The 61,697-nt window shown below is 36.8% G+C and overlaps 3 protein-coding genes and 1 long non-coding RNA gene across 5 annotated transcripts; 1 reads left to right on the top strand and 3 right to left on the bottom strand.

The window, feature by feature from the left end:
• Positions 1-1,206: 1,206 nt before the first annotated feature.
• On the bottom strand, positions 1,207-8,049 carry LOC139123467 (zinc finger protein 37-like). Its single transcript, XM_070689619.1, has 2 exons — positions 7,882-8,049; positions 1,207-4,684 (listed from the first exon to the last, which is right to left on the bottom strand). Exons 1-2 carry the CDS (start codon positions 7,948-7,950, stop codon positions 2,786-2,788), a joined length of 1,968 nt encoding a protein of 655 aa, XP_070545720.1. The 5' UTR covers positions 7,951-8,049; the 3' UTR covers positions 1,207-2,785.
• A 3,596-nt stretch (positions 8,050-11,645) lies between these two features.
• On the bottom strand, positions 11,646-42,878 carry LOC139123462 (tripartite motif-containing protein 2-like). Of its 2 annotated transcripts, none has more exons than XM_070689610.1 (6): positions 42,542-42,878; positions 39,805-40,272; positions 39,041-39,126; positions 37,819-37,903; positions 37,213-37,500; positions 11,646-15,519 (listed from the first exon to the last, which is right to left on the bottom strand). In XM_070689610.1, exons 1-6 carry the CDS (start codon positions 42,870-42,872, stop codon positions 14,669-14,671), a joined length of 2,109 nt encoding a protein of 702 aa, XP_070545711.1. In that variant the 5' UTR covers positions 42,873-42,878; the 3' UTR covers positions 11,646-14,668. The 2 variants fall into 2 exon arrangements, with proteins under 2 accessions (XP_070545711.1, XP_070545712.1); XM_070689611.1 differs by having other exon boundaries at positions 37,213-37,494.
• LOC139123488 (uncharacterized) lies at positions 22,720-51,535 on the top strand. The gene is made up of 3 exons (XR_011549694.1): positions 22,720-22,890; positions 24,114-24,228; positions 51,474-51,535. It is a non-coding gene; the product is annotated as an uncharacterized lncRNA (long non-coding RNA).
• Positions 42,961-49,188, bottom strand: LOC139124276 (uncharacterized). The gene is made up of 4 exons (XM_070690418.1): positions 48,968-49,188; positions 43,910-45,598; positions 43,177-43,516; positions 42,961-43,048 (listed from the first exon to the last, which is right to left on the bottom strand). Exons 2-4 carry the CDS (start codon positions 45,591-45,593, stop codon positions 42,961-42,963), a joined length of 2,112 nt encoding a protein of 703 aa, XP_070546519.1. The 5' UTR covers positions 45,594-45,598; positions 48,968-49,188.
• Positions 51,536-61,697: the final 10,162 nt, after the last annotated feature.

Here is a 61,697-nt window from a genome sequence, read left to right as displayed (position 1 = left end):
CCTTATCCCCTGAGGTATAACTAGCAGTCAGAAGTCTGGATCTAGGAACCATAAAATACAATTTCCTCTTTACAGTGAATTTATAATTTATAGTTCCATGGACTAATGTGTATATTGCTGCTTGGTAAAACTGCACACCATGATCGAGACCACTATTGCCAAATAAAAAACAATGTGGATTTCTCACGTCTTAGGGGGTCCTCCCATAGTTCATAAAAGTACCCCTAGGATTGTTATGACTTGATGTGGACCCAGTATTTTACAGTCTTGGATAAAACTGCACAGAAGACTAATGAATGTACTCTGATACTGGTCTTTGAGTGACCATCTCTGTGGTTTGATTAGCGCTGACAAAGACTACACTTAAAAAACTTGACATATTGAAATGCTGAATCAAAGGTTTTATCCCTTTTGATTTTAGAAATAAAAGGTGTCACCTGACCATTAACGTTTATTTATGGGCAAGAGCAAGAGAAAAGCCAAAAATTAACTCTCTGTGGTTTGATTAGCCCTGAAAAAGAATACACTTATCAGACCTAATAATGAATCAAAGGCTTAAATCCCTGTTGATTATAGAAATTAAGAGCATCACCCTGACCATTAACGTTTATTATTAACGGGCGAGGCTTGCCAACAAGCCTGTTAATTTTTGGCTTTCCGCTTGCCCTTGACCGTAAATAAACATTAATGGTCACGGCAACGTCTGTTATTTCCATTATATTATCAACGAATCCATGAAAACCATCAAATTTATGAAAACTTCCCACGTGAAAGACAATGGAACACCATTGTGGTGTATTTATGATCAGTCACATGGTTTAGCTTGACCAATTAAAATGCAACTGACAGGGAACGGTAATATAATGTGTAGATATGGTCAGCTGACTGATTGGTTTGTGAGTTCATCGTTTTCTGAGTGATATAATCAAAGACACAGGAAACATAGGGTTATATGAGTTGTTCATGATAACATTTGAAACAGCCTCATTTGTTGTCTTTTATGGTTTAGTAAATACACTACAATTATTTGTTGTTATTGTTGTTGTGTTGTTTATATTTGCTAAATCAGTATCATCATACAAATGTGTAAAAAAGATAGCATTATCATTTTGTTTATTTCAAATCATCTTTATGGAGATGGAGAGCTAGACTTCCTCACACTTCTAACTTCCAAAACACAATCCATGGTTGACTACATTTTGACTATTTTGATAAAACACACAGGATGAAACTCTCCTGATTTTCTTTCTGAGATAATAAATTCAAATTACATGTAGCGATTCAAGCAAACATCAAAGAACACAATATTCTTGGTCATACACTGAATGCATTCATAGATGCAATGGAAATATTACTTTATGAGGCTAAAAAAACAAAACACATGAAATGAAAAACATTAAATTACTTTGAGTTTGCCTCAATTTTTGACAGACCACATACTGTTGGGGGGGGGGGGCAGGTTCTTTCATATCGGACGTCAGAAGACAGCCGGACTCGAAATAGTTAGCAATAAACATGTAACTATTTACTGAAAACATTGGAGAGAGGATCCTGAACTCCTCAAGTTACATGGAAAAAACGAGCGGTAAGCCAAACGTGGAAAACCTCGCTTTCATTTCCCAAAACGGCGGGAAAGACAGCACAGAACTTTGTATCAAAGTTAGAATAAACATGAACGTCATTTGCTAATTCTCCAAGGTCATGTATGGAAACAAATACTGGTTTTCAATGACGTTCGCACGGTGATGTCAAACAAGTTTAGAATCCTATTTAAACATCAAGCTATAGCATACAAAATATGCAGCTTATGAAAACATAACAAAAACACTCAACAATTTCAAACTTTCACTACACATACCTCTTGTGAAGGCTTAAGTATTTTTCAAACAGAAAGCACCATTTTGCCTTTCAATTCTTCACTTTATTCCCACTGCAAAGAGTAAATACATTGAGTATCCTTCATATTGTGGAAACATCTCTTGATAAACATGTTGAAATACTCTCATTGAAAGGGTACAACCCCTCAAATAAAATGGTATGGCCCTATTGCCAAATAATATCAAAAGTAACACACTTGTATTTTGCTACACATATCATACGAATACAAGAAATGAGGTCAACCTCCATGTATAATACAAGGGTTTACAATGTGAAATATCTTCAATATTTTGTATTATATCATACCTGTATATTGATGGCGCAAATGCAGTGATCTGATTGGTCGAGACGCAAAAAGAATTGAACCACGCCTGGCGAGCACGCGAGCTCTCATCAAGGACAAAAATCCTGTTTTTTGACATTCCATGCCAGAATTTCAATATACTGTTATGATAAAATAGCAATAAATCACACCCAGCAAAGGTATACCACTTGATTTTGACCAGTTCACTTCATATATGCACAAGCTATATATAATTTTGACCAGTTCACTTCATATATGCACGAGCTATATCTTGTGCATATATGTAATGGTATACTGTCGCTGGGTGTGCTTTATTTCTTAAATACATCATGGTGAGTCTGTATTTTGCCTCGTTGCTGTGACACTCATCAAAACAGCAAAATGTCACTCAACACAAAATGTATGAGTGCATTAACTTAGTGTCATAACCCTGAATATTCAGCAAAATATGGCTATACTTGGTCAAAGTTGGAAGATCCTTTAACGGTTGTGTAGTCTCATGATCAACCAATTCATTAGAATGGGTTGACCTTATGTGCACTTTGACTTTTGACATGCCCACAAACTTTCCGCTACAAAGTTTAAACTGCAAGACATGACCCTCTATCTGTTGTGTACTTTCATGTGTTTTGTCAAGTTACCTTTAAGTTTACAGGAATACCCACACAGCTCACACTGATGAGGTCTTTCATCAGAATGGGCTGATATCATGTGCACTTTAACCTTTGACCTACTTAAGAACTTTCTGGGGCAAAGTTCACACTGGTGTGATTGATACATGTCTTTGTTATGAATTCGTGAGTGCACCAAAAGCTTTGAGCGGTGTTTAAATTGTTTCCCGCAGACCTCACACTGTACAGGGCGTTCACTATGTGTTTGTCGCAAGTGTCCATGAAGTAGTGTCTTAGTGTGAAAACCTTTACCGCACTTTTCACAGATGAAACGATTGATGTTGTCCTGATGATGTCGTGCTATGTGTTCACTTAAGTTCCTTTGAAATGCAAACTCCTTCTTGCAATCTGTACACTGATGTTTAGACTGAATGTGAAATCGTTGGATGTGGGTGTTCAGAGAAGTAGAACTGACCAAATGCTTACCACAGAATTTACAGTCATATGCTTCACTGTCACTATGTCGTTTCATGTGAACATTAAGTTGATATTTTGTAAAAGTCGTATATTCACAGTAGTTGCACTTTAATTCTGAACGGACATGTCTCACTTTGTGGTCTCGTAAAGACGGCAACGATCTATATGTGGCTCCACATGTTTTGCAAGTGAAAACATTTCCATCCACTTCATGACCCTTCAAATGATCATGAAACGTTGAACGATGCAAGAACTGTTTTTCACAGACATGGCACCCATAGACAATTAACTCTGTCACATGATGATTCAGCAAATGTTCTTGCCACTCTCTGTATGGAAACTTCTTTCCACAAAATCGACATTTCCTTTCAGAGCAAGCTGCTCTCTGTCCGTGAACTTCTAATTTGCTGGAACTCTTAAACGACAATCCACATCTTTCACATAAATATACTGCATTATTGTAAGCATCTGTGAAAATTTTGTTTACTTTTTCTCTGTGATGTTCAAGATCTTTTTCTGAAGTTATCTTTGGACGGGTATGACGTCTCCGCCCAGGAACTACTCCAGTATTTTTCCTGTGTTTTTCCTTGCTACTCAAATTCTTTTTCTTTCTGGTCTTTTTCGCCTTCGTCCTCTGTTTTGGTGTCATGTTACTCTTCTTTGACATGTCTGGTTTTTGAACAGTGCCCTCTTGTGCTGCAAAGTTTACTTCCTTTGTCATTATTTCAACGTTTTCAAAGGCCTTTCCAACATCATTATCAAGGGGAATCTTACCACTTTCTTCATCATCACTCTGGTTGCATGGCAACAAAGCTACATCACTTCTATTCCCACTTGCAGTGCTTATTGCTTCATCATTCACATCTGATATTGTTTCCGTGTCAGAATTCTCCCAATTTGCATCAGTTTCCATGGAAACAATTGTTGTCCTTTCCTCTTCATCAAGAGTTGCAACATCTGATTCAGAGACATACTGCTGTTTTGTGTGTTTGTTGTTGGACACTTTTCTTGTCAAGTCAGCTACCATGGCACTGTAAATATCATTGGTTGCAAGGCATTCACCCATTCTAACTTTTTCATTAACAGTTGTCATGGAGATTGTATCATACAAGCAATGGGATGTCTGTACCATCTCACATTTTACAGATTGGTTATTTTGAATATTGCTGTCTGTTTCTTGTTGTTTACTTCTGTACAATATTTGTTGACTACATCCATTGTCTTCTGCAATCCAAAAGTTTGGTTGTGTCTGAATATTTTTCCTCATTCTGGGAATATCCCGTGGTTTTATTTTAAGTCCAGATGAGCAGAAATCTTTAATGAAGAATTCACTTCCCATAAAACTGGAACAGATTCCATCTTCTGAGACCAGGAGAAACACCTGACATCCAAGCTTTTCCATTAATTCTTCACCCTGGAAAAAGTTAGAACAATAGATTTGAATAGAACTTGTACTTGATTGAGATACTGTGCATGTAAAACAAGATGAAGTATTCATGGCTTGTCATCTGAATTGTAGATCCAAATCAATTTTGTCAAAATTGTGTAAAATTAAGGTTCAACTTGAAAAGAACAGTAAGAATTGGAAATGTTTGAAGAAAATGTTCGCACCAGAACATGCAAAGCATTGTGGGTGTGTTGTCAATATCAAGTCATTATCCTACTTCTAATTAACCCTTTTCCTGCCAAGTCCATATTTCACCACCAGGTCAAGATGGTTAAAATTAATGAAACACAACATATTCCATATGGTGTATTTTAACATAATACTGTACATTTGAAGGCTGTTGAAAACATAAATACTGTAAACTTGATTTTTTTGGACTAAAGATGCTATAACATACCAAGCCAAGCGGGTGAAAATACGTCATATTTGGGCTCAATACAGCTTTTTACTGACTTGGCTGATGGGGAAGTAATAGTCTTAATACTGTCTGGCAGGAAAAGGGTTAAGAATGTTCAAACACTCATTATCTGTGAACATGGCATCTATATGTGTAAACAGCATTGTTATTGTTTACGTTTGAATTTGAGTCCAGACCAGAATTCAACTGCTAACAATAACAACACAGTTTACACACGTACAGGCTGAGCCGACAAGTTGAATGCTGTATTCTTTAGGGAGTAAAACAAGAAATTATCTTTGACATTAAAAATAAAAATATAGAAAAAAATCATCAAAAGTTAGCATTACTGGCCCTTTAAGTTCCACCACAAATAAACCCAAGTACTTATTGAGTCAGTTGTCATAACATTAAAGTGTTTAGTCTACTCCGCTAGCGCAATCTAGCGTCAGATTTCATCAAACAGAAAACAGATGTGACCAAACTTCTGATAGAGTTTTGCTGTGTTATTTTTATACACATCAGCTTTTGAATTGGTGATGAACATGAACAACTAATATTAAAAGCTGACAATTTAGGACGATAATTTTTCAAACACTATGATTATATATACAAATGAGTCAATTATATGTGTTTTCAGGTATAATTTCACAATAGAATGAACATAGAACAACCCTATCTGCTGTATTTGAACTCCAAAGATAGCAAAATAGCGCTGATCGCAAATGACGGCATTTTTCTTTCATTAATATGCAAAATATTGTCTGCATTTTCCGCAAAAACGGTAAAAATAAAACCTACTAGTGTTACCATGAACACTAAAAGTTTAACTATAGTGGTAAATCATAATTGTAAATGGTTTTAGACCAACATATGGAAAGAAGAAGTGTTTTTACCAAAAAATGCCAATAATTAGGCCGAAATATTGCATATTTTATCACAAAATTCAACAACACTAATAACTTCCATCTACCCCAGGAACCTGTGTATGCAATGAGACAAGCGGGGTCTTTTCTACTGAAACTGGCAATGTACAATTCTGTTTATTTCATCAGAGTTTGAACAAATCTGACATCATCCTAAGGAATCTATATACCCAATTTCAAAGTGATCAAATTCTGTGAAGTTTTCACCAAAAAATGCACATAAAAACACAAATATTCCACTTTTCATTGGTTGTAGCCTTTATCTAATTCTTGATTCTGAATATCAAACGTCTGCCACTTTCAGTGTTTTCATTCATTTCTGTAACTTCCTGGTCAAAGCACCAACCCCCCTCCCCAAATCATCCCTGCGAGGCAGGACTGCACATGTGTTACCGGCTGTGCATCCCACTACAAGCACAGCCAGTAATAACACCAGGTTCCCAGACACTTCGCACCAAAACCACTTTCGCACCGTACCATCTCGTCCCATACCATTTCGCACCAAAACCACTTCGCACCAAAAACAACCTCGTACCAAAACCACTTCGCCCCAAAGTCATGTCCCCAAACCACTTTGCCCGAAACTTATCGCTAAACTGGTAAAGCTTGAAAATAACCACCTTTCTTCTGTCATCCTGGGACTGAAATCTTGAAAGTGTACGCATTTCGCGAAATTGACATCGTGCAATTCCGCGCAAGGCACGAGTTGTAGCATTTGCGTGTTTCCATTTTCTTATTCTATCGTTTATAGTTTCATGCAACCATGATGCAACAATAAATGGTTCGTGGTAGCCAAAATGTCCTAACACATTAATGCTTCCAAGTTGTAGGTAAAAACAACCTTATGATACGTCGTAACATCGTTGTTTCAGGACGAGTTGACGGTACTATACTTTGGGCGAAGTGGTTTTAGTACGATGTGGTACTTGGGGGCGAAGTGGGGTTGGGCGAAGTAGTACTTGGGACGAGGTGGTTTTGGTACGAAATGGTTTTGGGACGAAGTTGTGTGGGGCGAACTGGTTTTGGTGCGAAGTGTCTGGACCCCATAACACCAAACCCTAGGTGCAGTACTGTAGCTCGAGGTTTTGCCTTGGTATATGTTTGCCATCCTATACCTAAATGCCCAAGCAAAACCTCGAGCTACAGTGCTGCAGGCTGTGCAGCATGGTTACTGTACCCCACCCAACCCCTAGCCCTGGGTATGATGCTGTGTGTTCCGACGTTACACCGGGAACACACAGCATCGTACGCAGATCTACCAAACCCCATACCAGTGAGAGATAAGGCCTGGGCCACGGTCCCTCCACAAAACCGTGGTCCACCGCAACGCGGACTGTTGCAACTGTGTAGGTGATTAGCACATTTGAACAAAAGCGCTTCTTGACCGTTTGTGGAGGGACCTTGCTGCGAAAACGAGCCCTGCCACTCATGACCAAGCTACCCGAGTGGCAGAGGCTACGGATTCGCAGCAAGGAGGGACCGTGCCATGCCTGGGCAAAAGGTGTTTCTGTCGAAGAGAAGAACTGCCAAGTCATCGATCGATCGGGCCTTTCCTCCGTTACCCAATTGTAACTACAGTTATTTTGGCACCCCATGGCCATGGTTGGTTATTTCTGTTTTCCAAAAGCATGACGAGAAATGTATTTTGTCTACATGGAGATGCAAGTGAATCGTCGGTCTCTTTCAAGTCCTACAAGTAACATTAACCACAGTCCCTCCTTTTTGTGGAGGGACCGTGCATTAACCCTCATGTGTAAACAAGTTTCTCGAAGTCTCTCTCCATTCCTCATTTACTACCGCTTGGAATCTTGCTAACATGTCTTCAGAACTGCCGTACTTACCCTATCAAAGAGTGAGTCTATCATGACTGCCCTTGATAAAGTTGAAGTTTTCGAGATATGCCACGCCATGGTTGATTATACGAGATGTATCTTGGAGGTCCTCGGCTCGACTCGAGCGTGATATGCAAGACGATGCAGAAAACAGACTGAACTTTGAACTCTTTATTTGAACCCCAAAAGGTCACACGCAATGCTATTTGCGCATGCTTCAAGAACTCCACGGTGCTCGCGCTTGGTGAAAGCACAATCTCTGAAGCTACCAGATTTTAAATTGGAAAAGCTCTTGATTTTCGATATCCAGTGTAGAACCACAGGGAAGCCAGGGAAAAACGAACAAACAAGCGTACAAACAAGTAAATAAATAAACAAAAAAACAAACACCTACAAACACATAAATAAATATAAACAAACAAACATACAGACAAACAGAAACAAATAGATAAATAAACATACAATATCACAGAACATTGAATAAATAACAACAACCAAACAAACAAATGTATACACACACGCAGATGTCCCCGTGGGAAATTATAATGCTAGTGTCAGCCACAAATTTCATCATTCAGTTGTATTTTTCGGTGCGCCCTTCAGGTGCGTAACTTTAATAATCAGTCATTTTTTTCAGCACGCCCAACTGTGACATATCATGCATACATACATCAGAGATATCTGTATGTTCAATATTTTTCAGCATGCTCTTCAAGCTCATTACTTTAATATATCAGACATTTTTCAGCATGCCCTTCAGGTGCATGACTTTAATATACGAGGCATATATATCAGTGATATCAGGATGTTTCATATTTTTCGGCACGCCCTTCGGATGCCATACTTGAATAAATCAGAGATATCTTGATGTTTGCTGAGTGAAAGTGTACCATTATGAAATCTGCATTTCATATGAAAAGGATGACAAATTCCTGATACTTTTCTGTTCTCTCTATGAGAATTCAGTATGAGAAAGCAACATGCACAAATATTTCGCAATATATATTTGATACAGTGACTTATTTTAGAAATAGAAAAATGACAAGATATCTTTCCTTCTCATTGATGCAATTATTTTCCTTTGTGTCACAGGGTTTTCTGTAGAAAGATGCTTTTTTTATGAACAAAATAACAGTTAAAAAAGGCAGTTTTTGTCATTATTAGCTGTGCTTATATGGTTTCAATGTTACAAGAGAAGGTCCTCTCAGACACTGTACATATCAGATTTGGCTTGAAAGCTCTCTATGGCTCCTCAGGAGATTTAATTGGATGGTCACCCTGTTTTCAAAATTTGGAATGGGGGGGGGGGGGTCAGCCACTTTTTGACGTCGGCAAAAAATAATCCATCACCCCCCCAGGCTGAAGAAACTGATCAGTCCCTAATGGTAATGATATCTGTTACTTAAGTTTCATGCATCCTGCAATCATCAGACAGAAGTACTTGAAGTAATTTTGTGTTTATATATAAATATATATATATATATATATATATATATATATATATATATATATATATATATATATATATATATATGTATAGCATATTGAAAAAAAAAAAGATTGAAATGATTGACTGAACAGCTCATGCAATAATCAACATGCGACGGCAGTACTACTACTCACTATTTTTCCCAAGGATTGGGACATTACAAGGTTCATGTTCCTAGGCACACATGACAGTTTTCTATTGAAAATCAAAACTGGAATTTGTAATCAGCTAAATGTGAAGAAGATGAACAGAAAGATGAAAGTGTGAAAATGGAGAAATGAAAAAGTCAGTCATGATGTTGCAAAGGTTCTTGACGACAACAGTCAGAAAGTACTTGGAAAAATTTAAAGGAGGATAAAGTTCTGTTCAAAAGCCCATGTAGCTCGACAGCAGAAATGTCACCTCTGAATCAATCAACAGACGAGACAACGGTAATAGGCACTGGTAAATCACTGAAATCATCAATTCGAGCAGGTAACTTGGAAATTTTGTCTCTCCTTTGTCTAGTTTTGTATTGTCTAATCGTCAATGTCGTTTTCGTGAGTACTTTGTCCAGATTTACTTCAAAATCAATTTGAGGCAAAATTAATGTAATTTTCACATAAATATTATGTACAGTACAAGATTATGTAATTTCCAATTTGACTCTAAAACAGGTTTTGTTAGAGTTGTTACTAAGCAGGGCGTACAGTTTGTATTCAGGATATCTGGCAATCGCCGAGCGAAGTGAAAAGTTCCATGTCAAACAAAAGTAGTAGAAAGTATTCGACTCGTGAGGGCGCCCTTCTACACAGCCGCTCGCCTGCAGTGATGGTCGTGTAAATTTTACCCCTTGACACTTGTTCACTACGCCAATCTATTGCTTTGTAAATCTAGATACCAGGAAAGAAACCTGTCTTTGCTTGAAGTTTGTAAAAACGAAAATTGAGGGAAAACACTTGTGTGCGGCAGTATGTTTTGACTAATCTGTTCATAGGTGTAATACATGTATGTCCATACATCAAGTTTATGAAAGGAAAGTTCATTTTGATGAACATACATAGTAAACAAACTGTCAGCCCTGCACTTAGCTGCAGTACAGTAGCTCGAGGTTTTGCCTAGGTATTTGGGTCGGACGTCTGGTTTTGCCGTCCGACCCAAATACCCAGGCAAAACCTCGAGCTATTGTACTGCAGCTACCCTGCACTTAGCCCTACGAGTATGGCGAGAGTGTCCGGCTTTGGCTACGGTGGGAGGCGGCGTAGCCAAAGCCGGACACTCTCGCCATACTCGTAGGGCTAACAGTTTGTATGTATGTTCATCAAACGAACTTTCCTTTCGACTAATATCACATTTGATCTTGTGTGTAAACGAACCGTCACAGCAAAGACAGAGACAGATGTTTAGTCGAGTCGTGCCGCACACGAGAGAAATTCGCTGAGCAAAATTTCGTTCGAAGCAGTTTACGCAGCATCGTTCACGTTTGCTCTGACATTCATTCATAAATCACATCAACTTGATACTTTGATACACTGTAAGTCATAGCTACCAATCAGAGAATTGGAGTCAGTCACGTGGACTTGTAAATTTGTATACATTGTAACTTTACATCTGTCAATCATGGTTTCAATCAGAATGTCTAGACGCTCGATAAACTTCACAGTGCACTCCATACAACGGTGAGTAGTACTACCAGCACTCCACAGCTGACAGGCTTGTCGGTATCTCAGTATCAAAATATAGTGCGTTTCACCTAGGTACCGCAACTCAGCGTATGAGACGGACACAATTCACGTACAAAACAAATAAGCTTGGGTATCACGACACATTTGAAAGTCAAATTGTAAAATCTAACAACAAAAATCTGATCCACCATTCTTGAATGCAACCATGTACAGACCTGCTTCTATTCTCCGTCATGTAACATGCATGCCCAGATGCCATGGTTTCCCTTGCATTATAAAAATGTCTACAACACTGATGGTCCCTGATTCAACATCAAAAACAAAACCATGTGTGGAGAATTCAGTGGTGTATGACCTGCCTGATCCATGGCTATCAACTAATCGTCGTCCACAGTGTTTTACCAACTTTATGTCATTGTTTCTGCAAGAATGTGGCGGGAGATTTCCAATGTACGCAGTGTGTGGAAATCAAATGACCTGATATGACCCCAATTAATACACTGATCTTATCACTACCATGAGGAACAACACGTGTTTATAATGGCGAGTAAAGGAATATTTGGACATTTTTTTCGGAACAAAAGAGGAACAGATCAATAAAACATGCCGATAATTAAAAATTAACGATTAAAACTATTTGACTTTTATTTCAGATCGTTTAAAATGGGCATTTGTACATAGATGTATAAAAATTAAAATCTGAACATACTCAAAATAAACCACTGTTTGTTTACATCCATTATTTTGTAAGATTATAAATGACTTCCCATCAGACAAAAATATCGCCACTACTACACTGCAGTACTGGTCCAACACAACACTGCAAAATTTATAAGATACATTAAACTCTCTGTGTGCAACATACATTTCAAATTGTACGGGCTTACAGATGGATCTACTGGACAGTCAGTCTTTGCAATAATTTTCAAACATCCCGCATCTTTAGATTGTTGATACCTTGATTTCCATCAGTAAACATAACAACAATGGAAATATTTTCATATGGTTTTGTAACTTGCCAACAAATGTCTGAAGAAATCTGAAGAAATAACATAGGGCCAAAGTCCCTGAAGCTACTATAGACAAAATTAAGTACCGGTATTTCCTGACTGTATGAAATTATCTCACTTAAGGTCATCCTACGGACAAGTAAACTAAATATTAAGCTGTCTGACCAGCGGTTTTGAAAGAACAAGCAACTCAACAGTTGACAGAGCTCTGTTGAGTTATGTAGAGAATAACCTTTTGTGACACATGTATTGATGAAGAAGGTGGATATCTTTGATTAACATTGTGAGTTCTGTTTAATAAGTTGAGACTGTACATACTCAGAGAAAGCACACTGAAGAGACAAAGGTTTGAAACTTAAGAAGTTCAAGGTCATCAAAAGCATTATAAGGAATCATGTTACACTTTCATTGCACTGTTTACACAGATTGCATAATTGCTATAAATAGCACATGAGGAATCTTTATACAGCCCAGCTTTACCATAAAACCCTATCACTTTGACCACTCTTTTAATTGACCACTCTATTTTTTTCCTCAAAAAGTAATTTTATTTTATCCTTACCAAGTCAACCATAAATGCAAATTAGAACTTTCTCTATCTCTATCTCTATTGACTATTTTGAGCAATTTCTTTTAGATAACATACAGGGCACAATAAATGACGGTTCAGAATATGTCAAAGTTGGGATTCAGGAAAGTTGCCTTTACATGTTTTAATCCTCCAAGATGGTAAGCATTTCACTATGAACTGTCAAAAAAAGTTGAACTTTCTGATAACTCTACACTAAAATTATTTTGGCTTTGATGATTTCCTAATTAATTCAATTATTTAAAATCATATTAATTATTTTTTTCTGGGTGAATTGATAGGGTTTATACAGTACAAGAATTACATACAATGTAAGTCAAATTTTGACCAAAAATGACAAAAAAATTCCTTAAAAATACAGATTTGCATATTTCATCACAATTTGAACAAATCTAAGTTGGGTTACCCCTAGGGACCTGTATACCAAATAACAAAGCTGTCTGACCAGCGGTTATGAAGAAGAAGATTTTTTACCAAAAACACCTTTTTTGGCATTAATTTGCCTATTTTCAACAATATCAAAAATTAAAAAAATTGTTTCTCAAAATCGTATTTTTCATCTACACAACAAATATCAAATCAGTAAGTACTGCGGTTCTCAAGATATTTGAGTGGACGGACGCCTCACAAACGGACATACATACATACATACATACATACATACATACATACATACAGACTGACGACGGACGCCGGACGGATACCCATCCCAATAGCTTCTATAGACTATAGTCTATAGTAGCTAATAAACGATATAAATATCTCTTTGTGAAATTTGTAGGAGAGTATAAAATATATCTTTTATTTTCAGATCAAAACTTGATGCTACAGTCAGTATAGATAAAAGTAGAAAAATCACCACATGGCTGTTGTAGATATCGAAATCACGAGGTTTATTCTCATGAACGTCACGAGAAATAAACGACAATGCCATAAAATCGTGATCAACGCTGGTGTCACATTTCATGTTTGTTTACATCTCACACACGTCAACGTCTGTGATGTAAGCGTCCTTAGTTACTGCTCTAACTTTGATACAATGTTTCTCGACACTATTGTAATTTCATACGGCAGCAACCACTTTTCTCATGACCATCGATAATTCTCAATGTAAGATCTGTCTAGAGTCACTATTTACAATAAAAGTAGACAAAAAACACACGAAAGCATTGTGAATATTCTAAAACTACTCTATAAAAGTATGTACAATCGGTACAACGAATAAATGCCCTGAGTTGACCCCACTCAACAAAGTGAGATCGACCTGGATACAACGCCCTCAACGTAGTTCTTGAACTTAGAATGGCGGTGATTGCTAAGGTTGAAGTCGTTGTTTATAAACCATAAATCGGAGTAATCTTCCTCCATCGGATGGAAATATCGAGAGATTTCAACAAAATTAACATCATCAGATATGCAGGTATTTTATCTCATCTTATTTTGCACACACAATTGATATTCCGCCCGATATTTATGGCGATGTGATGGAAGGTGTATCTGTACTATTGCCTGTAGACTACCCCTTGTCAAAATTGATCAAAATTTTCAGCGAAAATTTCACAAAATTTGCAAGAATGTTTCACCGGTATACAAAGGAAGTGAGCGACTGCATCTCTAAGATTGTCCGGTCCAAAATTTCAATTTTAAAATGAAAAATAACGCCAAGATTTAAATATAAACAAACATTTTTGACCAATGTTGTCATTGGGGTATGCTGTGTACAACGGCAGTCAAATACCTCCATGACAAAATTGGTCAAAATTGTTGATTAAAATCCACAAAACATCTCCGTTTTGGATTTCTAACATCCCTGAGATGAATCGACTAACATAAATTACAATTTTTGTCAACAACCATATTTCTAAATTTGTAAAAATAACCTTGCAATCAAGTTGTTGCCATGACATCCTTGTCAACAATGCAGTCAAGTCAATGCAATGCGTTCAAACTTCAACGCTCACAAAATTATTCCTTTCAAAAAATTCCTCCAAATTCTGACATTTTGATGTCATGTAGACATACACTTCATGTTGGTGTATTTTATCTACTTGGAAAATACTTTGATTTGGTATCTGCCTCTCTCTACAACACCAATTTTATCACCCATGACTGCAATGTACTCAGGTCCACTCACATTACCTTCCAACAGATTACAGATCCACTTTCCATCACATCGATATTTTACGATTCTATCAAAGAAGTAGTCACAAACATAAACATTATCATCTTCATCCACAGCAATGTATCCAATGTATCCCACAATGCCCCCTGGTATCTGACTTTGTCCGAATTGATGTAAAAAATTCAGGTCGCTGTCAAAACACTTGATGCATCCATTGCCACTGTCATAAACCATGATGACATTGTTGCTGTTTACAACCACAGACATCGGCCAGTAGAATTGTCCTTGGCCACTAATTTGACCATTGACTTCTGCTAGATATTCTCCACTTTGAGTGTACTTGACCAGTCTATCACCTCTGTCCTCAGGTCTCACACTGGTGTCCGGAGAGGTCAAACGCAAAGTGACCAAAACAAAGTCATCCATCAGAGCTATGTCCCAGACTTCTTCAGTGTTTTCAGGTAGAGTAATTATTTTGATAATTTTACCATTTTCATCACAAACAACAATTTGTTTATTTTCATCATCAAGTATGAAATAGTGGTTGAAACGTGAGATGGCTACACTCAGTGGCCGGAATGGCTTTGCAAACTGACCATCAAAGCTTCCTATGACTTTGTCACAGGTATAATCTTTGTTCAATATCTGTACAATATTGTTATCACTGTCACACACCACAAGTTTATCACGGTGGAAGGCTAAACCTCTTGGAATCTTGAACTTTTGTCCTTTGCCTTGATGTTGACCATTGACCAATGTCATTGACCAGTCACCTGAAAGGTCAAAGGTCAAATCAGTGAAAATTGTTCTGTGCATTGTTGCACAGCTTACTTTTTGTTCTGCTGTAAAAAGAAACATAATTAGTTCTTATGAAGTTTTCACTGCAACAGAATTTTTTGAAAACTCACATAATTCCTTTAGGTACAGTATAATATTATTTTTGCAAATTCTCTCAATTATTGGTCATTTTACAAATTTACCATAGCAACATTTTCAGCAGAAATAGGCAAAATAAGTACATTGTGTATTTTGTACAAGTGTATTTTGTCATAAATTTTAACTTATCATGCTAAATTAAAAATTCTTTGCATTGAGTACATTTCATTATTTTCAAATATGTTACTATCGTGAACCAAAAAATGAATTCATTCACTAATTACTGTAACCATGGCAACATTTTTTATGACAATGGCTAAAAACATATATTTTTCTGTAGCTTTTGTATTTTATGAAGTAGGTTGAAAATTTTTTCGCAAAAGTTTACAGACTGACATAAGCTTGTTTATTATGCATCAATACATAAGTAAAGTTATGCATAACAAGTAACCATGGCAACGTAAATGTTAATAATTTGCTTTTCTTCATAATTATCTGTTGTTGAATTACCCTGAAAATTTTTTCACAAAAGTTTAAAGGTTAATACACACTTGCTTATTTTCTATCAATGCATTACTATATTTGAGCATTATTAATCACCATGGCAACAGATTTTATTCCATTTCCTCAAAATTATCTTTTCCCAGTAATACATGTATGTTGTGCAATTGAATAAAAATTCTCCAGGAAATATTCACACACTGTAGTTCACTTTTCAATGATTCTCAATAAATGGAAAGACTCATAGAATGTATGGCTGGTATCCATGGCAATGTTTTATTACTATTGTTTAAAAATTCTTATTTTGTCGACCATGTTTGAATTTATAGACATACAGTGGAAATTGTGTAGTGTTTTACTGGAGGTTTCTAATTGAGTGAACTTGTTTTTTGGAATTTTCTAGTCATTTTGACCAAGATTTTGTTCTATACATAGAAACATTAGTACAATGATGCCAACAAGTAACCATGGCAACATAAATATTCAAAATTTGCTTTTCTTCATAACTTCTTCAGAGGTCTTGAAAGACTGAAGTAAACTGTTTCTTCTGAATGTCTATTGGTGATTTTCAATATTAGATGTGAACCATTTTTCAAGTTATTTGACATAAACACTATTATCATATACCCATGCCAGTATCACTCCATCCTGGTGAAATTTACTGTAAAATACCATCTGAGCCATATTTTATGATAAACATTGCAATATGCACAATAAATGTCATCAGTTTTGGAGTGTCGCTGAGCTACATTTTAAAACAAAACTAAATAGTTGCCACTCTCTGCCTACGTGTATTAATCCACTGGGTAAAGATATTAGAAATCACGGAATTTGTTTCTATGTAAGTATTTTGCAGATTAATATAGATTCACATCATATGGAAATGTTAAACTATTCCTAGATTTGGCAGTATAGATTTCTAAATTTTAACATGTTGTTTTATTTTATTCTACCAGCAAAGTTTACAAGATGTCAAAGAGTGATCACTGCAGTAAATGCAATGAGGTCAAAGTTCAGAGGTGAGAGTTGACAAACACTGTCCCAGATCACTCACTTGTCCTAGTAGTAGTGTTTGTATTTAACACAGGGTTCAATGTGAACCACGTTAGGCAGTGATTGACTGTTCACATTCTTCAACACAGTGTTTATAGCAGAGTAAATTGTAACAGCTTGTGTTTTGAAGTGTAACAGAACACATGATACAAACATGACAATTCCCTCAGATTCAACTCTGGACCTGTCTCTGGTAAGGTAGCTTTCCACATTTACTGGGGTATTTTATGCCGAAAACACAGAAATTTGTTTTTTCCTTAAAAGTATTTCTGTAATATTGATCTTCATGTGTGAAGAATATCTTGGTCTGAAAGTTTCTGTTTCTTGCTGAAATTTTGCGATAAAATTTACAAGAGTAACACAGGGTTTTACATGACGCGCATTTCTGCGTCCTTTACGCATAAAACCGGACGCAGGACCCCTCAAAAACTAAACTACGCGTCCCTTCGGACGCAGAAATATCTGTTGCTGGTGTATACATCGCGAAGTTGCTGAACACGTAAAACACATCCCAGTAAACCTTACCGACCCCATACTTTAATGGAATGCTCCGTAGTGCATTGGCCTCCACTGTTTGATGACCAATGGTACCCGCGGAAACAAATTTCAATACGGTAAAAAGTGACTTTCAAAATGTAAACTGATTTTTAATTGGTCGATTTCAGGTTTGCGGCGATTAACACATATTTATGCATCATGGGGGGTCGTGTCAAACACCCAAAAAACAAGCCGATCTGCGAAAGTTTTTCGGCGGCTGCAGCAACCAGCACTATGCAGGTTTGGTCGAGGCCGAAACAGCAGCTACGCCATGCGATACTGATACATCAGGTCCCCGGACCAAGTCAGCAAAATTACGAACATTCAACAGAAGTTGGCTCGATAGATTTAAACGGCTTCGATATTCGGAAGAGCGAAACGTTATGGAATGCGATGTATGTTTGAAAGCGAATGTTACATGCCCGTCCACGGAAGGTTGTTCTAATTTTCAACATTCAACTCTCACTCGTCATCAGGACTCGAAAAGTCATCTCACAAGTGTTAAAATCCTAAGCTTGAGGTCACAATTTACTACTCGCAGCTTACTCGCAAATCTGCAGAGGACCGGCAGGTGCAGGGTAAGAGTAACGAACTCGAGGCGTACGCTGCACAATTACGTACTGTTTATCTGATCGCTAAACGTGACCTTCCATGCGATGTATTCACTGACATCATGCATCTACAGAATCTGAACGGCTTAGACATTGAATATTACAAACATCCTCAGTTATGGAGTTTGTGTATTCAACGTGTGATCGAGAAGTCCCTGATTGATAGCATACATGCAAGTGATTTCATCGGTATCATGTTGGATGAGACTTGTGACATAAGTTGATAACCGTTCATAAGAAACTTGCCATATATGTTCGATATATTCAGAATGGCGAGGCGAATGTTTCTTTCCTCGGTAACCAGCAAATTACAGATGCCACTGCTGCAGGGATCGAAAACGCCTTGATTGAATTTTTGACTAGGAAAGAAATCTGTGACGCGGCCGTAGACAAAACATATGGACTAGGAACAGACGGGGCGGCCGTAATGACCGGTCGTTTGAACGGGTTGGGTGCAAAATTAAAAGCCAGAAATCTCAACCTTGTTCAAGTGCACTGTGTTGCACATCGATTGAATCTTGCTGCTTCTCAAGCAGGCAGAGATATTGAATATTGCAAAGAATAACATAATATAATCCATTCATTGTATAAATACTTTAATGACTCTAGTGTGAGATATGACAAACTTAGAGAAATTCAAACTCTGTTGAATGGGAAGGCAAAACAAATTACTGAGCCTACATCTGTTCGCTGGCTGTCGGTTGAATCAGCTGTAAAGATGATTTTCATCAGTTTTTAGCCAATTGCCTTGGCACTTGCAAGTGACAAAAAAGGGGGAAAGGCTGATGGGTTGTTGAAATTTGTCTCCAATTCATTGTTTCTGCTATTCACTGCCTTATTGATTGATGTCCTTACTGTGATTGGAATTTTGAGAATTACATTTCAGAAAGATTCTGTCAACCTATCCCATATCAAAAAAAGTGTTCAGTCTACTAGGGACACATTGAATACAATGACTAATGATTCACACACTGTCAAAGAAGTCTTTAATGATTTGGGTGATGTTCCTGGCAATGGTCAGAAAAACACATACAAAAACATTCAAATCACTGACAATCAGCCACTCAGACAGGTTCTGTAGTGTACGAGAAAATTATATCAACAAACTGCTGCAGAATTTAGATTGCAGATTTCCAGATGATGAGATGAATATTCTGGAATGTTTTGATGTGATTCTCAACCCACACAGATATCCTGAAAATGTGGCCAACCTACCTGACTATGGGGTCAACCAGCTTGATCAACTGTTGAATCATTATAACAATACACCAGGTATTGATGCTAATAGAGCTAGGGCACACTTTCTTGTTTACAAACACTTCACAAGATCTCATAGGGACGCACTGAATTTTGATATGTATATCAAGCTGTTGCTAACTGATTTTACAGAGGAGTATCCTGATTTTGCCATTCTTGCTAAAATTGCTCTTGTCATACCAGTGTCCTCTGCCCCATGTGAGAGGGGCTTTTCAGTACAAAATGCCATCAAACAGAGGGCATGAAATAGACTCAATCCTCAAAGGCTTAATAGATTAATGTTCATCAAACTGGTTGGCCCCATCATAGATGATTTTGACTTCATGAACACTGCTAGGTTATTTGCTGAAGGAGCTGCTGGCAGTGTGTGAACTAAAACCTACTGGACTTGCTAGGTGTATGCCATTTCAGAGTATGAAATTACTTACCTTCTTGTCAATTTGACAAATTGAATACTTTTTCAAATTTCACAATGTTGTGAACTTGTCATTAAAGTTATGAGATAATTTCAATTATGAATAGTGTTCTTTGAATTGATCAATGAGGGCCCGCAGAGTATGAACTAGAATTTTCATGTAAGAATTATTTTAAGAAATGTGCAACCATTTGCCGTGTGTTATAATACTAATTGAACACAGTGAAAACCATGGCATGGATAAACAATAAAATATTCTTTTGAAATAAATTGGGACCCCCATATTTTGATGTAGGACTCCCATTTTCTAACACCAGGGGTCCCAGGGACTCTCAAAAGTAAAAAGTGATGTAAAACCCTGGTAACAGATGCACGTTTTTGCGTTTTGAGACTACAGCTACAGTAAGTCTTGATTGGCAAGGGATTAAGCTAAGCGCCACTATGTTGTCTATTGCGCTTGGCCAACACCCACTGTGAAAATCCCATTGACACCTACTGTAACTGCGTGTGTCAAGGTGTATGCGTAGCGATCAGGCGCAGAACGGTGGATCGTACGTTTTTCTCATAGGGGTGGCCGCTCCCAAAAGATGGCAACTTCTGAGTATTAGCGACACAACGAGGCCAGACATGACATTTTTGACGATTTAATTTCACGTTAGTATGGATCACAAATAGCAGCATATATCTAGTGTTACAATCTACAGCATGAGTAATTGTAGGACCTGTAGTCATTATCAAATAAAAGTGATAAAAAGTCACGGTCAAGTTCGCTTGTCAGAGATCGCCCGCCCATTGGCGTTTTGTGATGTGGAGGGACCGTGTTTCAATGATCATCGGGACATCAGTAGTTTTGATCAGAATCCTTCATTTGGCAGTGTACCGGTAATCCGAGTCAGACAAGTCGTGTCGGCAAGCCGTGTATTTGTAGTTGCTTTGCCACATACCAGATGTTTTATTTGAGCACCATTTGAGACACTGTTGCGCATTGAAAAGGCACCCGGAGCAGTGGTTGGAGAAGCGCCTGGCGTCTGGTATACCTAAATGGTACGTTCCACTAGAGGCCACATAACATGGCGATGGCGAATGTACGAATACCGCGACATACCTGTACGTACATGTTCATCATCTAAGGCAGAGACAGAAACAGCATCGTGAAAGGAAGAAAACGCAAAGGGGGTCATCGAAAGTCCAAAACAACCACACCGTGTAAAAGATAGCCTGAGAATGTCAGACTAAGGATCATACTACAGCCAAACTTTAACGCCGATGGCCGATTATTTGTCGTCCGTTGAGAGCATTTGTAACGATACCGATGACACAGTTTTGGGACAGCCCTCGACGAGAACAGCGGCTCAGATAATATGACGTTCTTGTCTTAAAGTTCAAGTTTTCTCAAATTCTCTCCCTTGACTTTATTGCCGCTGACTGGCATTTGGCTATGTCAGCCAAAATGACTCCAGAAACGGTCTTCACCTCAGAAATGTCGTAAAGAGCGAAGGCAAACTATTGTCTTAGAAACGCTCGGAGTTGAGCAGTGAGTGTTAATCTGTTTTCAAGGCGCGTGAAGTTCGAAAAAAATAGCAGCTGACTGAATCACAGCATGGAGGTCTTTTTTACCCTCATGATCACAAACACTGCCAATCTATATCTACATATAAATGCAGGTTCTTTTAGTTGTGGTGTCAACCGATATTCAATTCGCTATGTCACTCATTAATCGGGATCGCTCAATCAGAACCTTCCGCGGCTATGAATCCTTACATTATTACGCTTTTGTAGAGGGCATCGATACGCCGTAGCAGTCCCAACAGTTAGGTCGAACAGTTAATACTATGTCTACATCTTACAGCTAATCCGTCATAATTATGCATAATCCCTTCCTGGGCACTCCTCAAGTTTATTTAGTCATCGGTTACTGTGTACATTGTGCTCTGAGAGGGGACATCGCTCCCGAAAATCGCTCTTTTTAGCCTTATTTTAACCACTGACACTGATTTCAATGAGTGAAAATACTGTTTGGGTTAAAACATTGATAGCACTATCTTGGTTTGGTGTTTTATCTGTCAAGTAAATTGTTTATGGCCATTCATAAAGGAAAAACCGAACCAATTTACTAAATCGCCCTTTTCTCAGTTCGGCATTTTGTCACTTTGCAGCACACTCAAAAGAGTTTAACTTGTAAAATGCGTGAACGGAAGTCCACCAGATTTTCACAGATGTTTGTCGAATAGGTTGTCTCTAAAACCGTGTCTCAGTTTTTTAACGTAGGTCTTTAGAGTCGAGTTATCGCTGCTTAATTAGACGGCATTGTGAGACTAATCGGTTGATAAACTTTGATTCAGCACTGTGAAAAAACTAAGGCTTTTTTTCAAAAATCTGAGACACGGTTTTGTAGCCAGTATTCTGAAGTGCAATTACTCGTTGACACCTAGACAATAGCCCCCTTCCACTCTGACTTAAACTTTTTACGTCAGTTTACCCAATTTCTTTACACTTTCACTAAAATCTTCATGAAAATTCATCGCCCATTAATTTTCTTGATCAAACAAAAAAATTCATAGAAATAGCTTTCAGGTGATATATAATACTTGGGTAGAAATACACAACTTGATGGCAAACTTCACGTTTGAAAAGATGTCGACACAAAGGTGGAAAGCTACCTTAAATTCACAGATCCTCATCATCAAGTTGTTTTTTTTTATTGTGGCAGTAAATGCTCCATAATTCCAGCATTCCTATCGTTAACTTTGAAATTGCTGTGAAGTCACCTCACATTAAAATGTCTTTCCTTTTTCCTCTCCTACTTTGTTGATACAGAATGCCACAGTGAACTTAGTCTGCATGCCTTCCAATGATGATATCCTGTGTTGTTCTGTGATGTTAAAAGTTCAGAGGTGAGTACATCAAAATTACAGTGTACTAGACATAACTGTTCCTGGCATGAATGCAGGCATGACATGACATCAATGATTTTAAGGTGGACTGAAGTCAGCAATCTGAGTCAATTCATGTCAATACCATAGTTTATGTGTTTGCCTTTGTGAGACAAGGGAGTACTTGTAGCTTCTGTGTCAGTACAATTGTACACGTCATAGTTTTTGATGTACTAAACACAGAAGTAGAAAAACTCCTGATATCAGTATCTCAAATAGATATAAATAAATCCATAGATCTTTTCTGTATTGAATAGTCATAGTACTTTTGTGAGAAATTTTACAAGGAGTTTGATTACAGTTTAATAATCAGTCTGGGTCATTTCCAAAATTGGTGACGCTATGCCGTGATATTATTTCAATGATCAGCCAATCACCAACCGGATTACATCATCAATAAGATTGCAGTCACTGCAGGTTTGCAAGCATTGTATTAATCACTATCAGTTACTTTCAGCTTTCTTGTAGGCCGTAAAATCCAAAACTTTGCACTTCTTTCATGATGAACATGATCCTATGTTCTCCAAGAACACTTTGTCAAACAATAAGACCATCAAGCAAAGCAGCAACCAAGATATTTACAATTCATCCCTTTCCTGATTTCCTTCATCTCTCTCATGTAGAATTTTTGATAGCTGCCATCTCTGATGCAAGTGGGATTTTCTGAACGATCTGTGTAGGTACGTGATTTATATTTAGCAGGACTTCTGGTGAGAGTCCGGGCATCAAAGCAATATATGGGATTTGGTTGTCCAAGCCGGACTAAAAATGAGACACGATTTTGAAAATATGTGTTGACAGAGTGGCCGCTGTTTGAGATTATGACAGAATACTCCGCGATTAATTGTTTTGTTCAAAATTACATCCATATGCAAGGCCAAGTGTTTCAGCAAAACCCCTCTTTCACAACTGACAATATTTTTGATACGGATCTATGATACACGAGAAAGTTATGTGAATAGTGCAGCGGAGGAGTTTATAGCAAGATGGAGTTCAGCACACTATGGCCTACGTAACCATGGACGCATGTGGAAGTTGCCAGAAAATACATTCTGGAGCTTTTTCTGTCAATTTTTACTGATTGTGTGCCAGCCGCTGATTGGCTAATGATACGAAAAAAATTATGGTGTAGCATCATCAATTTGGAAATGACCCGGACTGACAATGTTTCTATTGTTTTGTAGATTTGACACATGGCTGATACAACGGTGAAAGTTTCCAGGACTTAAACGGATGATTTCCTGAGTACCTCATTGTGTCAAAGCTTTGGTGATTGAATCAAAACACATTGTTTTTAAAGTAAGTAGATTTTCCCATCATGCAACAGCCATTATCTTACAGACAGCACCATAGACCTTCAACTGAATGATGTCCCAGGCCTATCTTCATGCAACTGTTATGACCTTTGCAAATACGATGATACAGGCCTATCCACAATAATATAATTACTCAGTATATGTACACATCATAGCAGAAGGTGACCCTGGCCTATCCACAACTACGCATACATGCAATGGAAGATGACCCAGGTCAATCTACAAACACATACATGCACACAGTATGGAAGATGACTCAGGCCTATCTAGAATACTGCATGTATACATTATGGAAGACGACCCAGGCCTATATATGATCAATACAAATAGTGTGTACCTGTAATTGTATTTTGGATAGGCCTGGGTCATCTTCCATAGTGTGTACATGTATTTATATTGAGGATAGGCCTGGGTCACCTTCCATAGTTTGTACATGCATTTGTATTGAGAATAGGCCTGGGTCACCTTCATAGCGTGTAGATGTATTTGTGGATAGGCCGCGGTCACCTTCTGCCATGATGTGTAAATGTACTGAGTATTGAGGATATAGGCCTGGGTCATCTTATTTGCATACAGTAGGTCATAACATTTGCATGAAGATAGGCCTGGGACATCGTCCAGTTGGAGGTTTACAGCGCTACATCTAAGGGAGTGATTGTATGTCTTAGAAGAAGATAATGTGAGGTACAAAATGAATCTATGACAGCAAACTGGGAGTCCATTATGTGGAACAAGTCTCTAACCCCCGTGAACGCATGGTTGCAGGATGCAATTTTAGATATCTTGAAATAGTTGTTGGCGGCATTTCCAGACATCTGGAACTGGTTGTAGGATTTTAAGTTTATTAGCATTCTGCAACCAAGATTCATTTATGTGTGGGTCTCTGCCAACAACTCGAAACCAAAACAACAACTGAATTAAGGTGCAATGTAGGTTACTGCAGTGTAATAGCGTGAAGTAGAGTTCAATTTGAGCAAAGTGGACCCTGTCCGTGCTTAGATGCAAATCTGGAGTTTTCAATGGTCCCATCATGGACTTTTAACAAATTTGAAACAGACCAAGGATGCAACATTTGCAATCAGTAATGTATTGACACAGCCCCTAAACTGAATTGTCAGCTAGTTTTCTGCTTCACTGAGCTGTGTTGCTGATTAAACTTCATAAATAACTAATTAACTGCTATATTTGAAGTTGATAAACAATGTCCTTTTCTAATGCGACAAATCTATGAATTTTGCATTAACAGAAATGACCCAAATTGGTTGCCATATGCCTGTGGCAAAGTGTTGGTCAGTCTAAATGGGAATAGACACAAATTGGTGTGATTGGGAACAATCATTGTACTATAGGTATTATCAGGCAGTGTTATGTATTTGGCCAGTGTACCCTGGGATGACCCAACCTCAAGAAATATATAGCCTCTGGTACCGAGAGAATTTTTTGTAATTATGTAAACTTATTAAGTATGCCACATAAAAATATGCCACAGAAATTTGCTACCACGTTTTTAATCAACTCTGCCCCAATCATCAACGATATTGGCAAATTTGTAGCAATTTGTAGTTGTATATGACAAAACATTACATACTTTATGTGGTATGTCTGCCATAGGGAATATGTGAGCGTGTAGGTTTCAGTGTTTTCATTGCTAACTCAAGTTTATACCATTATTAGGTGATAATTTGTGGCATGAAAAAGAAATGCTTTAAAGAGTTCTGTATATGAAGTCTGTGAACTGTACAAAACTCTACCGGTACAAGGTAATTATTGTTGGGTTGGTAAATTTAAAAACTGCACATTTTTTTATCAGTCCATCATCCAACGGGCGTTAGCCCAATTACAGGATGAGGTATACACATAACCCACTAAACCCCCAAATGGAGTACTGAGGAGTAAAGTGCCTTGCTCAGGGGCACAACACCGTGCTAGATTCTTGAACTCACCGTCCTCCGACAGTGAGACCATTACTCTGGACCACCGGGTCTTGACACTCACCACCTCTGATAGTGAGTCCGTTACCCTAACCACTGGTCCACGGTGCCTCATTCTATGATTTGTGCATCAGTAAATATCCATAAAAAATCACAAAGCAAGATTTTCAATTTGGACTCTACTTTTGTATGTTTTGGTAGCATTTGAAGCTGTTTTTATGTACAGTAAGTTAAACCTGACGGATGACTGTTAACTTAAAGCCCCAGTATTTGTAACTTTTAACAATTTTTTCATATTTTTGATTAAAATGACATCCTCAGTATGTGAAAGTAGACCATAATTAATACTGAATCGCATGGTTTGCATGCCCAGCCCGCCTCACGATTAACAGTAAAAGGAGTGAAAAATGACTTCTTGTCCGGACCAGAAGTCAGCTTTGTTGACACACGAAACGAAACGTAATCACACCACCGCGCATGCTCAACCACATCTACGCAAGTTTTACTGTGGCGTCCGTAGAAACCATACGCTCTTCGAAAAGGTCTGGTCCATCGAAACTGGAGACTCAGCTAAAAACGCGCGAAAGTTGGGTGAATACCGGAAAGATATAAATATGTAAGTGTTTACAGATTGTTCCGACTATAATGAGCCGTGCAAACAAACGTCTTGAACAGCTAAACTAACGACGGAGGCAGTCGATTGTAAGCTTCATGCAAGGCACTGCACGTTGTGACCGATGGTACGGAGATCAAGTTTGCTGAATGAATTGAGAGAGAAAAACATAATATTAAAATTCAACACTTCACCATTGTAATCATTGAACTAGTCGTTTCTTCCATTATGGAGTATAATGAAAATTTCGTTGAAAATAAATGACGGGACTGATTCTGCTCCGTCTACTCAAACGAAGTTTTGTGTACGGCCAGGCTACGCTGCAGGCAACACAGCCTATCAACTTCGCATATCGTTGCCGTACGGCGTAATTGAAAACGCTCAGAAAGGAAAAATTATATCTTGAATGCAGTACAAAAGTCTTACTTATTAAATTTAAAAGTGATTCAAAATAATATCGAACGTAACGGGTATCTAATCCTCACAAGGACTACAGTAGTACAACAAGTATCGGCTAGCTGCGATGCGATGGAAGTTCGAACACAAGAGAGATCCCGGCCTCACTGCAAAGTCGTCCCCTGCGCACCCGCCCGACAGCAAACTAACCTCTTGGTTTGATTCTGTTGTTTATATTTTTGTATAAAATTCATGATACATATCTGACTTTCACAACTGTACAATTTGCTCAGGCTGTAGTCTACAGACGATCGGAGGGAGCTAAGGCAGGCCCCAAATTTGCATGGACAATGCCCGGGACAATAGACGCAGCTCGATGAGAAAGTCATTCACATAAACCTAAATGAAGTGATCAATACAAAACTTTTAAACATCACTGGTTCTGAAAATTTATGATCAACGGTTCTGACCTACGGATTTTACACTGCGACGTTGTTTTTTGTGTGTTTGGCCGGCTACTAGTCCTGTAAGGCTGTACTACATGGAGGTAGTAGACTGTACAAGTGCAGCGGGGCCGGGCCGAGATTGGTGTGGGGCCTGCAGCAAGGTAAAATTGACAGCGTCCATTGCAGAATGCCCGCGTGTTATCCTTTCTCGTTTGGGAGGAAATTTACCGCTGTATTCAGAATGCCTTTTTACCAGTATAAAAGCTCAGTAACTGATGCATCAAGAGCCAAGAGTCTGTAAATTTCTTAGCAGTAGCTCCATTGTTTTTTTCTAAATTTTCGCTGAGATACAGCAGTGCGTATACTGGTCCCGATCGTTCTGACTCAGGCGTTCACAGCTGTTTAGGGAGCCGTCATTATTTACGATCTGGGGGTCGGAGGAATTACATTAGAAACTCCGAAATTTTGAGTCGCACCCCAGCCAACCATGATGACTTTGAGTAACCCCCTCTCTAACAGAAAGTTTGGCTTACCTGAGCCCATGTAATAATATGTAATAATATGTAGATATAAAAGCTCACCTAATAAGCAGTCTCCGACCATATAGTATTGTTAAATTTGGATGGGTAGCATGTCATTATGGTATGGTTAAATGTCCAAATGGTTGTTGAACTCAAGTCAAATAAAATATACATTTCTATGATAATATAAAGGATGAATTCACAACAGTTCAGTTTTGTCCTAGATCCTGTGCACTTATAGTGATATCTGTCGAGAACATTTCTCCATGACCCAGCCTCTCCTTCCAACCCTGGTAACGACTGCAGAAAACTACTGTGTGACATCATCATCACCACTGTTGATCCTCATCTTTAATGTCGCTGGTGCGTACATGAACAACGATATCATTCTCATCGTCACTATCTTCTCTTTCATAATAAGTATTGCTAGTAGTAGCACCTACTTGTAGTTTTTGCCTTGCTTCATCTAGTTGATATTTATTTGTACTGTTAGAGTATTTATTTTCTTTTTATTTAATATGTATCAGAGTAAAATATATATAATCAACTAATCATTATGTCATTGAGGACAGAGTAAGACAAAGAAAAAACATTTTGAGCACCCCCTTATAACTTTCAATTTTTGAATGACCCCCAGGTCGTAAATACTGACGGTTCCCTTACTTGCTGCCAAAGGCCATCGCGTTCACTGCATTCGACAGCCTACCATACATTGTGGAACTATGTTGCTTCGATTTCGCAATCACCTTGCCGCTAAAGCGACAATCAGCTGAAATTTATTACTTCAAGTTACTCAATTTTGATAGCTATTTGCCTACAGAAGTGAGCCAAGTGTATATAGTGTCGTCTTGATTTTACATCGGTACCCGGAGTTCTAAGTGACCAACTGCAGGGTGCGCATCGGTGCACTGCCGACTGCAGTTTGAATAATCCGTATATAACGCACACGGTACCAGAATAGAATGTTAGCCTCCTCTGCCAAAGTTCTGTATCCTCTGAAACACAGTACAGTACGTATTTGAACGGAGAAGAACAAAATAAAACCATTCGCAGGTCATTCAGCCGGCGACCATGGGCGATTACCCGGGCAGTGTGGCGTGGCATGGCAAGGCCCCAGGAATGTTGCAGGCTTGATGATGTCATCAGTATCGGCGTTCTCGATCACGTGCACAGCCTGCAAATTGTCAACAAACCCGCGCGGCAATCCAACTCGATCGGGCAATATCTAGCGTTTGTATGTTACTACAGAGCACAAATTTGGCTATTTCTTTACTGAACAACATTTCACGATGGATGTAAGAGAATAACATGTAATTTCGAACATAAAAAAAGGTTAAAAGTTACAAATACTGGGGCTTTAAAGTTGGTTGAAAATAAAATAAAAAACAGTGACTCCTTTAGATTGTGAAATGAAATGAGCATCTGAAGAATCTTATAAAGGTGCAAGATGTTTATCAGCAGTCATCCTACTAGCAATGGTTGGCCCTATGAGATCTGGAAAATTTTGTCAGGTTTCAAGGAGCAGATGCACATTATTTTATACACTCAATACATTTTACAAGTTCAGTCAGATGCAGAAGTTTTCATAAAATCAGATCACAACTGTCTCTGACAACTGTTCAACTGCTGGTGACCACTGATGTCTCACAAATGTAAACTGATAAATGCAGTCAGCAAATGAGTCACTTACTATACCTTTCACTAAAGCTGCAATGTGCACTCTGATCTCAGATCTGTCCAAGAATGCATCAATTTCAATAAAATAGGTCAAATCAGTTCTACTCTACAAACTGACTTTTACATTTTTACCCTGTCAGAATTTTTCTCCTACCATATGCTTTATCAAAAACAAAAAGTACTTTCTTCATAATTTGCTGTTCCTATCATGAATACAGGCATGGCATGACATCAATGACCTTAATGTGAACTGTAGTCAACAATCTGAGTCAAGTCATGCCTATACTATAGTGTATGTCTTTGCCTTTGTGGAATCTGTAAGTATTTTGTGGGTTTGATTTAAATTGTGTCATATTTTATCATGGACTGAAATTCTTTTAACAACATGACCTTAAATCGACGTGAAGTGATGTTTTTATCTATTGAATAGCTTCAGATTTTATGAGTTATATTGTTTCTGTTTCAGGGACAGGGTTGGTACAATGGTGAAAGAGTCCAGGACTTCAAAGGAGGATTTCCTTGGTACCAGATCATGTCAAAGCTTTGCTGAGTGAATCAAACATACTTTGTTTTTACGGTAAGTAGATTTTCCTGCAATGCAACAGCTGTGGTATTAGAGAGTGCCTTGTAGGTCTTATAAGAAGTAAGGTACAACCTCAAAAGCAAGAAACAACAGCAAACTGAGTGTCCATTATCTGGGATGGGTCAAAGATTGCATTTTGAAAAAGTGATCAACAAGCTCAGGGTGCAATTTAGAATCTGAAACAGGTTGCTTGGTTGGTGCAATTCTGGATATTTGGAACTGGTTGCAGGGTGCAATTCTTGATATCTGGAACTGGTTGCAGGGTGCAATTCTGGATATCTGGAACTGGTTGCAGGGTGCAATTCTAGATATCCAATGGTTACAGGGTGCAATTCTAGATATCTGGAACTGGTTACAGGGTGCAAGTCTAGATATCTGGAACTGGTTGCAGGGTGCAATGCTAGATATCCACTGGTTACAGGGTGCAATTCTAGATATCTAGAACTGGTTCAGATTCGTGTTTTTCGTTTGAATTTTGGCCAAATAGTCGCTTTTTTAGCGGGTTTGAATTTTTCTAAAGCATCTAAAAACATCATAATGACTTTTAATTATCAAACGAAAGAAATTTGATTAATTATTTACAAAATAAAAATGTTTTTGACAAGGTGAATCATGCAGCTCAAAAGCGAACGATCAATGTTGTGGACGAGTTTGAGCGATTTTCGCAGGGATTCCCCAGACCTATCGTTCATAGCTATGGCACTTGAAAACACGGTCAGTTTCTGTGAAACGGGATGAAATTTTCTTTCAGGCGAGGCGTTTGAAGTCACTCTTGAGAAAAATTACTTATTTATCAGTGGTTGTTTTACCGTTTCATGAACCATTTTTCGATTCAATCACTTGTTGACCTGAAAACAACGATATTTAGTACTCTTTTTAACAGACTTTAGTAAGTAGCTGCCGATGCGGCTGTCAAAATACTATCGTTTTCAAAGTACATTTGAGCAAACTTTATAAATTAACATTCTGAACCACAGTGTAATGTTATGCTTGGAATTTTGTTGCTTTTGAGGTTCATTCGTAGTTTTTTATAATGATTCTGTTCCTTTCCATCATCAAACATCGACAAGTATAAAATTAGCCCTAATCACTTAAATGAGAATGTGTTTCCTTTCGGTTTTGTAATATGTAACGAAATAAATAAGTTGATTTGTTTTGATCCTTTCCACGTATTGGTATTTTTTCCTGGTTGAAAGTTACTAATATCCTTTAATAGTCCTTAGTCTCTACAATCTCAGAAAAGAATGAAACAATTGATTTATAAAAGAAACTTTATTGCGACACACTTCAGTCATTTTCATAACTCTGAAGTTCAAAATTCAGTGTACTGTACTCATATCTTGGCAGTGTTGAACTCTTCTGTTGTAGTATCTGCAATCGAAACTGGTACTTCACATAGAATAATTAAAAGCATTTCATCAACAGTTTTCAAATTCCACTTACTTTCAATTGAATGTTTCCAACGACCAAAAAATATTGTGGATCATGGTAAGATTAAAACCTCATATTCTAAAGGTACAGTAATATCTAATTACATAATTGGAGGCGTTATAAAAAACAAGAAATGTTTAGGAAATTATGAAATGTAAATCAGAGCTGTTGAAAATTATTTAATTTTAGGGTGTTGCCAAATCATGTGTGTATATAAGTATGTCTGGTTCTGAGACGAGCTGTATTGGCATACCGAAGGAATTTGTTGATAACTAAAAATTTAATTAAAAGAATGGTTGCCATGGAAACACTTGGTATAGCTTATTTTCAATAAAGTAGATATTCCTTCATCAAAATTTTGCTATGAACTTCATGAACATTTCAAAAATTTCCTAATTTCTAGCCGGTGGTTAACCAACAAAAGTACATTCATGCAGGCTCTGATCTCAGGGCCAGTGGCGACTCATTCAAAGCGAGAAATTTGCATAAATGGGTTTTTCTGTCACTCATTTTTTATCATTTAGAGTAGTTTTGTTGCTGAATGTTCATTGGTGCTCATAACAAAGGGTTTTCTAGAGATAAAAACCCAGAAAAGATGGTTTGACACTATAAAATACTTGCTCAGACATTGCGTATACATTTGTACATGGTAACTTTTCATATTTCATCATCCGGTGTGAATGTCATTTTTGTACAAAAGTGACATTTTGGTCAAAATTACAGTGATCTGGGAAGTAAGTTTACCATATTTATATTTGAAACTTGTTGAAAAATTGTTTTTCTTTGCTGATATGCTTTGGTTGTACTTTTTAAACATCAATGCTCTTGAGTAGACTTTACCAAACATAGCTAATTTTCATATTTTACCCTATGTTTTGGTGGCCCGCAAAGGCACATTTTGCAGTAAAGTCAAACTTAACACTGCATTTCTGACTATCTAATTACCTTTCCTGCATGAACTTTCCCTTTTTTTCATTACACTTCAGTAGCACTGCATATAGATTAAGAATGCTTTGTAAGTTCACCAATTATTTTGCATCAGAATGACTGTAAATCTGCCAAAATTTGTATTTTTCAGTCATTTTATAAATTTTCCGCGATGCAGAATTGGACAAACTGCCATATTTGGATATGTTTACATCAAAAAGTAAATTTCCTTTGGTAAAAGATTAAATTATTTTGTAAAAAGAATTTACTTTTAAATACTTTTAGCATCACATTTGTTACAGAGTCATGTATTTCAGGGAAAACAAGCCTATTAAAATCTATGATTTCATCAATTTTAACTTTTTTCCAATACTATGACCTTCGGCCGCAAGGTTTTACATACACAAAAATCTTCACAACTTTTGAATGACTGAATCGATTTTGACCAGATAAAAAGTATTTTTCATCATTTCCAAAGCACTCTTTTGAAAATGCATCAAAAAAGCAATTTAGTGATTTTAAAATTTTCACTTGGAATACCTACTAGAACTGGTTGCAGGGTGCAATTCTAGATATCTTACTGGTTGCAGGGTGCAAGTCTAGATATCTGGAACTGGTTGCAGGGTGCAATTCTAGATATCCACTGGTTACAGGGTGCAATTCTAGATATCTGGAACTGGTTGCAGGGTGCAATTCTAGATATCTGGAACTGGTTGCAGGGTGCAATTCTAGATATCTAGAACTGGTTGCAGGGTGCAATTCTAGATATCTAGAACTGCTCTAAGCATCACTCTATATTCTGTATTTGTATCCGTGCACATACTGTACTGTTGAATTAGATAAAATTCCCTAATTTTTTTCAGCTTTCAGTGAAAGAAAATATGAGTGATGTAATGACCATGTAACCATGAGTCGAAGATGAGTGGTGACATGGTTATTACATCACAAGTATTTTCCGAGCTGAATGGAGAAAAATATAAGGGAATATATAATACTTATCACATGCACAAGCCAAGAATTCATTGTTTTTAAGTCCCCGCAAGCGGGACTTAATGGGTTAGGTCATGTCCGTCCTGGCGTCCTTCCGTCCGTGCACCTGTCATCAACGATTTCTGTGGCATCTGTGAAGCGATAGTTTTGTAACTGGGCATAAATGTAGTACCATAATGGTCTCTTGATGCACAGTCCTTATTATCTCAAAATAATTCAATTTAGTCACCAAAATTACTCTTGATGTCTTTTATTCAGACTTTTTTCTCTGAATCCGAATCTGAAGCCAATGTTTGGATCATGTAAATACACTGATGACGTAAATCACCGGACTGTACGATTATTTATGGGGGAGACGCTAGCAAAGGTTGTAGTCGATTCCAAAAGGTATTTCGCAGGACTGGTGACGGTTTCGGTTGGTCAGTTTTAGGAGTTTTAGGCGTCAAGCGTTGTCTGTCGTGATGAACGAGAGCCACAGAAAGCTTTAGTAATTTGCAAAAAATGTCATCTCGTCAGTTTTAAACGTCATCGTTGACAAGCACTACGGTTGTTTATGCGGGCTCCCGTAAAATAATGGTATGGTCAGACGATTTGAATCGCTGGTGATCACATGCAGTGATAGTGAACACGTGCTCTGAAATGTGGCTGTTTGACAAAGTTATCTATCTGTTTGGGATCAGACGGTCCGTCATGACGGGACGAAAAAATGAAGGCGGCGTTCGACGTCGACTGCATTGGCCACGAATGATGCCGTCCGCAAAGTAATGCAGTACCGAAAAACCGTCATTAATATTCAACTTTTTTCGCTACTCGGAAGTTGAAAGAACGGCTAGTACGGGATCGAAATAAAATACTCGAGAAAGAACGTCGACTTTCAAAGTCTGAAGGAGCCATGCTCTGCCCGATGGCTATCCCTTGGTGGAGCGTAACGGTGCGAAGGCCCGCGCTGTTTTTGGAGTTTGGTGATGAATGCCGCAAATAACAACGTTGCAGACGGCTTGCTGAAGCAAACAATATTCGTTCGTATAGCCATGACATGCATGTTGATGATGCCGATCATTGACCAATGTAATTTTGTCTTTCATAGTCAGGATGCAAACCTTTCGATAATACAACCAATGATACAGTCGACCATCGCAGAATTACGGACAGTGTTAGATGTAAAGGAATCATGAATGCAACCTTTCGATAATACAACCAATGATACAGTCGACCATCGCAGAATTACGGACAGTGTTAGATTTAATGGAATCATGAACGCGAGTTCAGAGAAGAAATCGAAGCCAACCACACGACCTGACATATGCTAATGAGAGCTGCGTCATCCGCCTTGCCTGTGCAAACTCGCGTCGACGCTTCATCGCGCCGAACATTTGATACAGCGAACGGAGGAGCGATTTCCTGCCAACTGTACTACATGTACTAATATCCTATTGTGTCTTGACAAAGTCATAAATGCAAGTAAATACCCAGAGATTGACAATGAACTCCGTGACTACGGTATCGAGGCACTTGAAACTTCATCGATCATCTTGGATCAGACTACGTAAACCGTGAGCACTCACGGCAACGCGTTTAGAAACGACTTCAGACAAGCGAAGTTTACGCTGAGAACTCGGAGTCATGTCGTTTGCTAATTCAAGAATATGCGGAAAGGTTTCCTGCAGTTCGACAATTGACATGTATTGCAGTAGTAATTCCTGTATCCTTGGTTGCATGCGAAAAGGGCTTCAGCTGCTAAAACAGGAGCCCGTAGTAGATTTTCCGACGGCAATGTAGATAATTTGATGTTGCTCTCAATGGAAGGGCCGTGTGTTGCCGATTTCCCGTACGGCAGAGCAAGGGAGATATTTGCCTCGAGGGCTCGCAGAAACCCTAGGAATTCTTAGATGTTGAATGTTATTGACATGATACTCAGAATTCAATATTAACACAATTATCAGTAGTTTACAGCTACTAAACATTCCAAACAATGTAAACAGCGGGGACTGTGTCATCTTTCGATGACTTGTTTTCAAAGGAAAAGGAGTTTTCCTTAACAATTCTATACATTTAAACTTCTGAACTACTTTTTGGGTAATATTGTGGTCAAGTTGTCAGTCGTTTCTAGTAGTAGGTCACGTGGGCAAAGAACATGGCCCTAATGTCTGTGTATGGAGCAACTGCCAGATGGCCTCACAAACATGTAACTTCTGCAAAGTCATACCAGATTTTAAAAATAGAGAATGAAAATTGACTGAATCTCGGCGTGAACACTGTGTAACATCATAATCAACCGGCTGTACCCTGGTTTCAATGCTAACAGATGGCACTGTAATGTGACCAGCTTCAAGTTTGTTGATTCCAAGCATTATTTAATATGTAATTCCTTAGGAATAGACTAGTGTTATACTCGTATGCGTCCATAGTTCAGATTATTATCGTCGTAGTCTATGAAAATATTGAGTTCAGAACATGACTTTGAGGCTCAGTGTGTGGTGTGGATGAGAGCACTCCCCTTCTTGCAGTACTCTGGATGTGGAAATATCAAGTGGTGGTGAGGTCATCTGTGGTACTTTCATTGAAAGGGGGGGGGGGGTCAATACGGATACGACTGCCCCCCCCTTAGAACGACCAGAGAATAAATCCTGGTATTTTATGTTCAAAGACTACAAACTTGGCTTGTGCATGTTGTAAGTGTTTGTTTACACTGATGACTTAATGACATAATATTTGAGGAATTACTTATTCTTATAAATCAGAGAACAAACTGCCTGATGTAACAAAACTGATTTTATGTCACTTTTACCCACTGCTAGGCTGTAAATCTAAAGATAAGTTAGAATGAGGTCAAGGTTCAAAGGGATATATAAATACCCATGGCAAATAAAGCAGGATTACTGTAAAAGCATTCAATTTTCACAAGGATTGAATGTCACTATTTTAATATACTAAGGAGACATTTTTAAAGGGATAGAAATCCACTGTTTTGTCAGTAAAACAATAGAATGTATTGCTATTGAGTTTGTTTACTGGGATGTAGTTTAGTTGATAACATATATTAGCAAAAATCGTTAAGTTAATATCAAGTTGAATTATTATTGGTTCACAGCAAATGTTTAATATTACCAAAAAAACCCTAAATTTGAGTATACATCATTAAAATTATTGTAGATTGAAATGATATTCAACAATGCCAACATTTTCAGATTTCCAAAACTATTTAGGATGTTCTTTGATTATTTGATGAAAAATGAAAGTAAAGTCATTGGAAACTTAATTTATTGCTGCAATGATAGGTGGCTGTTTGTCATTGCAAAAGTTTTGCCATGCCAAATTTCACCAAGTGTTGACTAACGCCAACCAAACAGAAGCCACACATTGACTCACATTGAGTCATTTAATTACTTCAGCAAATGATGCATTCAAAGATATCCAAATTAATCTATGATACAAAGTCAAAGACGCTGTACCTTTCTCTCCTGATTTCTTCAGGTCAGATAGTTCCAATTTATATTCTAATTCATCCACTTTATTCTGAAGTTCCTTGACCAGCTTCTGGTTCTCTTTGAGTTCAGACTGTAATTTCTCTCTCTCCACACTGTTCCCAATACGTTGACTGACCAATGACTGCTCAGTACTCTCTAACTTCTGTGTCAGTTCCTTACATCTCTCTTCCAAGGTACCCTTCTCTTCCTTTGCCTCCTTCAGTTGAGATTCTAGAGTTTCCATCTCATATTTAGATTGGATATCATCTAAGGCTGACAGCAACAAAAATGTACAAATATCCAAATAAACGTTTAGCATTTCATGGCATTAGTATTTAATTTGATAGAAATTCAGTGACTAATTTATACTATGTCATTGGATCAAACAGTGGATGTCCGGGGTGAGAAGGAGAATGGTAAAAGGTCACAATTGCATTGTGGGATATATGTGAGGATTCAGATGCCAATGATGATATACTCCTCAGAAGACAATTATAAACACTGATCAGAATGTAGATTTTATGTGGTTTTGGACTTGAATATCTGGTGTTCTCTGACAGATATACACAAACCTAAATGTCAGTTACTTACACTCTCCTTGTTCAGTCTGAGAACTACTATCAACTCTTTCTGTGACCATTGTGTCAGATGTCTGATCAGTGACTGTGTCTTCATCCTGAAATTGTTAATGTCAAAGTACAACAGCTAGGATATGTATGATTGAAGTCACATTGGTTTTAATGGCATCATATATGCCATTCTGTGTGACATAGGCAAGGACACAAGCACAATAACGGAAAGACAGCAAAAGGTAGCTGACCACAGAAAGAAAACAGTGTTGGGGCAAGATGCGGCTTGAAATTCAGATGTTTTAATAGATGCAAATTATACAGATATCACACTGGAAGTTTTTGCAGGTTATTTTGATGACTTAATATAATTATGCAAGACTAATAGTCACTATTATAAAGGTGTTAGAAAGGTGGCAATGAACTGAAAAAATTACAGTAAGGCTGATCAATTTATCTACAATTTGATTTCACAGTGAAAAAAATTTGGTATGCATAGCTAACTTCATGCATGTATGTGTGCTCTTTTTTCTAGTCCTAACGTTAACTGTGCTAGTGTACACACACACACACACACACACACATATATATATATATGTATATATATATATATATATATATATATATATATATATATATATATATATATATATATATCCTTTAAAGTTCGGAAATCTTTACAGTGTAAAACAGTGCTCAATAACAGTATGGCAGAGCGATTTACGGTAAAAAATTGATAACAAGAGGAAAACAGGACTAAGTCGTTACTCAGAGTTTCACGCTACATGTGTATATAGCGCTCATCAGAGGAATATTTTGTATTTTATATTCGTCTGCTGATTGCTACAGAGAACATATGTAGCATAAGTCCTGTTTTTGACTAGTTATAAATTATATATATATATATATATATATATATATATATATATATATATATATATATATATATATATATATATATATATATATATTCTTGTTTTTCTGTAAGTAGGGCCTCCAAACTTGTTCTTGCCAACAGAGGGAGTTGTAACAATTTTGGCTGTTGTGATAGACTACAGTTGACAAGACGTTTCCTCTTTACCCACCCCCCCCCCCTCAATTCTACATATTCCCTTAATTAACATCTTGTTGACAGGGTTCAGTAAAGCAGTTCTGAGCAACAATGAAAAATTACATGTCCTATAATGAGGTCTGCTTTATTACATAAGCATAATGACCTGTTTGCTTTTCAATAAATGACTTACATCAATGGGTACCGTTATCTCTTCAGCATCATTTGCTACATTGAAATCATCATAGAGTTTTACAGGCTCCAGTCCACCACCATCTCCTGAATGACAAGTTATAGAAACTATCATGACAACTTGCCTTTTGAAAGATAACATGATTTTGTAAAATTACTAATGTTGATAGCTATGTAATTGTTCTTTAAATTAAAATGAAACTCTTACACTTGGTGGGAAGTGTACACAAGATTAACATATATGTGATCTTTTCAACATAATAAAGGTTAGAGTATAGAAACGCATTGAATAGTAATGCAGAAGGTGATTTTTCTGTATGTCTGACAGAAGCATAGATATGGTATGTGTAAGATACAAAGTGCCAAGTGAGGCAGATTGACGATGACTAGATATACCTGGTATTACATCTTTAGTGCAAATTATTCATGAATCGTTAAGTTGCCTTATAACCAAAAAGAACCGTTGAAGAAATGCAAAGTACAGTGTGGCGGCTCAAACAAGAAACTAAAAAACCAAAAAAATAGGCTGTGGTGATTATAGTTACTCTGAAAAACAAAACAAAAAACGCACAAGAACAAAAAATGCAGAACTTGTAGCAGCTCACACATTGACCTATGTCTCACGTTTGTCACATACTTTATAAAAATATGGGACAAAATCTGATTGTTATCAGTATGTTATTGTCATAAACTCCTGAAACATCAACTGTGCCATTAAGTCAGATAGCTTAACTAATTAGTGTAATAAAGAAATTTTAAGCTTACTATTTATGAAGAACAGTTCCAGTTCATCAAATCTGGCTTGGTCATATGTTGCTTTCAACTTGAGTTGTAATCCAACTTTGTCAGCCTCCTCTCTCATCTTATCAGTTATCAATAGTGGTTCAAATGAGTCAGGAAAACTACCAGATAGACATGTTTGTTTCAATCTGTACAGGTTATACAGAGTAGGTAGGTCAAGTGAGATTGCCAAGGAATCTAGTTTCATACTGGTCACTGAAACTTCACCAAAGTTGTCCCTACAGTTTTGATCTACTCTTTGGACAGAATTGTTATTTGTTATAGCCTCACATTCAGTTTTGTCCATTTCTGCTTTGATCTTCTCCCATGCTGCTTTCAATTGTTCCTTTTTCTTCCTGATACTCCTTGTTTGAACTTGTCTGTCAAGATCTCTCATTTGTTGCTGGTAGAATTTTTCAGTAAGTCCAACGTGCACTGTGAAAGCATTTGAATCTGGTGTACAGAAACCAGATGGAAATACTTTATTTTGTATAAATTAACTCTCCACTACAATCATACATGCAGCCGGGCTTTTGGATCTTCACTCCATAACACCTTTACCTCGGTGCTGACAAACTTGAGAGTATATAATATTATATAATATAATTATGCAATATTATAACATGCCACAAGCTCATTCCATGTCGCGATTCACCAGAATATGTCACGTGACAAGAAAATAAATTCATCGAATCACATGCACAAGCCAAGTTTGTCGTCTCCGAACAAAAATACGGGATTTATTCTCTGGTCGTTCTATGTCACGACAACTCGCGTCTATGTCATCAATTTTGGTGCGTCAGACCTTTTTTTGTCCATCTTCGGTGTGCTCGTAAATATGTAAACAAACAACATGGCGGCCGATGTTTCTCCCACGATCAAAAGTCATGTAATGAAATCGATATTTTCACAGACTACCACATTAATAATCCGAACAATGTAAACACAAGAGTGTACCGCCTGAATATTCCGAAGGAATTACGTGAATAATTTGCGGAGACAACGAACTCGAAGCTGGTCACGTATACCGTGGGTACCGTACGCATTGCAAACAGGGTCAGGCGCGACGTTTACAGTGTTCGCGCCGTCAAGATTCAGTCGATATTTGTTCTTGAAAAATAGCGTATCTTCGTCTGTGATAAATTTCTAGGACTATGCTATCTTTGAAATAGAGTATAACTTTGCGGAAGGTAGCGTACGTGTAGACCGAGAGGTGTCATTTGCTCCACACACGAACGAACGTGAGTGCAAACGCACACGACGGACGACTGGAAATGATTGACAATTTGTGCGCGGCGTACTGATATTATTCCTAAAATAGTTCAAAGGTTTAAACGCGGAATCGTCATGGAAAACGTATTTTATTTTGCAAAAACTAACGAATTCTGGGCTTGTGCATGTGATAAGTATATTATTCCCTAATATTTTTCTTAGTTCAGCTCGGAAAATACTCGTGATGTAATGACCGTGTCACCACTCGTCTTCAACTCGTGGTGGACACGGTCATTACGTCACTCGTATTTTCCTTCGCTGAACGAAGAAAAATATTAGGATATCTAATAGTCCCAACAGGATCGACAAGAGTGACGACAGAGGGTATATTTTGAAAAGCTATTTCCCTAGGGAAATAGTTCTGACCAAATTTGGAAAAGTGCCCGGTCACTTGACTGTAGTGTCGTCTGCAGCTTTGCAACAATGGCGGGTGACTAGAACGTGATGTGCCTCCGGGATAGGTGACGACACATTCTCTAAAACAGATTTTCAAACATTTTCCAACATTCCAACAGCGTAGGAACTTGAACAGCTCATCGATGCAAAAGATTAAAGTGCAAATACGGATGTCGCTAGGTATGCTTAGAATATTTTTTAAAGAAAGTGGTACCGCGTACAACTGAAACCGCTGTGGAAACATCGCCCAGTAAACTTGTGGATTGTTGCGGTGCAAAATATCAAAACACATTGAAAACTATACAACATGAAGCATGTGGTGTGTTATAAAACACCTATAGCCTGGCCTTTTTCCAGGCTATGGCACTTGTCTATTACCCCTCGTTGCCGTGTGTTAATTACCAGAAACACCTCGCTATACCGGCCTACGGCCTCGGGATATAGTGATGTGTTTCTGGTAATAAACGGCTATAGCCCTCATGACCAGGCAATATGTGTTACATGTAGCTATATGAGAGAACTCAATGGTGAAACAGTGCAAGACGTACTCAGGGCATTTGCATGAGGGCTCTGGTGTATTCTGCTATTCCACTATAAGCTATAAACTATGACCCTCATGGCAGGAGTGCAAGTTTGCTGTAATCATGATATTTGCACTGAGGCTTGCAGTGTATTCTGCTGTCCCTGCATATGTTAGATTCTCATGCCAGGTTGGCTGCAAAATACACTGCAAGCCCTTTTGCAAAGACATTTTGCACAATGCCTGAGATCTAGACACTGTATTACCAGGGGACTTGGTCATAACAAAAAATCAATGAAATTGAGTACATTATTACAGGACCTCTAAGAAGAAATTGTGCAAATAAAATTATCCACATTGTTCCCATATGCAAATATTGCAGTGTCTCACCTTAATTGACCATATACCGGTACTTTGAAATCATTTTTACGCAACTATTATTCCAACATTGTACATTTTGCAGCACAGCAAAATATTCAATCACAGCGTTATGTAAACAGTGAAATGAAATGAAAAATCTTAATCATAGCTTACATGTGTTGTCTCTAGCTGTTGTAGAATCTACGGGTTGTTGTTTCCTTTCACTGCTGCTGATTTTTTTTGTCCTCTGTGTCTGTTGTTTGGTCTGTTTGATTTTTATATGACCATTTTTATTTATTTCAGTCTGTTCCTGTTTGGATTGTTTGCATTGTCCACTTCTAATTTCTTCTCCCCTCGCCATCTTAGGATTTATTGTTTTGTCACTTTCATGGATTGGCTTTCTTTTCCTTAGAGATCTACGTTTTGTTTGGGTGGCAAGTGTCTCAGTCTGTTTGATGTTTCTGGAGGTTTTTGATATTTTCTGTCTGACTTTCCCCTGGTGCATTTCTTTAGTCTCCATATCTTCTCTGACTGATATCCCAAAGTGCATTGCCGTTGTTTTCCTTGTCTCCCTATTGCCTGCCATTGACATCTCAGGCACAGCTGTACCGGTAGTCTCTGTATTCTCTGAGACTGATATCCCAGGGTGCATTGTTGTTGTTTCTCCTGTCTTCCTGTCTTCTGTAATTGACATCTCAGGCTGTACTGCTGTACTTTCTGTAGTCTCTGCAATCTCCACATCTTTTGTGACTGACATCCCAGGGTTCATAGCTGTAGTCTCTGTCATCTCCAAATCTTCTGTGACTGACATTTCATGGTGCACTGCTTTAGTGTTTGTAGTCTCCATATCTTCTGTTATTGACACCACTGCCATGGTCTCTGTAGTATCTGTAGTCTCCATATCTGCTGTGACTGATATCCCAGGGTGCATTGTTGTACTTTCTGGATTCTCTGTAATCTCCACATCTTTTGTGACTGACATCCCAGAATTCACAGCTGTAGTCTTTGTAACCTCCATATCTTGTGTGACAGACATTACAGCTGGCATTGCTTTCATAGAATCTTCACATTCTTTCTCTCCAGTAACTGGCATCTGTACATCGTCTGTTCTCTCTGTGTCTTGAGTAACACGTATGTCAGGTTGTATCACTGTGGAAAGAGAAGTCAGTATGAGTTCTGTTGTTGTAATCTTTGCTTGCATTATTGTTCTTTTCCCTTAATATCTGTGGAATTTAAAATTTGAAATGATCACCTTTATTTTCAAATATATTCATTAATTTATCGTCAAATTCCATACAAACAAATTTTCATATTGTAGTTTGTAATTATTAGATACACTTCTGTACATATCACATTGGGAGCAGTACCCTGTGATAAACATTTTGTGATTGCAAATCATTTTGTTTGAAATTGCGTAAATATATTATGATTTTAGTTGATCCCTCTTTATCATCTAAAGTATGATATAATCATATTCACTGGACTGTGTTTTTAGCCATGAACATACTATTTGCCATTGCAAACGATACAAAGTGTGACTACCTTGTTTATCAGAATCTTGTGTTCCAGCTTCTCCCCCTTTGAATATAGAAACAAATTTTGCCAAGCTTTGTGCGACAGCTTCGCTTTCAGTCAAGTCTTCTTTCAGTCTCTGTGCTTTCTTGAAAGCTTTGTTATTGTGGACCAGGTTTTGGGTTATCTTGGCTGCTAGATTATCTGGTGTGTCTGTAACAATACAATAATCCTCATTTACTCCAAAGTATCTTTTAATCATAGCAGCAATGTGTGAATCATCTTGGACTGTTGTTGGTAGACCAGCTGCCATTGCTTCCAAGCCTTCAAAACTGTAGTCAGTGTAGCATGATGGAGGAAGGCAGAGGTGAGACTGTTGAATTGACTGTAACAGTGTTGGAGCTGATGGTGCTGAGTAGAGTTTTGGGGAGACTTTACCACTTTTCATATTTTCAGCTAGGATTTTTCGTGCAAGGTTGTTATCCTGTGCAGAAATGCCAAATATTTTCCATTCTAGGAGCTTCTCAAGACATTCCTTGTTTGCTACAGTTCCAACAGCAGCCGCCATGGATGTGCATCTTTTTACCGCTTCAAGTGAGTCAAGCTGTCCGTATGTCAGTAGACTATGTCCTTTCATACCTTCTAGAATTACAGGTTGACTGTCAAAGTAAACTTGTCCAAGTTGTGGAAGAATCTCTTCATGAGGGATGTCGGAAAGCTGTCTTCCATCAATCTTTGCCCTGTAAGCATTTTGAAAATACTCATATATTGCAGGACCAATGGAAAATAATACATCAGCTTTACTTGCCATTTCCAACATTTCTTTTTCCAATGCAGGATCTTCCGCATCACCATTTTCCAAGAGACAGTTTTTCTCTGGACAGGCATGGTTAATCAAGACTAGCTTAGCAGTTGGAAAGAGTGTTCGTCTAATATATGCTGCAGCCCTTCCAGTCTTTGGAGCATAACCGACCACATACTTGATGTTTGGGAGTTTTCCTAGGTCTGGATAATAGATCTCATGCTTCAGTAACCATTCAACATTTTGCAACTCTTTTTTCATGGTCTCTTTCTTCTCTTTTGCAGCAATCAAGGTAACTTCACATTTCTCGGCATCTATCTTCTGGTCTTCAGTAAGTTTTACATCAAGCACAGTGGAGAATGCTTTTAGTAGTTCGCCTGTTCTTCCCTTCCTTACACTGATATCATGGATTATAGCTCTGTGATATCCTGCCAGACCACAGGCATCTTTACTCCAAACGTCAAAAGTAAACAATACACCATTTGGTTCAGGAGGAGATAGTTGATGGAGTTTAGCTTGAGGGAAAAGACTTTCATGGATTGCAGCTGCTGCATTCTTTGTTGTCTGAGTAAAGCTGACAACATGTTTAATGTTCAGCAAATCCTTCAGCCCCGGGTAGTATGTGCCATTATGTACAAGCCAGTTGACTCCTGGTGGGTCTTCTTGAGGATTCAACCACTTACTCCGTGTTGCTGGGATTAAAGTAGCTCCAACACTCTCTGCATCTTTCTTCTGTTCTTCACTGACTTCAACATCAAGGACAGTACTGTAGAGTTTAGAAACTTCATCAGACTTCAGTGTGTTTTCACAGAAATCTTTGACCAGTGTTTTAGTTGGTTGTGATGTCAGGTCATCTGTCTCGGTATTCCATGATGTTGATACAAACAGTGCCTCAGAGAGTGAGTTTGCCATTGTCACTGCAGATATGAAAATGTAATGAGAGGTATAAGATAGGAAATATGTAAACACCGTTTTGTATTATGATTTGTGTGAAATTAGCAATGAATGTCATACATGTTATACAGATATAGAGGAGTGAAGTTTATTTCCAATCTTTAATTGATTCATATTACCGGATTTTTCTGAGAGTACGCCCAGGGCCGTTAAACAGAAAATGGCTACATTGTCTGCTTCACACATGTAGCTAAATAACGGCCAAGGGCCGTAATTCGGTAAAAATTTACCGCCAATTAACTAAAAAATAAAGGAGTTATTTTATCACTGTTGATCACAAAACCAAAAATAAATGACGGTAGAACGCTGCAAAACATCCATCATTTTTTTCTCGAGAGTTTTGTTTTCTTTTTCGTCATTGTGCGCTACAAATTCTAACAGATATCCATCTTCAACAAAAAGGACACAATGTTGCAATTTTCTGATGCATCATACAATAACATAAACTGACACTCATGCACTCATTCACGCACGCTTAACCCCTTGACTACCAAGGCCAATGTGTTCCTATATACCAGGCCCCTTATGTAAATATTGATAAAATCTTGGGTGTGGTCATTGCATGAACACTGCTTAGAGTAAAAATTAAGTAAGTACCAATAAACCATATATTTTCTGAATCAGCATGAAATTTCCCACTTTTTCATACATAAGTTTTGTATTTCCAGGTCACGTGACTGATCACATGACACATCATGTGACCAGAGTTGGCAAAAAATATGAATATTTGAAGCATCAGGACGTGTTTTGAATCCATAAAATGACACAAATTTGAATACAGTTGCAATTTTCATGACATTGTCTTTACATATATGTAATAATAACTACCCTTTACTTTATTTATAGATGTACCTATTTAAGATTTTTCTCACAAAAGGCAGAGTAAATGAACCACAAACATCAGCATCTGACATGATTCTGTATTTGAAAATCAACACATTTTATATTTGTAAACACCTGCTTTATGTCTTCCTTGCAGAAACATGCATCTAAAATGGTTATGATTTATCAAAAAATAATTCACAATATTTAAAATACATTTTAGGGAACAACAGATCACATGACGAAACACATGACCAGTCATGTGACCAGTCATAATGTTAATACGGCTACTGTAAAATTTCACTGGCTTATAGTAAAAAATTGTATCTCCTCTAGTTTCATTCACGAATATTGCTGTGAATAGAACATATTTAAATATAAATCATTTGTTTTCAATAAATAAACATTTCATTTCATTAAAAAAACAAACCATGAACATCTTCGCGATCGTCCTTCTTCTGAAACTGTAAACAGTCAGCGCGACGCTTCTTCTGTGATCATGCCTGACCTTTCAGGGTCGAGGTCATGGGTCACGACATTTGCTTCCGGATTTTGGCCATACTCGGACGTACGGGGGCGCAATCACATTCAGGCCAGATCGTAATACATCAATCTTAGTCGCGCTGCGTGCCGATGCCGAAATTACGGGATTTTTAGCAACAAAAACGAAGCAAATACGCCTATTTAACTGTGCCGGATATTTCCGGCACTCTAGGTATATGGTAATTCAATATGGCGCCGGATATATCCGGCGCCATAGGTAGTCAAGGGGTTAAAACTAAACTGAACCAAGATACGATCAAGATTTCTTTATTTGTATATCAACACAAATTGCAATAATAATTATACACATCTCTTTGGAAAATAAAATCACACATGGAAAAATAAATTACGAGTCAGGTAAAAATAACGCATGGATAATCAATGCACAACCGTGACAACACAAGGTCCCATTTAGCTGTGGGTCCATAGCTGTGGTATTTTCAGACGGGATTCATGCCTTTTACGGGCTGGTTTTGACTTTTACGATTTTAACCCCGCCACCACAGCTATGGGATATCCATAGACTAGCGGCCATGTTCCGCCGCAAGCACCCTTTGCGGAAGTTTGCTCGACGATATTTCGAAATATTTTCCATCCAAATTACAAATTGCCAACACTCATCGACAGCTTGGTTATTAGGGACTAACCAGACCACAACATTGTGTGCATTTACTTCAAGATATTTGTCAAGATATTTGTCATCCTATATCTTTAGTTTGTTTATGTATCCAGGTTTTCACCACAGATAATAGTCACTAGAACAGCATTTCATCCTGCTGTGAATTTTTGCAACTTTTACAGGAAGGATACATAATACACTAAACAATGGACAATGAAAATTGTTTTGTTTTTTAATAAATAAAGCACTTTTTGACTTAGTGAAAAAGACTTCCATGTATGATAGCTTATCTTAATTAGACTTCATTATTGCTTGTGATATAGCTCAGAAGCCTTTTGTTATAAAAAAACACAAATAAAACATTTTAGTGAAATTCATAAAAATCAGTTTTAAAATGAGCACACAAGACACAATAACAAGATACTCCACTTGTCATAGGGTTTATATTTAATTTTAAATTTAAGGAATGTTGGTTGTGCAGCTAAATCTTTAGGACTTTGGTGAATAAATAATATGTCAAAGATATGCCTGTAATGGATATCCAGAGCAGATTCAATTGAAAATAATAGCGATTACACTGTCACTGTCATTTAGTTTGCAACACAAGCTAAAAATGTGTGAAAATAATTAACCTTCTAAATTCAAAATTAGCTGGTCCTCTGCAAGTCCTATGCATATTGCAGATTTCTTCACAATTTGCACATATGTGATATAATTCGATCATCACTGGAGATGTACATAAAAAAACTGTAGACACACTAAATTATGTGTCAAATTTGCTGGTTCATGTCTTTCTTATTACCTAGTAATTCTCTTTGTTGGTAAATTAACTAGCAATATGTCGAAATTTTAGACATAGCAGGATTTCAAAATATCAAAATGAGCCAGCCTTGGTGGAAGCAATATTCTGTACATTCAAGCTTTTTATAGTAACTGACATATATGAAATTATCTTGACATAACAGAAAAAGCAGAAGTTGGTGATCAAATTAACCTAGTTACTTCCAGTTCCTGTAGGAAACATCCACATCACAATTGATATAAAATGTTTTGGTTAACCTAATGTAGTAAATGTAGAAAAGAGTCTTGAGCTGATTTTGCTATCAATTTCTAATGTATGCCTTTGGTAACGCAGATAATTTCTTCAAAGAGAATTTCAAATACATGTAATAGTAATGATAAATTCACTCACAACATTGGTTTACATTTTGAGTGTATAGAAAAATTCAACTATTAATATTAATGAAAGTCAGGAAGTCCTTGAGAGATCTATGACCAAGCTGCATTTTGATGAAAACACCAACATAATACTTACAATGTGACACTTGGTGGAGAGAATATAACATACCTTGGTTGATTTGGCTTGATGGATTCTATCAACAGAATGAGTTACTGATACAGATCACTCTTAGCAACTTGGAGTACCAGAATGTGAATAGAAAGTTTTTAAGTATATTCCTGAAATTGGTAAAACTTGACCTGAAAGGTGTCAGGAAGGTTTTCCGTGTTTGGTAAGCACACGTAGCTATGTTGTAATGTGATTTATAACAAAATGGCTGTGCTGCTAAATTGTTTATGGTAATGTGATTTATAACAAAATGGCTGTGCTGCTAAATTGTTTATGGTGACTTCGTATCAGTAATGGGTCTAAAGTTCAGTTAAGGTCAACTTGTGTAGGACATGGTGATTGTTTACAGACATACCCCAGGTAAATCATTACTGAAAGAGAGATTAACTAGATATGGAGTCAACCAGCACTACAGTGGGACTGTTCCATCTAAAGTTGTTTATCATTGTTGATATATAATCAGTAGATATCACACAAAATGTCACTAAGAAGTAGGCACAAGCACACTGGCATACCATTCGACTCACAACAGTGAGCAATTATGTACAAAGTCTGCATATTGTCATTCTGTATGTATACTTTATAGTCCTTTACTGAAAATAGCAATGCTTATCTGTGTCTTATGGTATGGTACCATTGGTTTAGTGTCATGATCAATTATGAATACCAAAGCAGATAGTAGACAGCAATCAACTCAGGTGATTCTGGCTGTTAGTAAGACAATGCCTGGCAATCTTCCAATGGCTCATTCCAAATTTTGGCTAGGGGCGTAAAAAGCGAAACTTGACATTTTCAAATTGAAGTGGTTTATTCTTGCTTTTTGTAACTTTTATAATGTTCTGATTCAACAAGAAATATGTTGCATTTGACTCATGTCTGATTGTTGATCAAAGGAATTAAAATATTACATTTAAAATTATATCATTTCCCTTTGAAAATAATAGGATAGTCTTCAACAGTGCCAAAGTGCACAGTTCTAGAACAGCGTGCCAAATATAGATGCTGAGAAACATGTCAAATTTAGAGACTGTATCAGAAGAATTAAATTTATGGCCATTCCTGTACAAGTTTAACTACAGGCAATATCCTTTTATTTATAATTGTCAAAGTATTTGATATCAAATAAAGATGCCAAAGTTCTAGGTTTATCCACAGAATTCTTTCTAGGCAAAAAAATGAGTTAAACTAGAAAGCACCACATGAGCAATGAAACAGTTTTCATCAAGAAATGCCAACAGGAAAAAATGGTTGAATGCACGAACTTTGATCTAGAATTTTAGATAATTGTGTAAGTGGTCACTGGAGCTGTGTTGGTGTTTGTGAGCTAGCTGGTCCTTTGCATTCTTTGTAATTAAGCACTAATAAAGCACTATTGAGCCATTTCCACACGTTTTCATAATATATTACTTCTTTTGCCATTTATCCAATACTCTGTAAAGTTGCATGCTGTAACTCTGTATGTATGATCCAGTATCACTTAACTTTTAAATAAAATTTACATAGTACTTCATTTTCTCCGCCACTACACTTTGAGGAAAATCAAATACCACAGGGAGAAAAAAGGAAAATCTCTATTTTGACTATTTGATCACTTTTTGTATTAAAGTTTAATAGTGATAATTACAAATCGCTTTGCTCGCACAAACTTCTTGGCAATGTCTGCTCTTCAACATCAATTTTAGCTCATATTTGGTTTTATATATAAATACCAAAAAGAGCTTATATGATGAGTCTGAGTGGCGTCTGTGTCTGTATATTTGTGGGTATGTGCAGATGTATGTCCGTCACATGCAAAGGCTCCCATAGCGCCAAAGCTACCGTCTCAGTATTTGGTGTACAGGTAGATGTAGGGGTTGAGATGTGAATTTGTTCAAATGAACACGTCAGTGTCAAAAATGTGCAAATGAGGTAAGAAAAAGCGAAATTCTGAAACAGGCTTGAAACAGGCTTACTCCACTGACTTGAGTCATTTCCTGTCATTGTTTATGAACTGTTACATATTAACAGACCTGCTCAAACCATAGACAGTAGAGGGGAGGAAGACCGTCTATGGTCAAACTAAGGGGGGCTAGCTGCCTTTCTGCTATGCATGTTGCTAAAGTTGACCTCCAGTACCTAAAGTTTAGGACCTGAATTACTTTTGTCATTCTTGTTTTTCTGGTTGTACTGTGCAGAAATCATTGTCATAACATCAACATAGAATTTTCCTGCATTGAACAGATAGAAACAACATTTATTGTTGATCTTTGGTACCCATACTGGTATATACCAATTCTGATCAAATTTGAGCGACACCGTATAATTGCGGTATTTTTGACATATTACTAAAGTACTTTCTCAAAATGATTAATACCCCGTTAATGAATTTACCATTGTCTAGTATTTCAAACTTTTAATATATGCTATGATTTTTTGATGTCCATTTTACTGCTCTTGATGTAAATTGAATTTCATGCTAACATTGAAATGAAAAGTAAGCTGTTTTTGTCATTTTTTCTTTTCACAGATATCTGCAGGAAGATAAACTGGAATTACAGAACATATAAATCACCAATACAAAATATAACATAAAGTGATTGCAATTTGCTGGTTACTATTATCTCTGGCTTACCTATTTGGTAACGTATGTTCGAAAACCCCTCTTGTCTGTGCTGAGCTATTGTAAGCACACACCATGAAAATACTGGTAAAGACAATTTTTTCAGTAATAAGCTGAAGTTTCTTTAACCTTAGAGACATGCTGTTATTCTAAAGGGATCTTGATAAGCATGGCTTTGTTTACGTTAGTTAAAATGTAAATAAATCTTGTTTATATTATGGTACTATTACCACGGTATTATACTGTAATACTTTATCTTTATTGAAGAAAATTTTAACTTATTTTTGTATCACACTTTTATTGCCACAAATGTGATGTAAATCCTATATTTACAAGCAAGCAATAAAAATATTATTATATATTATATATGGTAAGCAGCTGTATCAAGTTGAGCAAGCTGGTATTTGCAGGTTTATTGGCCTGATATGGGAGGGTCTACCAGTACGGTGAAAAATGTCCGTATGTCTGTGTTGACTGTCTGTATATATGTATGTATATGTATCCATGTATTTATTTATGTCTGTATCTATGTATGTCTGTCCATCCACAGCAGAAATATGTGTGTCTGTCTGTACGTATGTATCTATGTATGTCAGTCCACTACAAAAGCTTGTGAACAACTCAGCTCTAGCTGATTTTTGGTTTAATCACATGCCATATATCATGTAGATGGGCCATTCTTAAATCAACATTTCAGCATCAAAAAAATTCAAATGTAGGAGAAAAAAGCAAAAATCACGTATGGTAAATACTCATTTAATTTGACCGGAAAAAAAATAATTACGATTTTAAATAGTTCAATTATTGGAAAGTTACAAAAAACCAAAATAATTTTAGTGGTGAAATCATTAGGGATTTCAACTTTGTTGACAGTTCATAAGTGATATGCTTACCATCTTGGATGATTGAAACAAATAAAGGTGACTTTCCTGAAGTCCCAACTTAGACATGTATTTCTTTGTATTTTATCAAAAATAAAATGTTCAAAACAGTTTGTCATGATTGGTTGGTCAAATTGGAGATTGAAAAAGTTCCAATTTCAATCAGTGATTGAACTGATAATGTAAAATAAAATTACATTTTGAGAGAAAAATGAGGTGGTCAAATTAATAGAGTGATCAAATTGAAAGGGTGTTTACAGTACTCAGGAACCACTCATCTGATCATTGTCATACATTGTTTTTAATTATCTTAGGCCATGCATGTTAATGTGTATTGATTTGATGCTAACTTTGGCTGTTTTCTATAGTTTATGAATTCTTTCTCTATTTTTGCAATTTTTGTCGAAAATCGTCTCTGAAACCAAAGTATGTATGTATGTATGTATGAAGGGATGTATGTAGGGATTTAGGGATGTGTATGTATGTATGTATTTATGTAGGGATGTGTATGTATGAATGTAGGAGTGCGCGAAATTAACGTCGGTCCAACAGTCCAAGACCGACAGATTTCTGATCGAGCTGAAAGTTTTTAGCAACATGTCGGTCCTTATGACCGACTTGAATTTGGAATAAATGATAAGAATTTCTCCGTCAGGACCAGTAACAGATTCCGATTCAGAAGATGACTGTGAATCTGACAGGGGTGAGCAAATCCACGATCACTTTTTTACGGTAGGGTAGGGCAAGTAATTTGGTGCTTATTAGTTAGAGGGGTTAGTGTAAATTAGAAGAGTATCTAAGTCAATCGGCATCAAACGACATAGAGAACCGAATTGCCTTAGGGTAAAGTGAACACAATTCTTCAACCAGGTTAAAATTTAAAGAACGTATGCAATTCTTGAATGAAGATAAAGGTAGGTTCTTAGAAATTACAGCTTGAATTTAATTTTGAAACAAATCAAAAGTTATGCACCAAAACGTCAAGTGCCAACGTAAAATTTCAACTGATGTGGGTCCAGTACATGTACAATGCAGTGTGAGTAAGCCTTTGCAGTATGCAAAAACACCTGCCTTTCAAAGATCAAAATAAAAACAATATGACAGTGAAATTCGTTGTAGTCACCGGTGAAAATCTTTGAATAAAAATGATTTGAACTGTGCGGCGAGATATGAAATCGCTCGTGTCAAGAAAGAAAAAAAAAAGTCCGTCGCGACGTTGAGTTGACAGCTATGGCGGACATGACATCGAAAAGACTCTTCTAGAACTTTGGCTGTACTTGGAGTTCGGTCACTTAAATATCCGTTCAACATTATTTTGTGAAGTTATCCTTTATACTTTCTTTCATCAATAAGGTCATCTTGTCAAATGCAATGAGTTTTTAAAGCTTCCTGATATTCGCTTACCCCTTTCAACAAATAGTCTCCTCATCATAGCCTGCCATGCTTTTCATACAACACATTGAGGATCGAAAAGTCAATTACCATCGGACGTTGCGATCGAAACCACTTTGAAAAATTTGCATGCGATGCTATTTTGTGTTTTTTTTTTATTATTTTTTTAAGTGGTAATACATTTAATTCCGTAATTATTATTTGGGTATCGAGGAACAAAATGCTTCTAATGCATTGGGTCATTGAGGTTACCGAGATATTCGCATGGAGGCAGTAGGAAGCACAAAGGGACATCTGTTACAACCGATAACATAGTAACTAACCGATAACGTATCAAACCCGATAACGTAGTAAAAATTAACCGATAACGCAGTAAATCAACTGATAACGTAGTAACAACCGATAACGTAGTAAATTTTTCTAACCGATAACGTAGTAAAAATTTACCGATAACGTAGTAATTTTTCCTAACCGATAACGTATCAACAAATTTACCGATAACGTATCAAATCAACGTATCAATGTATTGGATTAAGTGATTCATGAGAATAGATTCATGGGGATAAATCTATCCGCGATCCATCGATCTATCCATTGATCAATCGATAGATCGACCGATTGATCGATCGATGCACTGATCTATCAATAGATCGATCTTTCTATCGATTGAATGATTGAATAAATTGATCGATTGCTCGATTAATAGAACTATATATATATATATATATATATATATATATATATATATATATAATATATATATATATATATATATATATATATATATATATATATATATATATATATATATATATATATATATATATATATATATATATATACGGCTAGTTCATACGGCATCAGTCGCCTAGTGGAGAGGCCACAGAGAGAACCGCTCGGCTAAATCTCCACTCCCAAAAAAGAGTGGTTCAATAGCCGGCTAAGTTGTTACATTTTTCTGACTGAGACCGCTCAACACGCTGTAGAGTTTGAAGCACTCACGTACGCATGCTCACAATCATACATCGCACATAAAATCATATATATGCTCGTGTGTGTATATATATATATATATATATATATATATATATATATATATATATATATATATATATATATATATATATATATATATATATATATATATAAATCGATCGATCGACGGATAGATAAATAGAGAGATCGTGTATCAAATCAACCCATAATGTAGCCAAGTGAATAATAACGTATCAAATTAACCAATTATGTATCAAATCAACCACTGACCTAGTCAAGTCAAAGAGAAAAGATTCCAATCAACTGATAAATTATCAATCGACCGATAAAGTTTTCATAAATGGAAACTAACTGAACAACACATACGTGAGTGTCTTTATCGGCACACTTTCTAAGTTAGGAGGACTTGGAAAAAAAGTTTTCAACATGACCGATTATAAAATTTCGTTACTTACAACTTCAGTTTATCAAATGACAATATGTCTATACAATGTAACTCTCATTCTGGGACTGAATTACAGGCTAATCTGGACTCATTGTTCAATTGAATTCATCATAATCAAAGTTCATTAACTTTGCAAGTTACTTCTGTAAGCAAGCCAAGTCAACAGATTTTGTAGACAACATATTGCTTTTTCTTTCCTTTTAACCTTTATGTCATGATTCACGTCAAGTCACATCTTATTTGAAGTAGGATTACGAAGAAATCGCAAAATTAATGTGTAGTCGTACATAGTATAGTGCTGATATAATAAAAAAAACGTTTAGGCCAACAAAAATAAAAAGTTTGTTTCTCATCCTCGCGCGCGTCACAATTCAAACCCGCCACGTCAACATTTTTTTTCCTGCTCATAAGGAAATAAAGTTTTAAAACCCCGAAAAAATACGCGACGATAGTGCATAACACAGTGCTGTATAAAACGGAACTGTAAACAAAATAACTAACACTAAGATTCCATTCAGAACTGTAAACATATGTCACTGTTATATTAAGCTGACAAAACTGTGTATTGCTGCACTAAAAGTCAAACTGCAGAACTGTTGCTATACAACAATACTAAAGCAACACTGCTGTGCATTTATCTCTGCGTGCATTTCTATGTCGTTTTCATGTTTTCTTGCGCGTTCTTGTTGGTTGAAGAATTAAAAAAAAATTGAGAAGAAAAAAAACCTGCGTCACTACATCATTTTTGCAATATGTCTAGGATAAGAAACAAACCTTTTATTTTCTTGGCCTTACCAGAGTTCACTCGTACATTAATATTAGGTTCCGTCATATTAATCACTGATATGCTTACTTTTTTCAAATACACCCGATGGAGATTTTCAATAACATGAAAAATCGTCAATTTTACGAATAAATTATTAATATTCTTTGGTTACTCACTAATACGCAGTTACTTCTATCGGTCGACGTAACCAATATGTGTGCGAAATTTGTGATGTTGCCTGTCGGTGATTGCGGTATTGGTCTGCTAGAGCCAAAAAACGGTCCCAAGGGTAAAAGGTCTTCCGTTTTGTAGCTGGTCCGATTACTTTGTTAAAAAATGTTTTGTGATAATCACATTTATATGCGAAGCAAATTATTCCCACGACTTGCCCGTATAACTTTTGTTGCAGCATGAACGACTAACTTGATCTAAATGTTGGTACAACTCGAATGGGTTCGAAAGTTGTTTCTAATCTTGCTATTACAACCACACTTTCTGTAATAGTTTTCTATCTCGGTAGGGTTCCCTGTGTAAACCAACAGCCGCTCATTCTCTTGTCTTTGTTTCATCAGTACTTATACTGTCTCTTTGAATTTACCCAACTAGAACTAAACTGTATAGCTACTATACTTAAACAAGAAACAACTTCAAAAACCTATTCCAGAAGTTTAACAATATTTAGATCAATTTAGTCGTTCGTAATACCATGAAAACAGCCGAAACACGATTGATTTGCTACAGAAATTTGTAACAATTTACGCTAAACGGAAAAAATAAATAGAAGAAGAAAAGGAAATTGAGTGCGAGACAATGTGATAACAAATCGATCTATAGATATATCTTTCTATTGATCGATTTATCGAATAGATCCATCGATTTATCGATTAATTGATCTATCTGTCTATCGAATTAATAGATCCTTCATTCTATCGATCGATCTGCCTATCAATTTATCTATCTATCGATCGATCGATTGACCGACCGACCATCTATCAAACATCGATAGATAGATCGATCGATCTATCCATTGAGTGCTCGATTTATCTATCGATACATTGATCGATCCATTTATCTATCTATCTATCTATCTATCTATCTATCTATCTATCTATCTATCTATCTATCTATTTAATATCTATCTATCTATAAATCGATCAATCTATCGCTTCCCATAAATCGCTTAATCAGATATTATCAGTTAATTGATATGTTATGATGCGGTATTGGTTGACTTTTTTACGTTATCAGTTGATTTAATTCGTTATTGGTTCATTGATACGTTATTGGTAAATTTGTTGATACGTTATCGGTTAGGAAAAATTACTACGTTATCGGTAAATTTTTACTACGTTATCGGTTAGAAAAATTTACTACGTTATCGGTTTGTTACTACGTTATCGGTTGATTTACTACGTTATCGGTTAATTTTTACTACGTTATCGGGTTTGATACGTTATCGGTTAGTTACTACGTTATCGGTTGTAACAACATCCCCGGGAGGGAATTAATCATAAAAGTATCACAGTGTTGTCATATCATATATGTTCAAAGAATGGTAATGCACTACACAAACAATAAATGATTGGTATCTTGCTATTTTTTTTTTTTTTGCTTCACAGGTTTCGTTAATTTAGGAAAAAAATTTCACCACGCAATTTTTCCGAACATTTTGCCACAGTCCCTGCACTCACGGAGGGACTGTGATTTACAGTTTGCAAGCAGGCTGTGAAACCATGAACTTCACAAAACTCAGCAAGTCACTAGCGGGCTATGTGGACGAAGTGGAAATTGAGGCTAGATTAGTAAATGTTTTTGGCTAACATCCTGGGCGCTAGTGACTCAAAAATGATTTGCTCAACCCTGATCTGTTTCTCACCATAAATCATGTGATTCAGATTTCAATAATAGTGAGGAAGATGAGGGCTGTGATCTTTTTGAGATTGCAGATGAGTGATTCATAATCATTCACTTACACTATCTACAATCTTTGTAAACAATGTTGCTTTGGAGTGAAAACTTGCTGACTCTATTGTTAAAAGGACATGAAAAATTAAAAATTAGTTGCTATCTCTTTTATTGCAGTAAGGTAAAAAGAATAATATATCTTCATACAACATTCAAAAGCATTGTATTTGGGGAAAGAGGGTTGACTTTGATAGTAATACAGGTTGTTAACAACTGCATGCCTCAAGCTTTGGCTTGGTGCAGGTCTTTATCACCGGAAGCTCATTTTCACTTAATTTCGCACACTGGTATGTAGGGATGTAGGGATGTGTATATATGTAGTATGTATGTCCACAGCAAAAACTTGAGAACAAAGGTCAAACTCGATTTTGGTGTAATGCCATATATGATGTAGACGTGCCGTTCTTCAAATAAACCTGTCAGCACTGTAAAAATTCAAATGACGTTACTAAGAAAAAAGTGAAAATGTTCAAAAACCAAGAACTCAGGAACTACTAATCTCATCCTTATCATACATGTTTAGTCGTCTTGATTTGATGTCAATAGAGGCTCTTTCTAGTTAAATTGCATTTTGTGTTTATTTTTGACAGCTTTGCCAAAGAATCATCTCTGCACAAACCAGTTGGTTTTTGTTCACAGATTTCTTGAGATGACCAAAATAGGATTCATTGAAATTATGGAGACATTTGTATATTGGTATTTTGAGGGCAGTATTTGCCATTTTTGGTCAAACAATCTTCGTCTTTGATATGGTTTATTCCATTGCTTGCAAATTAGGTGCCCAGGTCATTATGACATGAAGCATGGGAGCCCGGTGTTATTGACACTATTTTTAACACAAGGGGTAAAATTTACTGTATCAATAATTTGTACATTTGTCATTTAGGTCATTAGGCTTTCATCTTCTAACATTTCCTTGGTAAATTAAATATTACTTGAAACAATTATTCGATGAGGCATTGGGTACGATGGTAATATAGGGTTGTTTGGACACCATTAAGCAGAGGCCCAAACATTGCCCTACATGTCACCAATATGTCTATCCATCTGACAGAGAGGGAGAGATAGGGAGGGGGAGGGAGTCTACCCATCCACAGACAATTTTATTCCAGTCATAATTTGAAAACTTTTTGTCAGCATGTCATGAAATGAGGTACATAATCATGGAACGATCTAGATTTTATTGCATATTGGTGGGTGTGGTCTGCATAATGATTGGTAATTTGCATAATCAAATAATTGTAATGAGCTACATCTCAGACACTACCAAACCAAATCTGATGCAACTGTTAAAAAGCTCAAACTGTAGCATGGTCTTACGATGCTAAAAGTTTCATGTGTTTTGCTTACAGAATATTAGCTTATTTGCATACTAGTTTTTAAAAATAATTCAAATACTAGACTACATCAAAATTAAATACATCAAATTTCATCTGACATTGTTGATGTTTGTCACTCATACTTAGATCAAGTTATGCTGAAAGTTTGATGAACATGACACTCATTTACACATTTTCATGCTTAATTTCTTTGATTTTGCCATATACTAATATTGAATCTACTGATGTTGATGAACCTCTGCTTTTTATTGTACCTACAGGGGTTTATTTATTCTGTATGTTTGATAAGTATTACACTTTGATTATTAGGTTATTTGCATATTTCATGTAAATAGACAATGTACCAATGAATACTGAAAACCTTACCATTCATTGCTCGTACTTCAGTCTACATATGTCGTAAATTTGATTAAAATGGCACTCTGTTTCTCATTTGTACATTTAATAAACATAGATCATTGACCATATACCCAAGTGTTTGTGTCTGTGTTAGTAACAATTGCATGCATGTTTAAAACTAATTTGACCTAGTATTATTGGATTGTGAATGGGTATGATTGTAATTATATATTCATACTGAATGCATTGATTTTGACCATTCTGGATCATTGAATTCTACATACATACCGTAGATCTGTACCCTGTTGTAAATTTAATTGGCATTGCTGATATATGTGGTCATTGGCATTGTTGATATATGTGGTCATTATGGTGACAATCATTCATTATTTTTCAATGAGCAAAAGACAGTTTGTATGATAATTCAACCAAGTATTCGTAAGCTTAGACAAGTTCCAATTTATCTTAATGGTAAAATGCTTAATTATGTCAGTGTTTATAAATACCTCGGTCACTTAATCACTTGTGACCTTAGGGATAATGAGGACATTCAGGCTCAGACTCGGCAATTTTATGTTCGTGGCAATGCTATAATTCGTGATTTTAAATTCACGTCTCTTTCTGTTAAATGTCACTTATTTTCTGTCTTTTGTGATATCCCTCATTGTTTTTACTTACGTTTTCTTTATGTACGTTTAATGCAGTTAGACGAGCTTACTCTCATGTTTTTCGTAAGTTATCTGGTTTTAAACATTCTTTCATTCAAAGTAACAGTGCAATGTTTGTCAGTCTTTCGATTTTAACTTTTGATGAAATCCTTCGGAAAAAAATCATTTAGTTTTCTGAGCAGACTCCACCTCTCAAGTAACCCTCTTGTGGTGAGTGTTTTATCTTTATCAGTGTTATCACAGAGTGGACTGTGGAGGATTTGGAATAAGCGTATATTTTAAAATGTATTGTTGTTTTGCTATGGATTTTTATAATCTGAAATAAAGATATGATAATAATAATAATAATAATAATAATAATAATAATAATAATGATAATAATCATTGCATTCTGATTACTGCTTTTTTGCATATTTAATGAATTTCCATGATTAGACCATAGGGGATTGCTTATATGCCCGTCCCTTGTGGTGGGGGTGGGGATAGAGGTGTATTGGTCTCAGCGTAGCTTTCTCCTTGCTAGTGTTTATTTTCTTTTAATATGTTTGACTATGATATGTATTGCCAATAAAGATTTATACTGCCACCTTTGATGTCTTGGTCGTATGTTAGCGCTGGTTTTCTAACATTTTTTTTCCTTCCCTGTGTCACGTATTTGTCCTGTGACAATCTTATGGAAAATTTCGTCACTTGTTGCCTCTATTTTCTGATGCACTTGATTACCTAATGCGCCAAAGCAAGCAATAAAATTACTAATCTGTGGACACCAGCTGTCACTAGATTATCACCAGATTTACTTTGTTCGTTGTTGACTTTGTGAAAGTTAATCCGGTGATAATCTGGTGACAGCATCTTATGGTAGTATGTACCTTTCTTCAGTGATGCAAATTCAGTCTTCAAAATATTTCTTACAGACTTAATAACAATAATTTACGACATGAATAGTCTCAATTTGGACATTAAGGAACAACAACACAGACATGCAGCAATCAAACGACTGGAAATTAGTTGTAACTTTGTTTTCTCTACAGCCTCTGTGATTTAAAAAAATAATAAAAACGAGCGACTGTGACAAAACGTAACACCAAACCCCGAAACATCAACCGTTCTACTTGTTGCCCTGAAAAGTCATGTAACGTTTTTGTATAGAAGTCTGGAGAAATATACGCCTTAATACCTTGGGCCCATTGTTCTTTTTGATATCTTTTTTCAGAATTTTGTGCTAACTCTAAGCCCTTGTTTCTCAGTTTGGATATCTTCAACATCTTTAAGTCAAACAAATATTACTCATACATCATGTGTTTATTAAATCACTTTCTATTTCATAATCAATAAAAAG

The sequence above is a fragment of the Ptychodera flava genome (assembly GCF_041260155.1).
Source record: "Ptychodera flava strain L36383 chromosome 23 unlocalized genomic scaffold, AS_Pfla_20210202 Scaffold_23__1_contigs__length_28996876_pilon, whole genome shotgun sequence".
In the NCBI taxonomy this organism is placed as follows: Eukaryota; Metazoa; Hemichordata; class Enteropneusta; family Ptychoderidae; genus Ptychodera; species Ptychodera flava.
Note: the sequence above shows the minus strand (reverse complement) of the source record. Positions and strands in the feature narration are given on the sequence as shown.

Excerpts from the sequence above, each read along its gene's own strand:
- LOC139123467 (XM_070689619.1), bottom strand. The coding sequence starts at position 7,950 with ATGGCGTGGCATATCTCGAAAACTTCAACTTTATCAAGGGCAGTCATG. Across the intron at positions 4,685-7,881 it reads TAGACTCACTCTTTGATAGG|GGTGAAGAATTAATGGAAAA; the intron begins GTAAGTACGGCA and ends AACTTTTTCCAG.
- LOC139123462 (XM_070689610.1), bottom strand. The coding sequence starts at position 42,872 with ATGCACCAGGGGAAAGTCAGACAGAAAATATCAAAAACCTCCAGAAAC. Across the intron at positions 37,904-39,040 it reads AGATAACGGTACCCATTGAT|GATGAAGACACAGTCACTGA; the intron begins GTAAGTCATTTA and ends TAACAATTTCAG. Across the intron at positions 37,501-37,818 it reads TCAGACTGAACAAGGAGAGT|CCTTAGATGATATCCAATCT; the intron begins GTAAGTAACTGA and ends TGTTGCTGTCAG.
- LOC139124276 (XM_070690418.1), bottom strand. The coding sequence starts at position 45,593 with ATGGCAAACTCACTCTCTGAGGCACTGTTTGTATCAACATCATGGAAT. Across the intron at positions 43,517-43,909 it reads ACAAGATTCTGATAAACAAG|TGATACAACCTGACATACGT; the intron begins GTAGTCACACTT and ends CTCTTTCCACAG. Across the intron at positions 43,049-43,176 it reads AAAGCAGTGCACCATGAAAT|AAGACAGGAAGACAGGAGAA; the intron begins GTCAGTCACAGA and ends TGTCAATTACAG.